Here is a 71,486-nt window from a genome sequence, read left to right on the forward strand (position 1 = left end):
GTGCCAAGCCGGGCCTGGCGGACTCCCTCTCATCTGTCTCTCTTTACCAGGAACAAATGGGAATGAGGGAATCAATTAACAAGGCTCCTTAGCCAAATGACTGCTGCTCCCTCCTTCCCCAGCCTGTTAACCCTTTGCTTCCAAGGCCGGGAAGGGCTGCCCTGGCTGGCCGACCTCGCTCAGCCCTGGAGCCCCCAGCTGGATGCTGTGCTCCTGCCTTGGCTGTGACATTCAAACTCCATTGAACTTGGGCCCAGCTGCCAAGCTGAGGGACCAGAGCCAGAAACCTCCACTCAGCCTCGGTGGAATTGGGGTCCGTCTCCAAGGATACTCAGGGGCTCTGGCCCACGGGGCAGGCCTGGCCCTTTCTTTTCTCTCCAGAGACCTGGGCCCCTCTCCTGGATGAAAAACCCCTGAGAAGAAAGTTCAGGCCGGGAGGGTGGGTCACAGCCAAGCCTCACCTGGGGACCCCACTGGGAAAGGTAGGGGCCCAGGAGACAGGGCAGGACACATCAGGCCGCACTCCGTAAGCCCTGACAACTCAAGCTTCAGAAGCAAATGGTCAGTCTAAGCATTCTCTCCGAGGAACTTAGACAGGCAACTGTGGTGGCCTGGTTGTCCGGAGTGCTGGGTTCAAGTTCCGGCCTGAGAACTGACATGGGGTCTGACAACGTTTGGAATGATTAATCAATAGGCCACTCTTTCTCCCACCTCCTCTCACTGAATGTCTTTATTTGTTCTCCAGGGGTCTTCCACCACCGCCACCGCTCCCTTCCCCCCACCCCACCTGCCAGCCTCGCGCCTCGCCACGCACTCAGGCTTTGGCTTGAGCCACGGCATTACACAATTCAGGGACTGCCACACATAGCCTGATCCACCATATGCTGTGGCATTGGGGTCACAGAGAAACGTAGACGTGTGCTCTTGGCCTTTTACATCCAAAAGACTGTCGGATTCTAAGTTCAGACCGAAAAGAATTGAATGCAGCTTGCATGGAGAGAGCTATCTGCGCCCACCCCCTAGATTGGATAAAAGACTCCAAAGGCTGGGAAGGGGGCGGTGAAAGGGACCAGAGAGGACAGGTCAGCGGGGAGGACCACCCACCGAGCCCTGACACTGGAGAGTGAGCTCTGGGCCCAGCCAAGGCCTGAGATACATGTCAGTTCACCCATTCGTTCATTCATTTCACAAACGGACAGTGAGTGCCTTCTGTACTCCAGACACTGTTCTGGGCACAGTGGACAAGTGACAAGGGCCCTGGCCTTGGGCAGAGCGAGGCTGAGGACGTGAGAGTCACTCAGTGATGGCACTCAGCCATTTACCCACCTATTGTCCAGGAGGAGTGAAGCCGTCTGTGCGCTGAGCCTTGTCTCAGCAACCCCCCACGTCATCCAATGGACACAGCCCCTTCCTGCCTGGCTTCTGTACCCCAGGACATTTGTGAGACCCCTGGGTGAAGGTGGGCCCAAGACAAGCCGGGAGCAATGGGGGAAGGGAGGAGAGGCCTGAGCTGGAGACTGCCCAGCAAGACAAGGTCATGCTAAAGCCACTGAGCTGCCCTTCCCTGTCCCTACAGTGTTTGCCAGTTTCCCTTCTTCCTGCAGAAGGGGATCTGGGCTGCTGAAAACTCCAGAAACTCACCTTGGGCCCAAGTTCAAAACTCTCAAGCCAGGGCTCCAACTGGCCCAGTGAGAATCATGAGTCCATCACTGAGCCAATCAGCACTGCCCAGGAGGGGGAATCTGTAAAGGATGGCAGCTCCCATTCCAAAAGCAGGGTGAGCACAGTGGGGAAATGGTTCCCTGAAGACAAAACCACCGATGTCCACCACACTGACCTTGGGCATGTGGAGATACATTGAGCCTCACTCTTCTGAGCTCTAAAATGGATCTAATGAGAGTGCCAGCCTCACTGGGCTGTCTTGAGGATTAAAGGAGATCATTCAGATGAGAGTGCTTCTCACACAGCAGGTACTGAAGAAATGGAAGTCAATTCTCTGGCCTGTCACACCGTCTCTAAAATGGGTGGGTGTCCAGGTTCATCTCCCCAGCCCCGATGCCCCAAGATCCCGTGGCCCCAAGCCTGCATGATTAGCGTGAGTGAGCTCAGACCCTCCTCTCAGAGGTCAAGAGCCCCCCTTTATTCCTCAGGACTGGGAAAGTCCTCCTGCTGCTCTGCCCATCCCCCACTTCAGACTCTCCACCTCCTGTGACTGCTCCCCAACCCTCTGAGTCCCTGCCTGGTGGGTGTCCTAGGGAAGAGCGCATGCAGGGCTGTGCAGAGCTGGACCACCAGAGTGCAGATCCCAGTTCTGCCTGTCGCTTAAAGGCTGGGCAATCTCGGTCAGGTTCCTTAACCCCTCTGTGCCTCCCCCATTTCCTCATCTGTAACAACGGGGCGTGCTAACAATAGGCACCGCCCCATGGGGTCGCTGTGTCTGTGGCTGGCCCGTGTAAGTGTCAGCTATTCGAGTTCTCTCTCTGCTGGCTCCCACTCCACCCAGCTGCGGAAGTAGCTTGGATGGTAAAGAGGGAGCTGAGCACTGGGGACAGAGCGGTGCCCAGACTGACTGCCGCACCCCCGGCCTCCTCAGTCTCCTCGAGTTCCCTGCCTGGTGGCGGCAGACACATCAACAGGCAATTTCAGTGTAGCATGACCAGGGCCACTCTCTAGGGAAGCCTGCCGGGGGCGTGGTTAGTGTGCACAAGGAGGGGCCCGACGCCGAGGAGGGAGGCCAGGACCTGCTGCGGGGCAGGCGACAACTGGAAGACAGTACAAGTGGGCTGGGTGAAGGGGGTTCAGGGTGGCGGTCCAAGCAGAGGGGCCAACAGTACAAGAAACTCAACCATGAGGGTGGGCCAGGAGACAGGTTGGTGGGGAGGACCCAGGGGGTGGCAGCTCCCACCAGACTGTGTGCCTGGGTGTGACTCTGTGTGATTGACTGGGGCCGTTATGTGTATGTGTGTGGCTGTGTGGCGGACGGTGCGTTTGTGGGTTTGTTTCTGTGAGGGACTGTGTGTGAGGGTGTGAAATAGTGTGTTTAGAAGTGGGGCGGAGCTTGGCATGCCTGTTTGAGACACTTTAGGGTGTGACCACTGGGGGGGAAGTTGTATGTGTGTGATTGTGTGTCCATGGGTGTCCCTAAGCTGTAGCTATGTAGCTGGCTGGCTGTGACCAGGAGTGTCTCTATGTGAGGTGTGTGTATGTATTGAATATATACATAGATGTCGCATGTGTGTGTCTGGGTGTGGGTAGTGTGTGTGTGTGTCTTTGTGTAGGGGTGTGTGTGTGTGTCTGTGTGAGACATATGTATACTGCTGTCTGTGGAGTCCAGGGCAATGAGAGCTGCTTCTCCCTCTTCCAGCCCTGCTGCAGAAGACACACACACACACACACACACACACACACACACACACACACACTCATGGGGCTGGGAGGGGTGGCTGCCCGTCGCTGCCACAGCCAGTCAGAACTTGCTAATTTGCATGTTAATGAAGCTCGGGGAGCTTTCCAGCTCGAGACTGACAGGAGCCCCCGGCACCCCCCTACATCCTCCCCTGACGGGCCTGGGAGGGGGGAGTGGAGAGGGCTGAGAACCGGCAGAGGGAAGAAGAGGCGGAGGAGGCTCTGGGCTGAAACTTCCCTTTCTCTCTCTCTCTCCTCCCCCACCCTGTGCAGGCCCCAGGCCCCTCCACGTGGCCGCCGGCCCCTCGGCCCCCCTGCACTCTCCCTCCTGGCCCAGCTTAGGGAGAGGGGGCTGGGACAGAGCCCTGGGGCGCTGGCAGAGGCGGCTGCTCAGGGGTCCCCACGAGGTGAGGTGAGGCTGCCCTCCCCGGCCCCTCCAGGGAGCACCCGGCAAGCCACCTGGGGCAGACGTCGTGGGATGCACATCTGAGAGCGAGGGCGGCTTGCTGCCAACACAGCCAGCAGGCCCTCCCTCCTGCCCCCCACCGCCATCAGGCTTCAGTGTGGCAAAGGGGGTCCCCGTGAGCTCTTCGGCCTGCACCTCTAGAGAAAGGGCTCAGTCCGCGTGGGATCAGAGCTCCTGCCCAGAAAGGGAGAGAGGCGGGCAGGGTGGGGGGCAGGGACCGGGACGATAAGATATGTAGGGAGACTGGGGTACAAGTGGAGGGTGCCTTCCGCCCGGCCTCAACCGGGGGTGTGCTCCCAGGGAGGGAAGGCTGGGTGGCAGGTGGGAGGTCAGAGCCCTCGCAGCTTTGATCAACAGGTCAGTCCTGGTGGCGAGGCTGTCTCCCGCTCAGTCCAACCCCTCTGCATTCTTGTCTGTCCCAGGGTCCTTCACCCCTCCCCTCCCCCCACACCCCTCCTGCCCGCTCCCCTCCTTCGTTTCTTAATCAGCCACATCCCACAGGAGGCTGGGCTCTCTGGGGAGCCCTCCGCAGCAGGCTCCCACAAACACTGTCTGGTTTTGTCTCAGAGGTGTGTCCCCTGCCTTGGCAGACAGACGGTCTCCGGCTGGGGGTCCTGGCTGCTGCCTCCTCAGCTTGGCTCCCAGCGGGCATTTCCTCCCCTTCTCCCCCATCACTCTCGGCCCTGGGTCTGGCCCGCTGCCCCCCCTGTCTCTCCCTGAGCCTGGGTCTCCATCTCTCCCTCCTTCTCTTCCCTGAATGCTCAAATATTCATATTCTATCCCCGCCCCCCTCCCTCTGCCTTGCCCTGTAGGTCCCTGGGCACCCACCCCTGCCCCTGCCCTGGCCCCCAGGTGTCCCTTCACCAGAGCTGGGAGGCGGAGAGGTGAGGCTGCCTGAGGCCCTGGGTCTCTGCAGGTGAGAGGGGAGCCGGGCAGTTGCTGGTGTTAATTGCAGGGAGGATGTCTGGCAGAAATAAGGTGGTTTTTCTGCTTCAGTGACGACTGTTACAATCAAATTGTCCACAGACAATTAGCGGAGTGGGAGAAATAAGAATTAGATTTCTAATTATTTTCCCAGTAAAAGCTGCCTGGACCCGGTGGGTGAGGGGGAAGGGCTCCTCAGTGGAGCCAACAGGCACTCTGGTGGGCCCCGCTCCCCTGGGCAGGGGGCGCCTCATAGAAGCTCCCAAGGCAGGAAGGAAGGGGCAAGACTCGCCCAGCCAGGGGCTGGAAAGGGCAGAGAATCTGGCCACGTGGGTCCCAGAGCCAGCCTCCATGGCCTTAGTTTGCTCGTTCCAAAATGGGGGAATCATCATTCCCAAGCAGCAGAATTGTGGTGAAGAGTCAAGGAGGTGAGGTGGCGACAGCGCCTGGCAGACATTGGCACGGCTCCAGCTCACACACACGTGTGTGGACGTGCAAGCTCACACGCTCACCCCCACACGGGAAGCCTCTCCTTCCACCTCCTCTGCTTCCCTGCATGGCAAGGCCTGTGTCTGTGACACAGGGAGGGGGCTCTTAGGGAAAAGGGGACTGAACCCAAAGAGAGCCTCACACAGCCAAATTCCTCTCCCTGATCTGTGAGCCTCCCTCCTCCACATCTCTCAGATGAGGCCACCTGGGGTGAAGTGAGGGTTCAGTGACGCTGGGGGTGAGCCTCAGGCCCGGCCCAGGGCGCATGCTCAGTAAACACGGCTGATGGTGAAAGTACTATCCAAGGCAGCCAGACCAGGCCCGTAAGGCTGCACACAGGGCTCTGTTCGGAGTGTTCTGGGATCATCAGACCCAGCCTTCATCGGGGGCCCAGACGCTCAGAGAGACGGACAGAAGACCAAGCTGAGAAGGACCCACCATCAGATAGGACAGTCCTGGGCTCCTGTCTGAGCTGTGCCCTTTCTAGCTAGTCAGACAGCGTCTACTTCCCCTCTCTGAACCTCAGTCTTCTCCTCTGTAAAGTGGGAAGAGAGCAGTGGCCTCCTCAAGGAGTTGCTTTGAGGCTGTGACAATAATTTGCTCCTGGAACGTGCTTTAGGGGAGGGAGGGGCTGGTGGCACAATCACCTAGACCCGAACACAGTCACCCCTTCCCCCCATGCCCCGCCACCGTGTCCGTGTCCTGCACGCAGACTCGGGGAGCGAGGGTGGGAGCCTCTGGGCCACCCCCGGCCTTCAGGCCCTGCCCCCCGTGCAGCTCAGCTCACTAACGTCCTCAGGGCCCAGGCCTGGTGGCAGCCAACACACCTGCACGCAGAAGAGCCCATGCACGCGCCATACCTGATGGCGCTCTCACCGTCACGTTTGTACATGCGTCGCACAGGCACACACACACACCCCCTTCCCGGGGCAGCCAGAACGTCCCGGAGTGAACTGAGGGGAAACTCACGGCCGCACCCACCAGGGCTGTGCTGAGGCCGGCAGCTGCAGCCCGGCGGCAGGATCTGGCATGGGTGAGGGGAGCTGCCGGGAGCCCCAGCTGGGCGTCAGGCAGGAGGGGCTCTCAGCTGCCTCTTGGGCTCCAGGCCACCTTCCCACCTCTGGGGCCAGCTGGCTGGGCTCGGCAGGGTGGAGGCCACCTGCCGGGAGGTGGCAGAGCCTCTGCCTGTATTGCTCTCCCCCTCCCCTATCGCCCTCATTCAGCAACAGTGACGTGACCCCGCCCGCCTTCCCCCACCTTCGGTGCCGTCTTCCCCCTCCTCTCCCATCTCTCCATCTCTGTCTCTGACTCCCTCTGTCCGTCGCTGGGCCCCTGGATCTCGGTCTCTCTGGGCCTGGGTCTCCCCACTACCCCGGTGCTGGGCTATGTAAATGTGGTATTTCCCGTCTCCTCAGCAGGGCTGCCTGCTTGGCTCACGTTTAATTTGATCCGTGGCGGCGCCTCTGCGGAGCCACTCATCAAAGCAGGAAGACAATTAGGTGAATGTCAGGGTGGCCTAGGCCCCACGGGGCGACCAGGGCCTGGGACTGGGGCCCTGAGGGGTGAGGGGCAGGGGCCTGGCTGCAACCTTCGTCTCCCTAGGGGCCTGTCCATACTTGGCCCAGAGTCTGTGGGGTGGCCAGCTGCCTGGACGGCCCCAGCGAAGACCAAGCTCCCCTCTGCCCAGGACCTGGTGCCCCTGGACTTGCAGAACCCCCTCCCCACCCCCAGGCCACAGACGGCAAGGGGCCTGGGCATCTGTGTGACTACAGTCAGGTGGACTCATGGGCTGGGCCCGAGTTGGGATCGGGAGACCGTCCGAGCTCTGAGCTAGTTCAGGGTCCACTGGGAAAAGCATACATTCTTTCCACAGGCCCTGCCCGGCCCGCCCATGCCGGCTCCGAGCCAGCAGTCCTCTCCTGAGCTTCAGCCTGGCCTTTTATCCTCCCTGTTCTGTCTCACTTCCACTCCTTCTGTCTTTAGTTCTCTGGTTATCTTTATTTCTCTGGTCTCTTCCCTCTCTCTGCCTCTTTTCTCAGTCTCATCCCGTTATTCCCAAACTCTCCCTGTTCTGTGTCTTATACCCACCCCCACCCCCCATCCCTCATCGTGTCCTCGGTCTCCTGGGACCTTCTAGCCTCAGCTACTTATCTATAATTCCCCATCCCTGTCCATGGCTGACCCTGCCCCAAGGGGTCACTTAAGACTGAACTTCTAGGTAAATCCCAACATGTCTCCAGGCTTGGATTCCTCCCCACTGCCCTCCACGCCCCTGTCCCCGGACACCCCTGAGTCTCTGCCATCTCCCACCCTACTGGCTTCTTCCTTTTAGGCGTCAACACATTCAAGTCTCTCCCTTCTTAAAAACAATAATAATAATAAAATACATGTTAAAGAAATACTCTCCTTGACAGCCCAACCTCTTCCACCATGGCCATCTCTCTCCTTGCCCTCCAGGGAAGCTTCTGGGAGAGTTATCTACAGTTGCCTCTTGACCCACTGCAAGCTGGCTGCGGTACCCCTCGCGCCCTAGAAACAGTCCTCACACAGGTCACCAGCAACTTTCTTGTCACTCATTCCCACGATCACACCTCACTTGCATGCCAGGATGGCATCAGAACAACTGAGCTCTCCTCTCTTCTTGACTCTCCCTAACTCCCAAGACACCCTCCTGGCTTTGCCTCCACCCCTTTGGCTTGTCCCTTCTTGGACTCCACCTCTGCCCTGGCCTCTCACGGCTACTCTCCATAGCTGTCCCAGATCCTCTTCTCCGTTAATCCTTCACATGACCCCCTAAGTAATTTAATCCATGCCTCACCACCCACCCAGGCTTCAGTCACCACTTGTGTCCACACCTCTGACCTTCTGCTCTCGCCTAGCTCTTTCCTGTGCTATCCTCTGCCTCCTGGTCCCTCCCTGCATGTTCCATGGCTCTTTCAAACCCAGGGCGGCCCAAACCAAGCTTTTCCTCTGACCCTGCACCCTGTTCCTCCTCTTGGTTTCCCCAGCTTGATGACTAGAACCTTCATCTCCCAGTTTCCCAAGTCAGAAACCTGGAGGGCAAGCCAGAGCCCCTTCCCCCACTACTTCCAAACAGTGGGTGATGATGGACAGCAGAGTCATCAAGTCTGCCTCCAAAACATTTCTCTTCTCTAAGGCCTTGAAAGTCCACCCTCACCTTCCCCATCCTCCCTAGGCAGACCTGCTCAAGCCAAGATGTTCTCATTATTCCCTTGGAGGCATCTTATGCTTCTCCACCTGTAGATGTTTACTACTCTTTATCCCCACATGGAATGCCCGCTTTCTCTTCTTTGCCTAACCCATGCCAAATCCATCTTGCCCCTCTTCTTGAAAGCCTAGCTCCAGCCCCCTGCAACGAAGTCTCTCCTCTCTGCCCCAGCTGGCAGGATCTTCTCTCACCCTAAGCTCCTGGACCCTTCTTGTCTGGTCCACGCCTGGACACACATCATCTCCACTCTTCCTCCTGTACACACGTACTTCTACATTTCCCAGACTCCTTTATGGTAAGTGAGCCGTGTGACTGATCCTGGCCAATGAGCTGTGGACAAAGATGAAATGGGCACTTCCTGGCCAAAGCATACAGGAGTTAGTGCACGACCTTCTAGCTGCTACAGCAACCAAGAAAGCCTCTTTTGAGATGATGGAGCCTCAAGATCAAAGCAGCATGGAAAGCTGACTCACCCCATGAAGGGCAAGAGCCCTCAGATGCCTGGACCTGCAGCAGACTTTGCATAAGGAAAAAATAAACTTTTATCACGTTTATCCACTGAGATTGAGGGGTTATTGGTTACCGCATCATACAGCCTCTCCTATCCAGACGAATACAGCCCTTTCTGAGTGTTATTTCCCCCATCTCTAGCCTGAGGATAACCTTCTGCTCCTCACAGGGTGGTTGTGAGGATTAAAGTATTGAAAGATCCACACTCAGCTCCTGAGTTCCTGCTACAAGCCAGACTCAGTGTAAGTGCCAGACTATGAGATATCCTAGCTGGGCATGTGTTATGAACTGAATGTTTGTATCCCCCCAAATTCGTATGTTGAAGCCCTAACCCCCAATGCAATGGTGTTTGGAGGTGGAGGGCCTTTGGGAGGTAATTAGGTTTATATGAGATCATAAGGGTGGAGCCCTCCGTGATGGTATTAGTGCCCTCATGAGAAGAGGAAACATCAACCATTTGCAAGCCAGGAAGTGTTCTCACCAAGAACCAAACCTGCCAGCACCTTGATCTTGGACTTCCCAGCCTCCAGATCTGTCAGGAATGTTTGTTGTTTGAGGCACCCAGTCTGTGGTATTTTGCTATAGCAGCCCAAGCAGACTACGACAGCAGAGTTCCATTTATCAGAGAGAAAAGAAGCTAGCTACATTCAGCTGCTCAGGTTGCGTACTGAAAAATTCCGGGGGTGGGGTGGGGGCACTGACAAAGATTATAATGTGGAAGCCACTCCCTGGAGCTGTGAACTGTAGTAACCCTGTCGTATTCCCAGTCCCAGTGCTGTTCTGAACCCACTGATAAACATGGAGACTAATTTTGTTATTACAAAAGGAAGAATTGGGGGTAGGGGGGCTTGAAAAGGGCGCAGGAGAAACAGGAACAATGGTTATAATTTCATAATATTAATATAATAATAATAATGTCAGGAAAATTTCACATCATGCTACTATGTGCCAGGTACTGCTCCAAGCCCTTTACTTAACATTTATTCATTTATTTCTCACAACAACTGCCCTGTGAGATAAATATCATCTTACAGATGAGGAAATCGAGGTAGAGATAAGACAGGTAAATTACCCAACATCATGTGGCTTATAAGTAGCAAAGCTAAGATTTGAATCTGGGCATTTTGTTTTCAGAATTGCTCTTAACCCTTTTACTATATGGGTTCCTGGGATGAAGGCAGTGTGGGGTTCCTCAGCCTCCTCCACTCTTTACGTCTTCCATCCCTGCAACCCCCATCCCCTGCTACCTTGGCCTTGATGCAGAGTCCAGGACCACTTTGGCATCCAAAGGGCAGGGGATGTGAAATATCCAGAGGCCACCCCTTTGGCCTGGCATTGATAATTCATGATGGGAGGGATGGAGGGGAGAATTCTCCAAACATGTTCAAGGGTGGCAGATGGGCATAAACAGGAGTTTGGGCAGGACCAACTCCGAGCCTGAATCCTTTGGGCATAATAATAAAATAATAAATGCAAATGTGACCTCCCATGTGCTCGTAGGTTCTTCAGCTCTGTGACACATCGTGCCACAGACAAGAACTCATTTAATTCTTACATCAACCCATTTCACAGATGAAGAAACCAAGGGTCAGAGAAGCCAATTGCGCAAAGTCATTCAGCCATTAGGTAGCAGCGTCTGGCAGACCCCAGGGCTCAGGGACTGTCCACATCTCCAGCTACGCTCAGAAGTGCCAATCCTCCTAAGAGAACCCCCCATGTCCCCAAGGATACCTCCTACTGGGAACCAGGTCTCCTGCAGCCTGGCAGAGGTCTATCTGCCAGGGTGAGTCTCTGCCTCACCCGCCCACCCGTGCGCTAGGGACAGAAGGGGGACTTTATGTGCAATCTGCCTGACTCTCCAGAAAGCACTTAGGTTTACGATGTGCATGAGATTGATCGCCAGTTGGCGCAGCTCCCGCTCGCTCAGTGCCAGCCCAGCGCTGGCAGGAGGCTGCCCTCCCACCCCCCCTCTCAAGGAGCATCAAAGCCGCCTGCCAAGGCCCCTCGTGAGGGTCCTTCTGCACTAACAAGTGCCGAGTGGAGGGGGGAGCTCTGCCCAAAGGCCTTTCCACGGCACATACACCCCCACCCCATGGTAGTTAAATAGCTCCGGGTTTTATGCCAATTCCTGCCTCTTCTGCTTCCCCTCTAACAAGCTGATGCTTTCAAAGGCCCCACTAATTGGTGTTTGCACCTCACACACCACGATACTTTGGTAGTCACTTAGGACGTGGGTCCATCCGTCATACCCATGGTACAGAAGGTTGCTCACCTCACTGCATCAGGGTGCCCAGCCTATGTGCTTTTGCTCCTGTGTGCACACGGGGGCGTGCCCGTGTGCCTTGTTTCACACGTGAAGGACGTGTCTGCACAGGCACACTTATGTGCACATGTGTGTATAAATGCTCCTTTGGAATATCTCTTGTGTACCTACATGTTTGTATGTCAGTGCACATGCACAGGCAAACACTATCATCTGTGCACATGGAAGTATGCGCTTGTGTGTGTGCGCAGTTCCCTGGGTGGGTGTGTTTGCGTGCATATGTGATAGAGCTTGTGTGTGTTTAGGCATCCACTTATGTGCTTTGCGTGTGTGTGTGTGTGTGGACATCTGCTTACAGACAGGCATGTTCATGCGAATTTTTGCAAGTCAACTAATAAGGTATATGTTCATGCCCAAGTGCATCTGTAGTTGTGTGGGCCTGTATGCCTAAGCACAGGGAAGGGTAGACATGTGCATTTGTGTCCATAGAGGTGGGATGCAGGGATGAGGGAATCTCTCGTTGGGGTATCTACGTGGCATGCATGTACTTGGGCATTTGTATATGACATGTGGAGAAAAAGTGTAACACAGGAGTCAAGGGCTCACAGGCTTTGGGTCTGAGGCCTGGCTCTGCCATTTTCTAGCTGTGTGACTTTGGGATGATCAAAGAACCTCTCTGATCACCAGTTTGCTCATCTGTACAATGGAGATAATAAAATCATCTATCTCATATTGTTGTTATGAGGATCAAATGAGATAATACACACAGAGGGCTAGTCCGATCTTCCCTGCCTGCTGGGAACACCCACAGTGTGTAGAGACTGCCCCCCACCAGCCTTGTCTGGCCTCAACACGGAGCTGGCTGCCCAGGAGAGACCCTGCAGGCACCTGGGTAGAGAAATGGCCAAGCAGGCCCAGACCACGCAGTAACAGCTACAACCTCTGAGATCTTTGTCATAACCAAAGTGAGTTCACACTTTTATTACCTACCTTTGACAGGCGGGAAACTGAGGTGCAGGAGTAGGTAGGAGTTGGTGGCAGAGCAGGGACTTGCTGTCAGAAGACACAGCCTACAGCAGGGCTGTGGAAAGCCAAGACGTCCCTCATTTCCAAGGGAGAGGGGGCGGCTTCAAGAGGGTGGAGTAATGCACACCTTCATGAACCCCATGCACCGATACACAAACCCGGAGCAAAGGGGTTTCCTTACCTGTCCCAGCCTGGGGAGCCTGCCTCAGGGGAGCATCCCTGTTGGGGACTCAGGCTGAGTATGGCGACCCCCAAAGTGCCCAGCCCTGTCCCTTCTGTAAACACAGCTCTAGTGGATCCACACCATTTACTCACCAAGACACTGAGGCCCAGAGAGGGGAAGGAGTTTGCTCAAGCCCGTAGGACAGAAAAGAACTAGAGCAGAAGCCCCCAGGAGGCAGGCCATGATTCTCACGCCTTGCTCTCCTCATTCACCATGCAGCCTCCACTGGCACTGACCAGGCTGGTGAATCATGGGTTGGGGCAGAGACCTCCCCACGGGCAGGTCACAGGGCCTTCCAACCCATCTGGCGGTCAGCCCAAGAGTCCACCGTGTCCCCATTTGGGGGAACATGGCCTCGAGACCTGGGCTCCTGCAACCACTATGTGTTATCTTTTTTTCCCTCATATTTTGCAGGGTGATTTTTTATGTTACTTTTTAAATTTAACAAACATGAAAACTTAAAAAACAATCACAACCAGTAGCAGTAGCAGCACTGCACCCTTGCCAGTTGACGTTGCCACTGTCATTAACGCTGCCATCCCCCAGAGTCATCACCACCTCCAGCATCAGTCTGACTGTGCCCCCCACCACCAATTCCCACCCCTTAGGCTGTCGCTACCCCCAGCCCTTCATTAATGACTCGGAATTGGTCTTCTGCCACCCTTTGCATTTCATTTCTCCTCCCACTCCCAGGCTCATTCCAGGATCATTTGACCTGAAGCCCTCCCCAGATCTGCATCCCTCCCTGCTCCCCTGAGCCCCTGGCCTCGCCTGTCCTGCAGAAACTGCGGGCTGGGCTTTGGCCCTGAAGTCCTCACTGGGGGCTGGCAGCCAACAAGGGAGCCAGGAGGGGCAGGAGTGCCGAGCGCCCCCTTCCCCAGGGCTGGTGCCCCACCCATCCAGCCGGCGGCCTGTCTGCCTTCCTGAGCTCATTAACTGCAGGTCACCATTCAGCAGGAAAGACAAGGCGTGGGTTCTGCGGGCGTTCATTAGCCGTGAGAGGAACAGTGTGTGTGAAATTAGCAGTCACCTGAGGACCTCGATAATTTCATAATTAGGAGGCCTAATGGCTCCAGCTCTGGAAGCCAAATGACTTAACCCCTTGCCTGCTGGGTGCCTAACCCCCAGCCCAAGCCTGCAGTCCCCTCCCTGTGACCCAGGCGTGTTCATTTCTGCCACCCCCATGCTCAGCATGAGGGTTGACACAGAGGGAGTGTGAAAGCAAAGTTTATGGGGAAAATGAATGAATGAACAAAAGGGTATCTGAATGGGGAAAGAACTTCAGCCCCCGCTGCAGTGATCAGGGGAGGAATGACTCTCCATCTGCGGGAGGAGGTGTGTGGCTGTGTGCGTGCCTGTGTGTGTGTGTGTGCGCGCGTGCGTGCCTGTGCACACATGCAGGCATAAGGGCACACAGACGTGTGGATCTGTGCTGTCTGCTTCTAAGAACCTTGTGTGTGTGTGCACGCTCACATCTATGACATTCATTCTGCTGCCTCCTGTGCTCTGTGGGCGCTCTGTGATGGGGCCCCACGTGCCTTCCTTGAAGCCAGACTCCCCTGGTGCCATCTAAATAATGGCGACCCCATAATTTCTACAGGGGGCATTTGGTGGGAAAAGCAGGCCTAGGGAGTTGCCCTGAACCTGCATTTGCATAGCAAGTACACTATTTTAATCTAGACTGAATGTTCCATTTGGGAGTCTGGTGTTAATAAGGATGGGGGGGCACTAAAGTCACACCCTGTAGTATGTGGAGCTGATCCTGACAGCCTCCGAACACCCCCAGCCTCTCTCAGCCTGCTCCCCTTCCTCCCAACCTTGCCCTGGTCCTGAAGAGGTGGAGGCTGAGGTGGAAGATGGGGTGCACTGGGTTCCGGGTTGGACCAGGCCCTCCCCAATCTGGGCACAACTGATTCTGAGGCTCTGGTGACCCTGCCTCCCTCCCCGAATTGTTGAGCAGTGGTTGGGGAAGAGGTGAATGTGGTGAGAGGGGAGGGGAATGAAGAAAGGGAGAAGAGGAGATGTGAGAAGAACAAGAAAGGGATGGAGAACAGGAGGGGAATGGGGTAGAAAGGCAAGCTGCAGAAAGGATGGTGAGAGAGAAGAAAAGAGGAGAGAGAAGATGGGAGGGGAGGGGCGAGGAGGAGAGGCAAGGAGTCTGAGAGCATTATCAGCACTTAAAAAGCGAGCAGCTCGGTTCTTCTTTGGCACAAATAATGGCTTTTTATGAATAAATCATGTGTCAGACGCCTCCCAGGGAGTGGGCATGGAGGGGGGCGCGTCTGCTGGGCTCCAAGTCTGGCAGGGAAGGGCCAGTTGCGGACCCCCAGCTGCAGGGGTATTGCCCCCTTTCTCCTGATGGGTCCCAGCAGGACAGAGCTGTCTCTGGAATTACCACTGGCCTGAGCCAGGCGGAGCTCAGCCATTACTCTGAGGTGGTCCTGCTGCTCCCTGCGCAAGAGTCTGGCCCATCCCAGGGTTGGGAGTGTTCCTCTGTTCTCCTCCCCTCCCCTCCCCTCTCGCAGCAGATCTGCCCAGAAGATGCTCCTGGCAGGGGGACACCAGCTCTAGTCCACCCGGAGAGAGGGATGCGCCAAGACAGGCAGACACACCCAGAGAGGGAGGCACGCAGCGACGCAGCGCGCACAGCTCACACGGGAACGGTCTCCACAGCCCCGGGCACACGTGTGGGCACACTGGGAGCTGCAAACACTGTCATTCCCACAACACACACACACACACACACACACACACACACACACACAAATGCTCAGGCATGCGCACACTCAGACAAGGAGACCCCAACCATCACTCAGCCTGCCCCCTCCCAGCATGTGCGCACGCGCGCACGCACACGCACGGGCCCACACGGACAGATGCGTATGGGGCTTCATGGACACACACAGACCTGCACACGCACAACAGCAGCCCACCCTCCATTAGCCTAGGGTGGGGGCAGCTTTGCAGCCCAGATGGAGCCCAGACCCAGCTGGGCTGTCCCTGAGTCTGGTTGTGGGGTGGGGCTGGGGCATCACTCCCAAGGGAGAGCTCATCTCTGTGCTCACCCCCCGGCGAGGACACCTACCACACCCCGCAGGGAGGTCTCGCCACCCTCCGCCAACGGAGCCCAGAACCAGTACAGGTCCTGCTGGCTCTGATCTCCTTTGTTCCTCTGCTCACAGCCACCTCCCCAGAGGTGGGCAGCCTGGCATTGGAGGTACACATTCGGGCAGGAACCCCAGCTCTGCCCCTCGCCAGGAGAGTGACCTCAGAGAATAATTCCAATTTTATTTGCTCCTCAAAACAAATCTGAGACTGGTGCTACTGCCCCATCTTTCAGACCAAGAAAGTGAGGCTCTAAGAAGAGTGTTGGGCACTCCTTTCTAGGACCAGGCCCTTTTCACAAATCCTAGGAGCCCACAGTGTCCTGATCTTCCTCCCCTCCCTACACTGCTTCTACTCAGCCAATGCATTTCTCTTCCTGTGCCAAGGTGCTCTAAGGTGTTCCTCTGAGCAGACCTGGCTCGCCTGCTTGTCCCACTCTGCACCACCCGCCAAGCCACTCCCAACACCTCCATGACAACCTCCGTACTCTTACTTCTCTGACCTCCCTCTCCAGCTCAGACACCTTCCTGGGCTTCTGAGCCCATTATCCAGCTGGACATCTCTGGGCCACCATGTTGCCCAATGCCAGGGAATGCCATTCACACAGTACATATGCTCCCAAACATTCCTCCCAAATCTCAAGGGGTCCCATGAGGCATAACTCAAAGTGAGCTTGTCTGAGGCTGAGTGCACCATCTTCCCCAGGGCTCCTCCTGCCTTGAAGTTCCCCGTCTCAGTGAATGGCCTTGTCTGCCCAAGTGCCCAACCAGAATCAGGCATCATTTGATCCTCATTCCCCGTATCCAATTCACAACCAAGTCTCGGTGACTCTACAGCCAAAATATACGTGAACTCATCCTTCCCCCTCCAGCCTCACTTCCCTCCCCCGTCCCTCCTGGTTTGAGTCACCATCAGCATCTCTGGCTTGGCCAATGACCCTCTCCCATTGTTGCCCCTTCTGGCCCACCTGCCTCCCCATCATTGTTCATCTTTCCACCTCTGAGCTTTGGCCATGCTAAATTGCTTTTTGTTCTGGAATCCAAATGATCTCTTGACTCTGGATCTCTGATCATGCCATTCCCTCTGTCTGAATCCCTTCCCTTCCCAACACCAACTCATCCTTCAAGGCTCAGCTGAGACAGCACCCCCTCCAGGCCCCTTCCCTGACTCCTCAAGCCCGGGATGGGTGCAGCTGTCTCATTCATTCCCACAACAGCCCCCTGCTTCCCCCATTCTTTACATCTCTGACCTAAAATCGCCCATTTACTCATCTCTGTCCCCCTCGAGCCTCAAAATTCCTTGAGAGCAGAGGTTGTGCCTCTGTTGCTCTCCATGGTAGCCCCAGTGCTTGGTATAAGACCTGGCACATAGCAGGTGCTCACTAAATTTTCCATGGATGAATGAATGATTGCAGGACCTGTGCTGCCACTTTACATATACAGCTGGAAAAAGCAGGGAATAAATTCAAACAGAAGTTTGTGTGCCTTCAAAGGCCTCCTTTCCACCATCGCTGCCTGCCTTCCTAAGCCATTTTCCCTCTCTGACCGTTTTCTCATCTGTACAACGGGAACAAAAATTATACCTAATACAGGACCTGGCATGAACACGTTCTCAGTTAATATCTGTGCCTTCTCTCCCAACTCTGAAGCTTATTCAGGACAATATCCCCAGGCCAGAAACTTCCTGCATGCACATGTTCGCAGAAACAGGTGCAGAGCTCCACACAGGCACATCTCCAGCATCCAAAACTCAGTAGGCGCTTAACCAGTGTGTTGAGCAGACAGACATCAGTGAATGCTGACACAAGACTCAGACACAAAGCCACAATGGGCTCGGGCACGGGGACCCCCGCCTCCATGATCCCTACCAATTATCCTCTTCCTCCGCAGCTCCCCCTACTAGCCCAAGGCGCGAGAAATATTTAAAACAATTTTATTCATGAAAATATGCTGTACAATGCACTCTACACGGCCTCGACACGGCACACACGCACACGCACACGCTGACGGCACGGCCACGGTACACTGCCTACGATATGCGCCGGGGACGCCGCGCCCACAGACCGCCCCGACCGGACACTTATAAATATGGGAGAGAGGAGCCAGGACTGGCACGAAGAAAGGGGTGTCGGGTTGGGGGGCTGGATCCGGAGCTGAGGCCCACTGGGGAGGCTGAGACCAGTACTGGGGTATGGGGACGGGCGGAAAGGGAGAGGGACTTCCACCTGGGAGGGGAGAAACTGAGGCGGGCAAGGATGGGTGGGCGGGGCTGAACTGTGGGGCTGGAGGTCGGAGAGTGGTTTAGGGCCGGAGGACAGCTCAAGGTGAACAGCCAATAGGTAGGTGTGAGTGTGTTTCCGGGAGGGGTTCCTGGCTTGGGGTGGGTGAGGCTAAAACCAGTGGGAACGTGTCAATTGGGAATCAGACTCGACTTTGGGGTGGGCGATTCGTCACGCGGGGGCCCCGCAAAGGAAACTGAAGATTCGGAGACGCCCCCCCACCCCGCCCCGCCTCCCGGTTGGCTTCCCAGACTAGCACGGCCCACCTCATTCCTCCCTACTCCCACCCAGCCCGGAATCCAACCTCCACTCCCAGGCTTCCCGCCCTTGGGAGTAGGGGGAGCGGGTCTCAGGAGTCTGGGCAAGAATGGCAGGGTGCCCCAGCCCCTCTCTACCACTTCCCTCGGCGGTCAGCTTCCGAGGGATGTCTCTAGCTGGGATGGGGCTGCCTCCTGGATCCCCTCCGTGGAGCGGGAATGGGAGTGGGGACCCGGGGATCAGGATGGGAAGACAGAGGCCCCTGGGGGGGGGGGGCGGGGCAGGGCACCGAGGGCGCGGGAGGCGGCCCTCAGCCCGGCACCCAGCTCTGGTTGGGGGGCGGGGCCCCAGCCAGGCCGGGCGGCGGCGGCGGCAGGGCCGAGTCGAAGTTGAAGTCCATTTCGTCGCTGTCCATGAAGTCGTTGAGGATGATGGACTCGACGTCGCACTCGAGGCTCCCGCTGAACATGTCGAGGTCCAGGTCGGCCGGGAAGCGGTCGGGCGCGGCACCCAGCGGCCCTGCGGCGGCGGCCGCGTACGGCCCCGGCAGCGCGTCCAGCAGGAGGCCGCCGGGGGGGCCCCCGAAGACGGCCGCGTGGCCCGGCGGCGCCACTCCCGCCGCGCCCGCCTCGCCGGGCAGCGTCATAAGGCTGATGGGGTGGGCTAAGGCACTGCGCGAGGGCGCCGGCGGCGCGTACGGGGCCACCCCCTTGCCCGGGTAGGCGGTGGCCGCGCCCGCCAGTGCCAGCTCCCCGGGCGCGCCCAGCACCGGGCCGGCCCTGGGCGCAGGTGGCGGTGGCGGCAGCAGCGCGGGCAGCGCCCCCGGGCGGTAGGGCGCGGCGGCCGGCGCAAAGCTGGCCTGCTTGTTCTCCTGGATGGTCTGCATGGGCAGGCGGCGCAGCGCGCCCAGCGCCGGCGGCCCGAAGCCCCCGCCCCCGCCGTAGGCACCGCCCTTGCAGCCGCCGAAGTAGGCGGGCGTCCCGGCGCGGGCCCGCGGCCCGTAGGCATCCTGCGAGCCGTCCAGCAGCGCCTCGGGCAGCCCCGCCCCGCCGCCGCCGTGCAGGCCCAGCGGGCCCCCGAGCTCGGCCAGGCGGGTCAGCTCCCCCGGGCAGCGCGCACCCAGCGCGGGCGACAACGCGCTCGCCGGGCTCGGGTACATGAGCGGCGACGACGGCGCCAGGGCCTCCAGGGCCTCGTCGTCCTCCAGTTCGGCCGCTTCCCCGAGCAGGGGTCTCCCGCCGCCGCGGAAGTCGGCCCACGCCTCGTAGTCGTCGCTGGCGTGCGAGGCCGGGCTCGTGGCCCACTTGGCCGCGGCAGGCACGGGTCCAGGGGCTGGCGCGCCCTGGGGACTGTCGTCGGGGCTTCGCTCCGGTGCCTGCAGCTGCTTTTTCTTGCTGGCCTTGCCCTTAATGCGCAGGAACTTGGCCCCGTTGTCCATGGACACGGCCCTGCGCCGCGGGGTCTTGCCCGTCTTTCCGCCCTCAGGGTTCAGCATCCACCAGGAGCTCTTGCCTGTGCCCTCGTTCTGCACGCGGATGAACCGGGTGTGCAGAGACAGGTTGTGCCGGATGGAGTTCTGTGGCCAGAGACAAGGATAGGAGTGGGGGAGTGGGAAGTGAGGGGGTAATTGATGGGAAGAGGAGTGGGAGAAAATAGAGAAGTGAGAGTATAAGAGAACGGGAGAGGAGCCAAAAGGCGGAGGGAGAGGAAATAGGGAAGATGAAAGGGTAAAGGGAAGAAGGGGGGAACAGGTGTAAGTACCAGGTCGGACAAACTCAGACTATCCATCCTCTACCCCAGACCCGCCCCATCCTTCCCGCTCCCCTGCCCCACACAGGCACTGTCTGTAGGGTGAGGCCAGAGCTTTGGGTCTAGCCTTTCCAGGGAGGCAACTGCTAAGGGACCTGCAGCGGGGGAGCAAAGACACCCCCCCCCCAACTCAGCCAAGCCCCGCCCGGGGCTAGCCAGGCTGCCAGGGCCCCCTAGCAGATTATGTAAGGGCTCATGCCGCTGCGGCTCATTTGTCCGCTCCCCACCACCCTGCCAGCCTGGCATGGCGCCAGGAGCCCGAAAACCCAGGGCTCCAGAAATCAATCTCGCGGTGACTGATTAAGCCCTGTTTAGAACTAATTGCTCTTTCGTGTGTGGGGAGAATAAATTACCTGCTTTAATTTCGTGTCTTTAAAATGCAACTGCAGGTAGAGAAGACTGTTAACCCTTTGCTGGGAGGGCCTGACCAGGGAAAGCAGAATAGGCTGGGTGTCCCCAAGGTGGGTAGAGGCCCAGACTTTCCCCCAACTTCTCTGAGCTTCTGTGAACTCCACAGAGGCCTTGGATCCCAGCAAGCCCCTCAAAGCACATCCACTGGCCATGAAGACCCCAGACCCCACCTCTGCTCACTGCCCACCTTCAGGTCAGCCCAGGTCCCCTCTGGGCTGCAGCCCTCCCTCCCCTCCCCTCCCCACCCACCTGATGCAGAGTAGCTCTGCCCTCAAAGCCCCTTCCTGGTGGAACCTTCACAAAATCTCCACAAATCACGTGGCATCAGGCCCATTTACAGACAAGAAGACCGAGGCTCAGAGAGGTGAAGTGGTTTGCCCAAGGCCACAGAGCCCTTCGGCTGCCCCTGGTCCTTCCCTGGGCTTCACCTTAGGCACACCTACACATAATCCTCTTCTAAATTTCCGTTGGGCCCCATATCACTGCCTGCGTTTGCCAGGCCTGTCCTGGGGACAGAGGAAGGCTGGGGAGTCCACAGCTCCACTGACCTGGCTCCCCACAAGAACCTGGAGGAGTAGAACTTCTGCAGGGCCTACCATGCCCCACCTCTGAGGCCTCCCTGCTGGTGGCCTGGACCTCCTGGCTCAGGCACTGCTGTGGAAACAGCAGGGGTTTGGGTATCTGCAGGGCTGGGCAGGATGCCTGGCTCTTTTCAGCCACCTAGCTATGTGACCATGGCTATTGACTCAACCTCTAGGAGCCCATGCCTCAGTGAGCTCCTCTGAAAAAAATGGGCGACATCCAGTAACCACCTCAGAAGGCTGTTAGATCATCACCTGAGATAACGTGTGTGGGTGTTTGGTGAACACACCAGGTGCCCATAAACGCTGGTTAAATCCCTCACTCTGGCCAGAAGACCTCACTTCTTAGCTCACTCCACAGACCCGCTCTGTCTCTACAGTCCTTAGTATCAGGCCCTGAGTGTAACTGCGCTGGGCACGAACAACTCTGGGGAGCTGGCATTACCCCATCTCATGTACCAGGGCATGGAGGCCAAAGGCGTGATGTAACTTGCCCTCGGTCCCACAGGCGGCAATGCCAGGTACCACTCCAGATCTGCCCGGCATACGGACCTGCTCTCATCCGCCCAGCTCCAGAACCTCTGATCCGCGAGGGCTCTCCCTCCTGCCTCCTTCCCGCCTGTCTCCAGAAGGAGGGGTCCTCCCTGCTGCCCAGGGCACCCTCCCACCCCTCACCTCCAGTTCCAGGTACTCACCTGACTCTTCAGGGCCCCAGGCTCCCTATCTCTAGCACTTTCTGGTCTTGGGAGATAACAGCTAGGGCTTCAAGGCCCGTCCCAGCATAGTCCTGCCTGGCTTCTCCTGGGGCCCTGAGAGGAGGGGAGCTGGACCCCCAGGGAGTGGTGCTCCCTGGAGTAGAAAGCCCCGCTCCTGCTCCCGCCCCTGCACCTGGCTCCCCAGCCCCTTCCCAACAGTTGTGTTGGTTGGGGGGGGCCTCAGAGGCCTCAGTTCTCCTCCCCTGGGGGATTATCTGCCTTACCAGAGGCTCCAGCTCCCAGCTTCTCCAGCTGGAGGTCAGTCAGGCTACACCTCTTTATCAGTGTCACCACGTGCCAGCCCGGTTCTGAGTGCTTGGGGGTGGGGGGAGGAGAAAGGACACCGCCAAGTACGGGCACCTCCCGAGTACCTGCCAGGTCAGCCCTGAGTACTGGAAGTACTGATAGAATACATTCTATCAGTCTCCACACAACGCAGGGATTGTGAGCCCTAGTCAAGATGAGGCGAGTGAGGCTCAGAGAGGTTAAGTAAGTTGAAAAGATCACACAGTTTAAGTGGCAGAGCCAGGCACTGATTTCAGGTTAGTCTCGTTCTGAGTCTAAAGGACCTCACGTTCCACCATGGCAGAGAGAACAAGTCAGAGAACTTCCAGAGAATCTTAGGAAACCAGTCCTCCATTTCTTCTGAAAATTTCCATGACGTAACCAACCCTAGAAGCTGGCAGTATGGGAAGCTGGGAGCGTGTTACAAGGTCAAAATTCCTTCAAGTCTTGTGCTTCCTTTGTAGAATTCAAAGGAATCTTGCACTGTACTCCGTAATACTTCCAAATTTTCTGAATATCAATAAAAATGTTTTAGATACCACCAAGAACACATGTTCCAGGCCTATGAAGGTCTGCATCCTTCCCCGCTCTGTTCCCTGCCCAGCCAGGTATCCCTGAGCCCCAGCCCAAAACCACAGCTGGTCGGACCCAGAGAGAAAAAAGGACTTGCCCCAGTTCACCCAGGGATTCGAGCCCAGGCCTCCTGACCCCCAGCTTGGTGGCCCTCCTTCCCCAGCAAGCCTGACCTGGGGCCAGTCCCTCCTCCTCTATGGGCCTGTTTCCCTCGCCATAAATTGATGAGATGGGCCACTGGATTCCAGGCACCTTTTCAGTCTGACAATAAAAAGTTCTTGGAATCATTCAGTCCAGAGGTTTTCAAACTTTTGTTTTTTTTTAAAGTAGTGGAACCTTTTTAGTGAATGGAATCTAATGCAAAACTTGAGTGTGCAACACTCAAGCCATCGGAGGTGGGGCAGGGGTACCTGGAGCCCTGCCTGCTCGGCACCCTCCCTTGGCGCTCTCACTGAAAACGAGGCCCTTGCGGAGGGATTCTGCAGGCCAGATGGATGGGGCAGTTGAGGCCTAGAAAGGTGCCGTGCCTTGCCCAGGGTCACCCAAGGAGGTGGCCCAGAGCCGGGCAAGGACCTAGGCCTTGGTCTGCTGAGCCAGGCTCTTCACCAGGTGTGCACCAGGGCTGTGCCCCAGGAGGCAAGGCCAGGCCCTGCAGCCCATTCTGGGTACTCAGGTCCCAGCCACCTGGTACCCATCAGAGCTCCCGGCCAAGATCCAGTGGCAAGCGCCGATCACATCTCGCCCACAAGGCCTCCTGGGAGACCAGAGGCCACGGAGGAGGTGAGGGAGACGCCTCTACCAGGCAGCAGTAACCAGGGCTCCCTCTCAGAGTCACCTAGCAACCCGCCACCACAGCTACGGCCCCGGCATGCCCCGGTTCCCCTGGTGCGCAAGCTGGGCCCGGCGTCTGGGGCCTCACACCTCCCATACCTCCATGCAGGCCTGGGGCAGGTTCCCAGGGGAGGTGGGACCTCCCTGACTCAGTGCCTCAGAGACCATCAAGGGGCAGAGGGAAGGGACAGTAGGTGACATCCCATGCCCATCCTACTCTCCCTCAGAACCTGGGCGAGAGGCCAGCCCCCTGGGGCCTCAGGCACCAGGGAGAAGAGGCTGGTACGGGACAAAGAGCACGGGATTCCAGTCTTGGCTTCAACACCCACAAACAATGGAGCAAAAGATGCTTTGAACCTCCATTTCCTCAAACAGCTACCTGCTTGCACCCTGTTTCCCTCCAGGCAGCAGCTGGAGGGATCCTGTAAATAACGTGGACCACAACCAGTCCTGCCCAGAACGCTCTGATGCCCCCATCTCACTCCGAGTAAAGAACAAAGGCCTTGCCGTAGCCCACAAGCCCTTCCGTGACCTCCCAGGCTCCTGCCCTGACCCTGTCCTGCTGCCAGGAACCTGCCGGGCACCATCCCACCTTGGGGCCTCGGTTGCAGGGGCAACACTGTTCACCCAGATACTCACATCCATCTCTCATCTCCTTCAAGTCTCTGTTCAGATGTCACCTATGTGAGAAGCCCCATCCCACCCACTTTTTTAACAAGTGCTTCTCTGCCTTGCCATTTCTCGGCCCCCTTAGCCTGCTCTGAATTTTTCTAAAGCAATTAGCGCTTTCTAAAGTACCATATAATTTCTTTATATTGTGTTTATTATTTATTGTCTGGTTTCCCTTATATTAGAAAATAAGTTCCATGAGGGATTTTTGTCCCCCCTTTTTTTCTTGTAACCGGACCCCATGTGTTTGGTATACGCTAGGCATTTCATAAATTTTTGCTGAATGAAGGAGAGACAGAAAAGGGGGGGAACATTGTATGGCAGGGAGAATTAATGAGACTGTCATTAATTAGTGGCTGGCACACGATAGGGGCTTCTCCAAACTGGGCTGAGAGAGGGGAATACAGGCCGGAATGGGAAGCAAGCATGGGGCGGAGAAAGGCAGGAGCGGTCGGAGCCACAGAAGGAAGCGCAGAGAGGAGGGGCTTCTGTGCAAGGGGAAGAAGGGCTCCCAGGGTGAACAAGGCGGCTGCCCACCCCAAGCCCCACCTGCTCGCTCCTGCTCCCCAGATAGACTTGGGGAACCCAAGGCTTGCTGTGGCCAAGCTCTCTCACAGCCTGGACCACGTGGGCCAGAAGACGCTGCAGCAGCCCCTGTGGGAACAGAATAACCTCGCCCTTGCTGACGGTGCCTCCCTCGTGGACAGGGTCTGAGCCATTTGGTAGCGGCAGCTCATCTATCCAAGAGGACACCCTCATCTATTCCCAGGACACCCTTCGCCCACGAGCGGTAATGCATTCATCTGACAGCACAACCCCATTTATCCAGCACACCAGTCCCATTTATCCAGCAAGTACAACCTCATTCGCTAACAGCACTCCATTCACCTGACGGGCCCCCTCATTTATCCAGCAGGACACCCTCATTTATCCTCCAAGTCAGAGGCTCTCCTTCCTCCTGTGGTGTGGCTGTGTTCTCTGATGGTGCAACCCGACTGATCCAGAGGGACATCATCTCTTCTACAAGTACACTTCATCCCGATAGTACAACCTCATTTATCTCATAATGCAGCCTCACCTTGCCTCCAAGTACCACCTCATTCCCTGACAGTACACCCCGTTTATCTTCCAGCACAACCTCATTTCTCCTCCCAGCATAGTTTCATTCCCTGATAGCTCAAGCTCATCCAATCTTACTTCTCCAGCCAGAGCCCACCAGATCTCAGGGCTGAAGAGTAGGGGCAAAGAGGGGGAGTTTGGAGAGAGAAGAAGGGTCCCACCATTTGCTGTCCCCTGCCTAAAGAGGGCTGCATGGCACGATGACTATATCCAATCTCCCCAGGCCCTAAAGGGCCCACGGACTTTGAGTTCTAGGTTGCTCGGCCCAGCCAGCCCTCGACCATTGCCCCACCTCCCATTTGGTCCCCTCGAGAGCTAAAGAGGGCCCACGGGATGGATCTCCTTCAGCTCTCCAACAGGGGAAAAAAACCCACCTGATTCGATTTGTAGCATTTGCTGATTTCTGTGGCATGGATACTCCCATCGTAGCCAATTTTAAGCTGGCAGCATGATGTCACTGAGTGCAGAACTGGGAAGAAGTGTGCACGATCAGCTCTCACGAGCCAGTGCAAGCCAGCTCTCGCACACCACTGGCCCGCGCTCAAATACCGAGGCAGGAGAAGGGCACCACCTACGATGTGCCAGACCTAAGCTCGATTCTCTAGATACGTTTCTTCTTTGAATCCTAACAGCCATGCAAACCGTGAGTAGGTGATGCTATTTTACAAAGTGTGGGGGGGGGGGGACTGAGGCTCAGGTGGGTTAAATGACTCCTGAGGCCATGAAGCTGCGAAGTGATGGAGCCAGGTCTGGGTCTCGGGGCTGTTGGATTCCAAAGCTAAGGCTCTTCCTACCCACACCACCAATGGGGCGGGGAACACTGCCCTGCTGCCCACCTCAGAGGCCATCCCTGCCCTGGTTCTCAAGCCCAATCTTCCTGGCTTTCATCAGAGACAGGAGACTCAAGTCTTGTGCTCCCCACCCACAAGCCCCGTGCTACCTCCTGGCCTCTGGCACCGAGGGGATTCCAGGACCCTCCCAGTTCAGTCCTGGGTCTTGCGTCCAAAACCAGGTATGGATTCCTCTCCAGGCTCTATCGCTGTCCAAGGTTCAGCCCGGCCCCTGCCTCAGGAAGCCGACCCCAGCTATCCAGTGGGGGTGGTGATCCAGCTCCACCCTCTAGTGCCTTCCTGAGCAGAGATCACCTCTGGGGGGCATGAGTGCTCTGATCCCCTCCATGACTCCCATTTCCTTTCTCCCCGCTTCCTTCCCTCCTTTCCTGCATAAAGAAGGGTTAAGGGCTAGAGTTGGAATCCCAACTTCATCCATGTGACCTTGGGCCTCCCCCGTAAAAGAGGGTAACTATTGCAACGTCCGTGGGGGAGGGAGTGTGGCTGGGAACTGGATGAGATCCCACATGTCAAGAGTCTTCCTGACTCCCTGTCTCAGCCCCAGGCACAGCTCTCGTACAACACCCCACCCCCTCTGGCCCAGGAACACACCTGACTCAGAGAGAGCCACAGACTCTGGGGGAGGGTGGCCAGGGGAGGGTGTCCAGCGCCGGGGGGGGGGGGTCACTGGCTCTGCTGCCTGGAGTACTCAGTCCAGACAGGATTCCTGGCAGAAGGGGTGGCCTGGATGACCTCAGGGCCCTGAGGCCACATGCAAACCCTTGGTACTAGGGTGTGTAGTGAAGGAAGGGTAGAAGGGCAGGTGGGGGCATCAGAGCCACAGGTGTTGACAGGTGAACGGGCTTGGGGTCAGCAGTGGAACAAAAGTGAGCAGCCAGGGGCCAGGAGGAACCAAATGTCCAAAGCAAGGCGTGAGGCCAAGGGACGGGCCCTGGCGTCCCCCACCCCTGCCCCCGCAGAGACAACAGAACCCACACACCCAGCCTGGACAGTACACAGATCAGCAGCAGAAGTCCCAGCTCACCCCTACTCAAAAGCCCATGGCTCCTCGTGCCGCCAGCGCTTGCGTCCAACTCCAGACTGACATTCAAGGGCCCTCTGGTGCTCTCCAGCTTCATTACCTCCATTCCCTTAAACCCATCTGGGACTCCAGCCGCCCTGGATGTCTCACACCTCCATGCCTTCACACACTCTGTTCCCTGTGCCCTTCCCTCGCTCTCTGCTCAAGTGGTTCCTGCCGCTCCATCAGGGCTAGCTGTGCAGCATTTCCTAGCCCACTCTGCAAGCCCCAAAGATAGCTGCTCCTCCCTTCAGTGCCACTGCAAAAATCCACCTGCACGCTGGAGTAGAACTCTAGGTGAGGCTGCCTCCCCACCTGAACTCTGTGGGGCAGTCCTTGGCTCACAGCAAGTCCACACATAGGTCGGAACTCTCAGCAGCCATGAAACACTCAGGCCGGGCAACTCTGTGTCGTTTCTGTTCAACAAGACCTCAGGCCGGAGCTCCAGGCCTTGCCTCCTCCCTCCCGGTTTCCCCTCTGGTTCCTGCTGCCTCTGCCACCTCCCTACTTCTCCCCTGGCTTCTCAGGAGACTTCAGCAAAGTGAGAAAGGAAAGAAACTACCATTTGCTGAGCACTCGGTGCGCTGTGCTGGCACTCAACAATTAAAATCTTACTGAGTATCTGTAACAAACCTCTGAGCTGGTTTATTTATTATTACAGATGAGAAACTGAGGCTTCAAGAGACAACTGACCTGCCCAGGTGGGTAAGTATTGAGGCAGGAATTCACACCCAGGGCCCTTGCTCTTCCTCCTACCCTGAGAGGCCTGTAGGGAGGAGCCTAGGCCAGACAGAAGCTCCCCTGGGGAGGGGGTGCCAGGTGCTGTCCACACTGGCTCAGCAACCTCTCCACAGACTCTTCCCTCCCTCTTCCAGGACTAAAGGGGATCCCTAAATGCCAGGCCATTCAGGCCTCTCCCAGCCTCTCCTCATCGGAGCCTCCTCCCTCCCTCTGCCGGCAGCACATCCAACACCCCTGCCCCCGGCCCTGGGAGCAGCTGCGGTGACCTCACCCAGTCCTGCCCCGGGCCTGGCTCTGGGGAGGGCTCAGCAGCTGTGCCCCAGCCCTACAGGCTGGCTCCTGGGGGGGGGAAGGGGGGGGAAGAGTGGGCATGGTGCCAAGAGGACCATCTGCTCTCCCAGGGGCATGGCCACCCGCATAGACACTGCCCTCGTCCCCAGGGGCCGCCCTTGGCCCTCTGTCCCCATGCCGAGAGGCTCCAGGAGCTCGGGGCAGCCCACCCAGACCGGGGCACCAGCCCTCATCTGCCATCTGTCTTCTACTGGAGCCCGAGAGGCCCTTGCAGGGCATGTTGGAGCACGAATGTCCACTGAAAAATGAACAAGTGCTCAGGGTAAGCTCCGGGGGCAGAGGCCAGAGGCCAGGCCTGGGTGAGCTGAGCACTGCCTGCCCCAGCACCAGCCCTGCCGAGCCAGGAGCAGGTGACCCCCTAGGGGCTTGGGGGGAGGTGGGCCTCCATCCACTCACATCTGCTCGGCTGGCAGGTGCCTCTGGCTGAGGGCAAGCCCCTTCCCCCATGGCCCCAGCTCAGGTTACAAAAGAAGGCAAGGCCAGCTGAGGACAGGGGGAGGGGACTGGAGGGGTGGAGGAGGCATCACAACTTCCCAGAGTGTTGGGGGAGGTGAACTCGGATCCCGAGATGAGACTGAGGGCCAGAGAGGGAAGGACCATGCCCAAGGTCGCAAAGCCCGCCAGTGGGCAAAGAGGAGCCAGCGCCCAGAGGCAGGCAGCCCCGGATTCGAGGGTGACCTTGAGTAAATCACTGGCCTCGCCTGTAAAAATACAGTGCCTAAAACCTGCCTGCTTGCTTCCCAAGGCCATGGGGAAGGCTCTGTAGGCTAGAGAGCAGTGGTTGGACCTAAGGGCAGGATGAAGCTTGGACGTCCTGATCTTCTGACACCCCAGGGACAGAACGGGAGGGACTAGAAGAAGAAATCCTACCCCCGACCCCAAACACATACACAAGTCAGTGTCTCTCATGGATCAGGGCCCAGGACCCCTACCCTACACAGCACATGTGGAGGTATCTCCTTTCCTTTCCCAGAGCAATGAATACCAATAATGGTATTTGCTAAGATTTCACTGGGGACTTTACATGTAACTCTCCTTACATGCAATTCTCACGACAAATCTTGGACATAAGTCTTATTATTATCCCACTTTGCAGAGGAGGAAACTGAAGCTAGGTTGCCCAAGGCCACACAGAGGGTAAGTGGCAGAACTGGGACTGCTCCTCCCTGTTTGCCTCCAGACTCCTACCCACACCACTCTGTCTTACCTCTGAGATCCTCAAGGCACCAATGGGTGCTGCTTGGCACCTCAGGCATCTTGGAATCTTGGGGCCTCCACCCTCTCTCAGGCTCACCTTCTCCCCTGGACCCCAGTATCGGGCCCACATTGGGCACCTGAGCCGGTCTCTCCCCCCACCCCAACCCTCATACCATCCTTTCTGCCCATGGCATTCCTCATCCCCCACAGCTTGGAGTGCCAGCTCCTTGGTGTGGCATTCAAGGCCATTCGCCATCCAGCCCCTGCTTGCTTCCCCAGCCTCAAGTCCTGCTGGGCTCCGGTTAACACAGCCAGACCCTGTGGGGCTCCTAGAGTCCTGAGGGTTTGACTCCTTTGCCTGGTTCTCCCCCCTCACCTCCAAATTCCCATAGCTCATTATCTGGCCCTCCATCATGGCCCTGGGTAGTTTTTATCCACGTCTTATCTCCCCAGCTGGACCTGCAGGCATTTCGAGGGCAGGGAGCCTGTCCAGTTCCTCTGAGCAGTGCTGCACACTGGGTGCCCAGTGGGTGTAGGCCTGGATTAAAGTGAGTAGAGGAAGCGGCCATCAGCCCTGGGGCCTGCAGATGGAGGGGGGCGGACAATGTCAGCTCTCTCCCTCTGGGAGCTCTGGATTTGAGAAGGGGTACCAGGGATCCCAGAGCCACCCCCGAGGCTGGAAGTCCCAGGGCCAAACTCTAAGGGAAATCAGAGAGACAGTGCTAGGGCTGGGGGGCAGGGGGGTAGCCTGGACTGGCCTGGCCAGAGCACTCGGTTAGGGAGGAGTAGCCCAGGGGAGTTTCATTTCTGTCCCTTCCAGTGGGATACTGTGAGAGCCACTTTGTTTCTCTCAGCCTCACTTTCCTCATCTGCAAACCGGGGATGGTAGCAGTACCAGCTTCATGGTTTGCGGTGAAAATTAAATGGAAGCACACCTGTCATGGCATGTGGTTGTTCCACCCTGAGCTGGAAGAGTTCTGTGTGGCTGAGGCCAGGGTCAGAAGACCGCTGGGGTGAGTGATGTGGCCGTACAGGTTGACTGGGGCCAGGTAGCCAAGGCCTAGAGTGGCACGCTACAGCCCCAGGACTGGATCCTGTAAGACCAGCACCGCGCTGTACACAAGGTCTCGCCTCCCCCATCAGACAGGGTTCTAGCAGAGAGCAGGGGCTGCGACTTTCCACTTCCTCGTGGGCCAGCGCCAGAGAGGCCTGCTGAATACACGATGTTTCCCCTCCCTCCGGCAGCCAAAGGCTCTCAGTGGCACAGCACATCAGACGCGGAGGGCGGGCGAATGCATTGTGGTGTTTCAGTCCCTTGGAGCTGACTGCATGGGGCTCAATTCCCTGGAGAACCCAGAAAAAGAGTGAGGAGGAGAGATGTGGGCTCAATCTGGGCAGCCTGTTTAGAGAAGAAGGTGGTCCACCCTGGGAGCGGAAGATGGGAGGGGGACTTCCCTGGAGGTCCAGTGGTTAAGAGTCCATGCTTCCACTGCAGGGGTTGCGGGTTCAGTCCCTGGTCAGGGAACTAAGATTCCGCAAGCAGAAGCAGAGGAAGCTACCATCTAAGGCATCGGTTCAGAATCCGACCCGTCATCAGACAGACCTGTTAAAATATAGATTCCAAAGCCCACCCACTGAGAGTCTGATACAGAGGGACCGAGACAGGGGCTGCAGATTGCACTACCTAAAAGCTTCTAGGTGACTCTGCCAACAACTAAGGATTTAAGGCAGATTCTCAGAAAGACACACTGGCTTCCAGAATCACCTGGGAGGTAGGATTTTGTTCAAACTACCCAAGCACCCACCTAGTTTCTGAGGGGTGTCCCCAGGGTTCAATCCATGAGAGTCGATAGCAGCCTTGGTGAGCATGTAACAATGGCAGTGGTTTGGGTTGAGAACTCCAGTGTCAGGTATAAAGATGGCAGTGTGAGGGCTGCCTGGGATCAGAGGCAGCAGGGAAAGTGGGAGGGAGGGCAGGGCCTGGACAAGGCCAGCAGAGGGCCCAGAGGTCCAAACAGAGCAGTTTGGGTTTGGTTGGCTCCCAGGGGAACTGAGGAGCCCTGGAGGGCTCTGGAGTGAGCATGAGTGAGCCCTGGGGCAGGAGGGCTGGCTGGGGCGTGGGCTGATACTACACTGGCATTGGAAGATGGCGAAACATGGAGGAAACAGGTCTGCATCTAAATCTAGGCTCAGCCTCTTCTCAGCTATGCTACCTTGGCCAAGTGACTTCATCTTTCTGAGCCTCCATTTCCTCAACTGCAAAATGGGGCTATTAACACATACCTGGCAGGACGCAGGGAGGACGAAATGAGAGGATTTATGTGAAGTGCCCAACTGACTGCCTAGCATCCAGGCATTAATCCTCTGAATTCTCGGTCCCCTTCCCAAAAGAGGCATCCCCCTTAGAGACCAGAAAGGCTTCTCTGCAAAGAGGGAGGCCCGGGGGGTGGGGGGGGGAGGGCGGGGGGGGGAGGGTGTGGGAGGCCCCTCCCCCACACGCCACCTGGCCCCCCTCCCACCTCCACATATGGGTCGGGGGGTGGGGAGAGGCAGCAGACAGCCAAACCCTCCCAAACAGGAGTTGGTTTCCATGGTAACCAGGATGCCAGGAGGAAGGGGGGCGCTCCAGATCCAGCTGTCCCCCTGAGCGCCCTACCAGGGCCCCAGAGCCTCTGCTAATGCCCACCTAACACCCTGCACCCCCCATCTGCCTGCTCTGGTAGCCAGCTGGGACTGCCAGGAGCACTCCCTTCACTGTGCCCTGAGTTTGTCTGCCACCTGGGTACTGCCAGGGGCAGGGTAGGCAGCCCCAAGCAGGAGTTCCCAGTTTGAGTCCATCCACACCTGTACTCACGTGCTTCCACCCATGATAAGTCCCATTAGGTACTCTGTGCTCTCGGTCCCAACTAACCCCTCATGGCTCCTAGAACCAGAGGGTTCGTCAGTCACAGCCTCGAAAGGGCCACAGACTGAGTGAGTTAAGGCCCTTTGGACACAGATGAGAGCACTGCGGACCAGAAGGGGAGAGAGCTTTGCTCCAGCTCACACACGCTAGATCAGGGTCCCCTACAGGTGCTCTGCCCACCACTCACCAACTCCCAACTCCACAGCTCCAACAGACCCCAAAGGGCTGAACTAGGACACCCTGAGCGATGCTCCAGAGAGATGGGTCATGGCCAGGGAGAAGGAAGGAAGGCCTAACAACTTGAAGGTCCTGTCTAGCAACAGAATGGGCAGTCCCAGAGCTTGCGGGCTCCAGGTCCCTGGGAGTGTGTGAGAAAGGGATTGACCTGGGAAGGCGGCTTGGAAGCGGGTGATGGGCTCCACCTCTCTTGGAGATCCAAAGTCAGACTCAGGTGTGGAAGGAGTGGGCACCAATGTGTACCTGTTTCTCAGGTACCCACTCCCAAGCTGGGAGGCAGGCAACAGGCTGCAAATAGGAAAGGGGTGCTGAGGAGTCAGCCACAAGTTAAGGGGGACAGTGAGGTGAGGAGGGTGCTCCCCCTGCTAGAGCTGGTGCACTCATATCCCAGAGGCTCACATCCACACACGCGGCCCGCGACCACACCCTCACCCTTCACAAGACATAGAGAGACGGGCTTCCATAGCCCCCAGGACCCAACGGAGTGGCCACCACCAGCTGCCACTCAAAGATGGGAGAAGGTGGGCTGCAAGAAACAAGCCGGCACCCTTTCCAAATCCCTCCTCTCCAGTCCCAATGGCACAGGAGGAAATGCTTGAGTTTGGGGGACAGGACGGGGTTCAGTTCCCAGGTCTGCCACTTCTTAGGGATGTGACCCTAAGACAAGTCACTTCACCACCTGGGAAACCGGGATGCTAACACCCACCTGGAAGGATGGAGGACAGGATTTGAGGGGATGTGGGCTTGGCTGGTGGGCGCCTGCTGTCCGGCGCTCTGAGCCCTTCCCCCTCTCTGGCAGAGCCCCTCCACTCCACTCAGTCCTGAGCTGGGTCCTCAGGGCGTGCAGAGAGGGGAGCCTCAAACCGCAGAAAGTGGCGGCTGGGGGGCGCTGAACTTTCGAACCCGCACACACCTCCCCCCCCCAAGCGCCGTTCATTACCTTAACAGGAGTTAAAAATAACCGTCTCATCTCTTTAAATTAGTCTGTCTGCAATTACCGCCTGGCACGGCGCTGCCCGCCATCGTCCCGCTGGAGCGGCGCCAGGTGGCAGGCGGGGGCCCTCACCCTGTCTGTCGGTCTGTCTGTCTGCCTCCAGGTCCCCCCCTTCTCCCCGCAGAGGCGCAGCCACCCCAGGGGCCTCCCGGCGGCCCTGCCTCCCAAGCTCCCCAAGTTTCTGGGGAGGGGGCCGCCGGGCGGGCCACGCGGCGGGCAGAGTGTGGGGCCTTCGGGGAGCAGAGGACTGGGGGGGAGGGGCGCGGTGGCGAGGGAGGGGCGCCGGGAGGCCCGGGAAGCCGGAAGGGCCCGCCGCGCGCCAGCGCTCGTGGGTGGGTGTGAGCAGGTGGCCGTGGGAGTCTGCCGGGCGTGCCAGCAACTGTGCCAGGAGCGGCTGGCACGGGCTCGTGCCCAGGAGGCGGGCAGCTGCCAGCCCCCCGCTCGTGCAGCGCGGGGGGTGAGGACACCCCCCAACCCGGGCTCACACCGCCTCTTCCCGCACCTCCACCAGCCCTCGGGGCTGGGGATCCCCGGAGGACAAAGAAGAAGGAGGGAGCCCTGCTGGAACGGGCTGGGGGGAGGAGAGAAAGGGGAGCCCCTGCACGCACAACCACCGCTCAGTCGGGCTGTAGCAGGACCCTCCTCCCGGCCTCTCAGATCAGTCCCTCCCCTCTAGCCCCCACCCCACCTAGGACCTACTGGCCCGCCTGGGCCGGATGGGGGGGGACACCCCCCCTCCTGATCCCACCCCACAACAGCCAAGCTGCTCCAGGCACTGAGGGAGAAGGGAAATCCCCATCCACTGGGCTCCTCCCCCACCAGTCCCGTGGACAGGAATGGGAGGCACCCCGGCCTGGCCTGGGAGCTCCCAGGGGAGCTGGCAGCCTGGAAACACAAAAGCAGGCGGAATAACTCCAAGGGCGCTAAGTGGAAGGCGCACCAGGACCCAGAGCAGCCTGGAAGGCTTCCCGGAGGAGGCAGGTGGGGCTAGAGTGTCTGAGAGGAAGTAGGAGGCTCTACCTGGATGTGGGATATCCACACTTTTGGGACACTGGAGAGGGAGGGAGACTCCTGTCCAAGCCCTCGTCCCAGGCCTGGAGACCCTCTGCCCTGACGGCAACACTACCAGCCTCTCTGGTGGTGTTCCCAGCACCAAGCCCAGACTCCCTTCGGGCTTCAGCCTGTTGGGTGCCTTAGGCCTGCTGTTGGTCTTGCCTCCTCCAATTCCTCTCTGCAACACCTCTGAACTATCTCCCCACATCACAGGTGGGACCACAGGGCAAAGGCCAAGCACAGGGCCCTCACTCGGCCTTTCCCACGCCACAGCCCTGCCATCCCACGCTCCTAGCCCTGCCCAGGAGCCCTTGGTTCCAGCCTGGCACACCCAACAGTCTCCCAAACCCAACATATGCAACTCCACCTCCTTGCCTTTGCGTATGCAGTCAGTATCCCTTGGAAGACTTTCTCCCCAATTCTACCCCCCCCCCCACCCAGAGAAGACAGACCAGATCAAGTGCTCTCTGTGAGGGACCTACCCCACTCTCCCCACACCCCTACTCCCACCCCCATTCCCCGGCCCCCAGTCCTGCCTGCAAGACAGAGGGCTTGCGTGTGGAACTGGCCGAGCCCTGATGCATCCTGAAAGCAGGTGCAACGCCTTCCCCTTCGGTCCCCCCACTCCATCTAGCACAGGGTTCGGTACACTCCAGGGACTCAAGTGCAACACTTACGTGGGGGAGGGGAGGGAGGAAGGAACAATGGGGTCCCTGGCCCCAGCCCTGGCACCTGCGGTGTACCACAGGCTCTGCTAACCGGAGGGTGGCTGGGAGTTGGGAACGGTCCGCCACCAGGGCCCTGGAGGGACTGACTGGGAATGGGGGAACAGGCATTAGGAGGGACAGGAATGAGAGGGGAAGGAGGCTCCCTGGGGAGCTGGATGGGGGGTGGGGTAGAAGGAGGACAGCCACTGAGGGGATGAGATGGGAAAGGCCAGGGGCCTCTCTGAACAGCCCTCCTCCAGTGCCTTGGGGGTCTCTGCCAGGGCCTAGGTCAGGAGCCCAAGGCTGAGGCTCCCTCACCAATGCCCTAGCCCAGGACAAGCATTCCTGAGCCCAGGCGCAGGGAGAACCAGTGTGTCCCCAGCAGCGTGGTGCAGTAGAAACTGCATCCAATGGGCAGGCGGGAGGCCTGGGCCATCATCCAGGGCCTGCCGCTCACTGATGACCTGAGAGGAGTCCCATTCTCTTCCAGGGCCTCAGTCTCACAGTCTGAGAAATGAACTCATGGGAGTAAATTATCTCCAAGTACCTTCCCAATCACAGTCTAGGATTTAGATCTGCCCCTGTTTGAAAGCTGTCAGTGTCCCCCTCCCACATCCAGTGCCAGCAGGACACTATTCCAGAGGCTCTGGGTCCCTGGAGGGAGACACATCTGGACTGGAATCCAGTTTTCCCATCTACTGACTGTGTGACCTTGGGCAGTTCACTCCTCCACTCCCTGCCTCAGTGCCCAGCCCTATAAGTAGTGACAGTAAAACCCACCTCAGGGAGTGCAGAGAGCATTAAAGGAGACACCTGGCACAGATGCCTGAAGGTGCCTGGCACGGGGCTTGGCCCTGAGACCCTCAGTGAACTGCAGTTCTCTCCCAGCTTCAAGCCTCATGTTCCCTCTTGCCATCTTCCCCATCATCCCTCACCCATCAAGCCCAGCTGGAGCTCTGCCTCCTGCAGGAAGCCCTCCTGGCTTATTCTGGCCCATAGTACCCTCCCTGGCCTCAGCACCCTCTTCACTATCCACGTATTTCTTCACTCTTTTACCAGACATGCACTCGTAGTTCCCAGTGCCAGGCTCTATGCTCGGTGCCGTGGGCACAGAGATTGTTCTGACACTGCCACTGTCTTCCAAAGCGGGTGGGGAAGGGAAATGAGACAGGACACAAAAGACTAAGACCTATGACAGGTAGGGAGAGGGCCAGAAAAGAGGGAGTCCTGAGCTAGCTAAAAAGGGTTAGGGAAGGCTTCCTGGAAGAGGCATCTGAACTCTGTGCCCTTGAGGACAGGGACTATCTACAGGGAGAAGTGAAGGGTGGGACAGTACATGGGAGGGAGGTGGGAGCAAAGCACAAGGGCAGGACCCATTTAGGAGGAACAAGTGTTCCGGAGGGGGTTGAGCCCAAGGGGACCGGAGAGAGGATGGAGAAGGAGACTCATGTGGGCCCCTCCAGCCTGTGTCCCCACCCAGTAGTGGCCACAGACAGACAGAGAAGTTGCCAGTGTAAAGCCTGAGAGCCATGGGCTCCCAGGGCAGAGCACCGTGGCCCCTACAGTGCAGCCCCTGGGCATCTTGAGCTGTCCATGTCCGCAAGCCTCCCCTCCTCCCCCAGCACACCTCCTTCCTCTGACCCTGCCTATAGGCACCACCAGCCAGGGCCCCTTCCCTCCATTCAGGCATGCCTCCCTCATAGAGACCCCCCTCTCCCACAGGGAGTCTCACAGCTCACAGGCCCTAAGCATGGCCCGACCCCCACCCCACCCCAGTCTGCTTTCCCCCAAAGGCATCGACTATCCCCATGCCCCAACAAGTTGGCCAGGGGAGGGTCTGGAGGCCACAATCCCGTCAAGACCCTGTCGTCGCCCAAGATGGCTCCCCCCTTTCCATTGGTTGGTACTGAGGCCTCCCTGGGGTGCCCCTCCCCTCTCCCCCTCCCCCAAGTGCATCTGGGCTCAGAAAGCCAGGGAAGTGGAAGACAGCCTGGGGTGGTCATGGGCAGATCCCCAGGTCTCGGTACCTTGCCCTCACACCAGCAGGAATCATCACCAGCCCACCACGCTGATCCAAGCAAGGGGGGCAGCAGCTGCCCCATGGAGAACTCAGATCTCAGGTCACCTGACCAGTTCCCCACCCTAGGCTGGCTGGTGCCCTAGAGTGAACTCCTGGCACCACAGAAAGAACTGTGGGCCTAGGGTCGCATTCCTCACCCTGCGGCCAGCTCCAGGGAGGGCAGTGGGAAAGATTTGGGAGGAAAGCAGCCACTGGCCTCAAGTCATTATTTCAGCTCTTTAAGGAGGGTGCCCTGGTGGAGAGGGTAAAACAAGAGTAACACAAAGCAAACTCGTGGGGTTAAGAGGGGGGTCCCCAATGTATGAGGCCCGAGAATAGGTTCTTCTGCTATGCCCCCAAGGATGGGGTGAGGGTGTCCCTCGAGAGTGCCTCAAAGTGGCAGTCCCTTGTCACCCCACCAGAGCTCCCACCTCGCATCCAGAGCGTGCACACAGCTGCTCCCAGCACGCCCCCGCCTGTCTGCCGGCCGGCCCCACGCCCTGGGCACACACTCTGTGACTCCTGGGGGTGCCCCAGGGCCTCCCTCTAGACCGCCCGCCGGGAGCCCAGACGCATCTAGCAGCCCCTGGAAGCCCCAGCCGACGACTCCAGACCCCCTCCCCTGCCGGACGCCCCCACCTTCCAGCCGGCCGAGCTGTTGCTGTCGCCTTTATCCTTGAAGTAGGGCACGTAACGGACCATCCAGTCGTAGATCTGCGAGAGCGTGAGCCGCTTGTCCGGGGCGCTCTCGATGGCTTTGGTGATGAGGTCGGCGTAGGACAGGTTCCCCCACGCGTTCCGCCGGGAGCTCTTCGCTTTCCGCAGCGGTCCGACCTCCGCGCCCAGCGGCGGCGCTGGGTCCATCGGCGGGGCCGTGGCTCGGCGCTCCGGCCCGCAGTCCTCAGCGCCCTCGGCCACCCCTGAACCCAGCGCTCCGTCCTCGTCGCCGACCAAGTCTGGCTGCGGCAGGGGCCAGGTACACGAGCGCGGCCGGCTCTGCGGCGCGAAGTCCGGGTCCACGTCCACCTGATGCGCTCGCAGCTTCGCAGCCATGGTCCCGCCCGGCTCGGGCGAGGAGGGGAGGGGGGGCTCCGCGGATGGTGGGCGGGCGGCTCTGGGATTTGCGCGCCCCGGGGAGGCCCGCGGGAGGGGTCCCTGGCGGCGCCGGCTCAACCGCGGGGCGCCATGGGCCGGGTCGCGGAGACAGGGGGCTGGACGCGCTGGGAAGCCCGAAGGGAGGGAGAGATGGGGGCAGTGAGGGAGCGGCGGCCCCGGAGCCCAGCGGGCACACACCTCGCCCAGCCCCGCTTCTAGCACCTGCCGCCTGCCTGCGCCTGCAGCCACCACCGCCACCGTCTTTGCCGCCGCTCCCCCGGCGCCGGCCCCGCACGCGGGCCCCGCTCTCCCGGGACGGGGCCGGATTGCACCATGCCGGAGCCCGAGCCCGTGCCGGAGCCCGCGCCGCCGCCGCCCCGTGAATGCCGCCGCCGCCGCCGCCGCTCCGGCTCCAGCGCCAGCTCCCGCGCCTGCCGCGCTCAGCGCCGGCTGCACCTCGGATGGGCGGGGGACGGGGAGGGGGCGGGCCCGGCGCGGGAGAGGGCGGGGCGTGCCCGCCCGCGGCCGTGGAATCCTCGGCCGGCCGGGTGCCCCGCCCGCGGGCTGGAGGTGGGGGGGCGGGGCTCCCGGCCGGGGGCGACCCTGCCGCAGCCCCAGCACGCAACAGCGCCGCCTAAGGAGCAGGGGAGGAGCGGCGGGTGCGACCCCGCCCCCTACTTTGAGCTGGGGGAGGGGGCGCGGGGGCGAGGCCCGAGCGCTCTCATTGGTCCGCAGCAGGGCTGTCCCGCCCACGGACTCGGCAGGATCCCTCCCCGAAGCGCGTCAGCCGGTTATTGTTACAACCCGGGGTTTCCCGGGGCAACGGGGATGGGGCGGGGCTCAGAGCACTTGGCTCCGCCTTCTATTCCTGGGAGGAATGCCCCGCCCCTGTTTCTAGACACCCCCCATCACCCCCACCCCCACCCCGTCCCGGTGTTTCCAAGTCTTCAGTCCAGAAACCTGGTGGGGTGGATGATGGAGCTCTCCTGTTCTTTGTGCCCTGGGCTGGAGAAAGGGAGAGGGTCAAGAATACCTGTGTTCTGGGTCAGGCTTGGCCACAATTTTGGCTTCTCCATCTGCAAGTTGTTTTTCGTGGGCTTTCAGGGTGCGTGAAGTTTAACGTGTAGTAGAATCAACCTGGCGAGCTTGTTAAAACATATTGCTGTGCCCCAGTGTGGTAAGTCTGGGTTGGGGCTTGAGACTCTGCATTTCTGAGAAGTTCCCAGGTGATGCACCCTGGACCACACTTTGCAAACCACTGCTTTAGAGTCTGTGGGAGGCTCTTGCAGGGGCTGTTGGAGCAAACACTTGCCCCAAATTTCATCCTGTTTGGGGAGAAGTTGCTCGTTCATTTAACAGTTATTTATTGAGCACCTTTGATGCACCAGGCACTGTTGGGGCTACTAAGGCAAGAGCAGCAGCAGAGACAGATGAGGTCCCTCCCTCATAGGCTAGTGGAGAAGTCAGATGTAAGTCAGATCATCATACAGCCTCAGAAGGAAGAGGTCGGATGAGCAGTTGGGCAGCCCATTACCTCATCCCACAGGGCCCTAGGCTAGGTTTCCAGCCAACACTCCACCTGCCAGCCTTTGCTTGGTGCATCCCCTCTGCCTAAAACACCCTTTACCCTCCTCAAGGTCCTCCGAAGGTTTTCCCATTCCTCAAAACTCAGCTCAACGTATCCCTGACACCTTCTTTAACCCAGCTCCCAGCACTTGTCCTTGTCCCTTGCTTGCCCAGACCACTGCTGCTCTGCCAGTAATATCTATGTCCCGTTAGCCCAATATTTCTCTTTTGCCAGTCAGGAAACTGAGGCCCAGAGTGGGCAGGTGTCTTGCCCAGATGGAATGGCCAGGACTAGAATCTAAGCTCACCAGCCAGTACCACATTCCTGGAGAGGCTGGAGACTGCAACTTGCAGAAAGTTCTCTGGGCAGTGGGAAGGCTGGTCCCAGACCACAGGAGACACCCCTCTCTCAAAAATTTCTTCCTTTCAGCTTAGGTCCCAAGGAGTAGGGCCAAGGGTGAGGGTGCGGGCAGGGCTGGAGGGGCCCCTCCTCGCCGCCCCCCCCCCCCAGGGTGGGAGCAGGTCCAGCTTGCAAATGCCTGGCGTGGCATCTGCCTGAGTCACATCCCGAAGGCAAGGGGGCATGGGAACCATTGGCTGTCCCCTTTCTGCTTACATATACACACACGCCCTCCAGGTGGTTCTGTTTAGAGTCAGAAGGGCCCTGAAATCACTGCTGGACCCCCTCCCACAGTTCTCATATGCCCTCCCTGCCTGGGGAGCCCATGCTGAGGACTGCCCCCTCAGGTACCCTGGAAGCCAGGCCGGCCTCCTGCTGGTCTTCAGCCCTGGCTTAGCCTGCTCTGTGAGACGGGGCCTGCTGGGGGCCATACCAGAGCTGGGAGGATCCTTAGCTGGGGGCCTGGCACAGGCTGCCACTGCGGGGCTGGGAAGCCAGGTTGGCAGAGACGCCCTAGAGGCTGACTCAGGCTCTGCTCCGGCCCCTGCCCCTCCCAGTGTCCACAGCTGCTGCCTGGAATCTCCTCTGGGACCCACACTGGCACACTCAGCCCCCGCTCCCCCCCGCCACACACACACACTCACACCTACCATGCACACCAACGCTCATTTTTCTCTACTCACAACTTGGTTCCTGCTCACATGTTCATTGTAAGGCTGTATAACATAGTGATTAAGAGTATGGACAAGTTCCTTAACTGCCCAAAGCCACTATTTCCTAATCTATAAAGGAGCATCGTCGTAGCACGAACTTCAGAGGCTAGTTGAAGGATTCCGTAAAATCGTGAACGTCTGCACCAGGCTCAGAGTAAGTGCTCAATAATCCTAGCTGTTATTATTACTGTTGGTGTAATATCTTCCCTCCCTATTTGTCCCAGGTCACACTGTCCCACCTACTCTCACCACGCACACACTGGTGTCCACTCACACACTCAGGCTCACTCGCATGCACACTTGCCTATGTCCCTTACACGTGTGTCCCAATTCTGCAGACCCTCAAGTTCCTGTGGTTCCAACCCCAGGGCCCTCCCACTCCCCTTCCCTCCTCCACACTGGCTCTCAAGCTCCCAGTTACCCTCCCTACCACTCCCACATTCATTCCTGTTCACAGACAAGCCCCCACTTGCTCACCCTCGCTTTCCTCCCCCTTCCACACACAGGCACGTTTGCTTCTGCTCACACCTTCCCTTGTACTTAAACTCACTCACATTCCAATGCACACACACTCGCTCACTCACACACAGACACGTGCTTTACCCGGTCAACTTACACTTGGATCACAAAACCTGTGCACATACACCCGAACGATCCCAGGGCACGCCTCGGTACCTCAGTTGTCCATCCCTCCCAGTGACAAGCAGGCACTACCCACCTCTCCCGAGGCACACTGCCCTCGGCAGACCCCTTCCTGAGCCACGCACTGACCCCCCCAGCCCCGCAGGACTGTATCCTCCCAGCTGCTTCCCCTCCTCCAGTCTCAGCTCCCCAGCCCCTCCCAGCTCTCAGAATAGCCCCTGCCGCTGTCGCCACCGCCACCTCCACTGCTGCCACTGCTGAGCTGTCAGGGCCCGCCAGAGCCCGCTTCCCCAGCACGGTGCCAGCTGTCTCGGCTCACTCGGGGCAAGTGAGGACAGAGGACAGGCTTCTCTGAGGTCTGATGGGCGTAGCTGCTCTGCACCCCCAAGAACCCCCTTCCAGAACCCACCTGGAAGACAGTCAGCTTTCAGGGGAGCCCACTGCCACTTGCCCAGCATTTTCCCAGTCCCCAAAGGACTTTGCCTGTGTCCCTTTTGGTCCTCAAAAGCCCAGAGAGGGCTGCCTCTCCTTCATGGCTGAGATAAGCCGAGGTCTGGGGGGAGGGGTTTGGTCAAGGCAGAGCAGTGAGTTGGGAGCAGAGCCAGACCAGGGCCAGCCATTCCTAGCCCCTCCTGGGGGACTTGAGGGGACCCTCCCCTAAACTGCACAGAGAGCAAGAACCACCCCCCTGCCCCCACCTGCCGGTACTGAGAGCAGAGCCTGGTTGACATTTGATGCCACAGTTGTCAGGAAAAGAGAACAGCACAGGGGTGATGTCTGGGGACGCCTCTGGAGGGGGAGGGGCTGGTGCCCAGCGGAGGCCTCCAGGGGTAGAAGGGGGAGCGTCTGCAGAAGCCAGAGGGGACATCAGGACAGCTGGGAGAGCCTCCAAGGCAGGCTCAGGCCTGGCCCAGGGACAGTGTCAGGGAGTGGGCGGGGCTGAGCTGAGCCTGCTGGCTGAGGGGGACAGTGCAGCCGGGGAGGGCACTGAGGCAAGGCCCGAGGCGCCTTCGGCTGCCTTCACAGTCCAGGCCTGGGCCAGGGAGTCCTGCGGGCTCGGGGAGGCGGCTTAGACCCGTGGCTGCTCCGTGCCCAAAAGCATGGGGCCCAGGTCAAGAGGGCCTTGTGTCCCCCTGGGCCAGGAGTCGGTACCGCCACCGACAGTGGCAGAGAAGTAGTGCTGAAGTGAGCTACTCTTATAGGCCAAGCCTGTCCCATCCACCATCCCACTTAACGCGATATCCTTATCCCCCTAAGTTTTCTTGAGCACTTGCTAAGTGCCAGCCCCTGCGGAGTACCTGCCAGGCATGATACTCCTTGGGAGCAAGAACTCTGCGCATCTCGTTCACGGCTGTGTCCCCAGGAGCCAAAGCGGGGGCTGGCACAGAGAATTTCAATAAACATTTGTGGAATGGCAGGATAAGCGCATTGTATTCTCACAACCACCCAAGAGGCAGACGCTATTATTCCCATTCTCTAGATGAAGAAAGGGAGGCTCAGAGTAGGGAAGTGAGTAGCCTGCTTCCCTGAGACTCAAACTGGAGTCTGGGTTTGCTCCTTGCACAGCACTAGAGGTAGGGGAAAATGAGCTTCGGGGCAAATCACTTCCCTTCTCTGAGCCTCGCTTTCCTCATCTGTGAAATGGGAATGGCTATACTTACCTGTAGGGGATGATTAAGACCACCTGTGTAAAGTGCACAGCACGGAGCCGGCAAAGAGCAAATGCCAGACAGATGTATGCCCCCCTCATCCTACTCCGTGTTGGGCTTGCCTGATATTCTAAATTTCCACACAACCACACCTGGTATCCATGATGCCTGTAAGTCACCCCTTTATCTGTACAACAGGAAGGAGGCGTATGAGTTTGCTGGGGCTGCTGTAACAAAGTACCGAAGCGGCTTAAAGGAACAGGAATTTATTGTCTCACAGTTCTGGAGACTAGCAGCCTGAAATCAAGGTGCTGGCAGTGCCACGCTCTCTCTGAAGCCTCTAGGGGTGAATCCGTCCTCCCCTCTTCTAGCTTCTGGTGGTTGCTGGCAATCCTGGCGTTCCTCATCTGATAGACACATCACTCCTCTGCCTCCGTCTTCACGCGGCGTTCCTTTCCGTCTCTTCTCCACGTCTTCATATGGCATTGTCCTCTCTGTGTCTGTCTCCTGCTTGTGATGACACCAGCCACACTGGATTTAGGGCCCACCCTACTCCACTGTGACCTAACCTTAACTAATTACATCAGCAAAGACTTTATTTCCAAAAAAAAGATCCAATGCTGAGGTTCCAGGAAGGGCGTGGATTGGGGGTGCGGGGAGACACTATTCAAACCCAGTACAAGAGGTGTAAATGGAAAAGGTGTAGGATTTGGAGACCAACAGGACCGGGTTCGAATTTCACCTCCTTCACTAGGAGGCTGTTTGACTGTAGACTTCTCTGAGTCTTGTTTCTTACCCATGTAGAGCGAGGACAGCAACTCTGACCTCCCAGGGACGTTGAAAGGAAATGATGAAATGAGCGCTTGACAGCCATGCCCAGCAGAAGAAGACCCGCATCTCACTGTGGCCTCACTGCCCTGGCCCACCCCGTCCTGCCCACGTGACCTCTCCTCGGGATTGTCCTGACCTAGCCTGTCATTTTCCTGATCCAGTGATCCTGTCAGAACACTGAGCTGCAGTGTTCTGCTCCTGGCCCTGCTAAGTCACTTCTCTGTTCCTCAGAGCCTCTGTTTTCTGATCAAACAGGTGAGAGGCCTGGAGCAGATGATCTCAAAGGTTCCATCTGAAGCTGAGGCTCGCAGAGCCCTGATACCTCCTCACAAAATATTAAAGTAGTCTGGAATTCTATAGAGCCGTGCCTGTTCAGAGAAGGAGTCCTAGGGAAGGGAGTGAGGTTTCTAGGAGAAGGTTGCCTCTTCCAGCTGCCCCCATCTTACCAGGTCCCCTGCAGCCCACCAGGCCATGGAGGCAGCAGACTTGCCCAAGCCAGTGAGACTCTGCCTGTGAGGAGCCCCCAGAGGGCCGCCCACGGCCCGCTGGGTTTGCTGCTTCTCCCCTCGGCCGCAGCCGCAGCCCCATCGCTGCATGACAGGTAGCTATGGAGAGAGGCAAGTGCCAGCCCCATCAAGGACTTCCTGTGTGACCCTGGACTGGCCCCTTACCTCAGTTTCCCTGTCTGCAAAATGAGGATCACAACACCTACCTCCGGAGTGGGCAGGAGAATGAAAGGAGATGATGTGGAGAAAGAGCTACGTAACCTCTGGGGCATTGTGAGGATGTCTCTCTCTGGCCTTCAGCGTGGCCTTGCCCTCTGTCTCCTGGGCCCATGCAAACATCACCACCTCCCCAGCCTGACTCTCGGCCTGAGGACCCACAGCATGAGGCGTGCTGGGAAGAGAGGCTGTGGAATCCCAGTGAATTAGGATAATCAGAGCAACCAGTCCCCCTGAGACACCGGCTGATAGGAGGAGGGTGGAGGCCAACAGTGACAGAAGGCTTCCTGTATGCCAGGCACCGGGCCATGTGCTCTCACTCATTTCATCCTGACAGCCACACTCTGGAGCCATCGGCACTATTCCCATTTTGCAGATGGGGAAACTGAGAGCATCTGCTAAGGAAACTGAGGCAACAGCTGCTGGGGAAACCTCACAGGGTGGTTGTGAAAATGATATAATAATAATATTTAATAAATGTCATCATCGGGGACTTCCCTGGTGGCGCAGTGGTTAAGAATCCTCCTGCCAATACAGGGGACACGGGTTCGAGCCCTGGTCTGGGAAGATCCCACATGCCGCGGAGCAACTAAGCCCGTGCGCCACAACTACTGAGCCTGCACTCTAGAGCCCTCGAGCCACAACTACTGAGCCTGTGTGCCATAACGACTGAAGCCCGTGTGCCTAGAGCCCACAACAAAGAGAAGCCACCGCAATGAGACGCCCACGCACCGCAACGAAGAGTAGCCCCTGCTCACCGCAACTAGAGAGAAAGCCCGCGCACAGCAACGAAGACCCAACACAGCCAAAAATAAACAAATAAATAAAGTAAATGTATAAAAATAAATAAGTAAATAAATATCATCATCATCATTATCAAGTGCTTACTTATTTATCAAGTGTAGCCTCTATGCTAACTGATTCCATGGTTCTGCCTTGAGCCTTAATTAACCCTGAGAGGTTGGCGGGGCAGCAGGGGCTCAGAGAAGTAAAAGAACTTCTCCCAGGTCACAGAGCCAAGAGCTAAGACAGAGTTTTCCAACCCCAAACCTGATGTTTTCACCACTGCAACTGCTTTCTCTCACCTTGTTGCTGCCTACACAGGTGAGTAATGCCACGTAGTGTTGGCACAGACTGCCCGAGCCAAGTGCAGCTGACAGGGCAGCAGGGATGGGATATGCCATCGTTTCTATCCATGTTTGATGAAACATGCTCAGCCCACACCCTTAATTTCTACTTTTTAATCATTGCAATTTGATACTTGGACGAAGTGAGGAGAAGCCAAAAATGTAGTCCATGCAAATGACATCACTTTCTTAAGCTCTCATCACCCAGGAGCCCAGATATGGCCCCCTCAGGTAGCCTGGTCCTGCCCTGCCCAGCACCCTGGGACCTGGGTCCAGCCCCAGCCTTCCTCGCAGCTGCTTCTCTGCTGCTCCTCTGGGTGCTCTGCGTGGCCCAAGCATGGCCTACACTATAATGACTGCAACTCTAGCTGCAGGTCCAGGCCAGCTGAATGTATCCACGTTCTGCAGCTGCCTTTCGGAGACCTCCTCACCCAGTAGAGGGACCTAATGCCATATACTCTCACCCCAGTCCTGGCTGTCTTCTGTGCGCTTGTCCTTAGCCTTCATTTTATCTCCTGGACTCCCCTTCATGGCTCAGCATCAAAAGATCACAGGAATGGAGCCCAACAGGCCCAGGTTAGCTTCCTGGCTCCAACTCGGTGACCTCGGGCACTTCTTCTCCCTGAGCCTCAGTTCCTTATCCTTAGGCAACTTTGGCAATACCTACTTCACAGGACTATTGTGAGGATGATGACAATAATGACCAAGATAATAACAATAATACTTATCAGGGGCCTAACAAGTGCTAGCTCTATGCTAAGTGATTCCATGGCTCTCACTGATCCTTTATCAGCTGGAGAGAGTGGTATTATTTTATTGTCATCCCCATTTCACAGATGAAGACGTAGTTAACAGAAGTTTCCGGCATATATTAGGCACTTGACAAGTATTAGTTCTGTCTTACAGCTTTTGTTTTTTTCAACAGTCAAAATTCATAAACTAAATCAGCTACGTTCAAGCCGTGCTGGGATACACAGCCATTGTTCCCACCTAGGACATCTATACGTGTCCAGCTTGCTCTGTGACTCCAGCCTGGCAAACTGCATGCCTGGACTGTTCCTTGTTCTGAGATATCTCATCCTCAGACCCTCCCAGCTGAACCTGTGAAGAGGCTGCGTGGGGATCAGGAGACGTGGCCCCAGGGCCAGCCCTGCTAATGTTTCTCTGCACCTTTTTGTGCCTCAGTTGCTTTGTTTATGTCTCAGGGGAGGGTGGTTGGAAAGGAGTGGTAGACAGCAGGTGCTCCGAAACTGTTGGTCCACAGCCTCTCCATCCAACTTAGTCATGTGAATCAGTCAGAGTTAAAGATCAATCCAAAATACTGACCAGCCCAATACACAAGCGAGCCATAAACACAGGGAACCAACCAAGGGTCAAGTGTGGAGAGAAGCGGGCATGGACTCTACTTGTGGGGCTGGACGGGCCCTTTGTGCCCACGGTGCAGCAGGTGCAACCCACTTTGCCTGCTGGGAAGCATAGTTACCCCTTGTATTCTATTGGAGTAACTATCCTCAGTTTAGGTTTATGGTTCATCTCTCCTCCCATTTTAAAACAAAACCCTTACTCCTTTCCCTCAGTTGATTGTGCTATTGTTATCGTATGTGCCATTTTATATAAACTGGAATCTCCCCCAAGTCCCTTTTTTGGAAGTGGACGTGGAATGAAGGATGGATGAGGGCGAGAAGCACAGGTGCAGGAAGTAAGTCACATGTAGGGTAAAGACAGAACCAAGGCATCATCCACTCCCACCCGACAAACTCCCAGCATCCTTCTTCCTCTGAGAAGATTCCCAGACCCCTGTGGACATACCAGTCCTTCCTCCTCTGTTTCTGGTGCCTGTTTCTTGTTCTGCTCACGCTGGGCTGTACTTATCTGTTCCCACATCTGTTTACTGGTCTGTGAGGTCCTCTAGCACTGGGTCTTATCCTACTCATGTCTCAGATCCTGCACAGGACCTGCATGGGGGGAGGGAGGGGGTGGGGAAAGGGAATAAGAGAGGCTTCACAAAGGTGAAACATTTGAGATGGGTCTCCTGATAATTCCCTGAGCACTTATGAGATGCCAAGTGAGCTTTCCAAGAATAAGAATGACATATCCAGAAAAACATGTACCTAAAGGGCCTCCTACAGAGACAGGCACGTGATAGGCACTCAAGAAGTGACAGCCATGGTTACAGTAGGGAAACACTGGAGGCCACCTGGAGGAGATGACGTTATGCCACAGCCACGCAGAGGAAAACTATGTAGCTCTTAAATAGAATAAATAGCACCTCCAGGTGCTAACACAGAAAGGTGGCCATAATGTGACATGAAGTGGAAAAAGTAGTAGTGCCTACAACATGCCAGGCACTGTGTATATTATGATTCTGTTTCTATCAGTTCTACACATGTACATTCTATTTGCATGTACGGATGCACATATATAAAAAGTGCTCTATATATAAAAAGGATTCTCCCAAATTGTTAAGATTAGTTAGTTCCAATCAAGAGCCAATATTGGGGGTTGGGGAGAGCCTTCCGTTTTACTTTATATAGTCTTGCATTATTGAATAGTTTTATAACAAATTGAGAACAATGAAGGAAAAAAGAAGTAAATGCTATAATGAGTGTCCCAGGAAGAGTCCAGCTGACAACCCCAGTGACTTGGCAAAGGGGTCCAGCAGCCTGGTCTCTATGCCTCCATCACCTCCATCACCTCTGCTGAGTGCAGAGGGTGGGTAGACACTGAGTCTGATGGGGAGGCCCATAGGAAAGGCTCCAGGGAACCAGGGAAACCAGAGTTAGGTAAATTGCCCTCCACTGAGGAGGGATGTGACTGGTGACCCCTCTGGAGACACAGGGGTCAGGTCAGATCCATGAGTATCAGCCCCAAGCTTAGGAGACTGGTCCTGTGCTGGAGCTGAGCCCTGCTCTCTCTGTGGGCCTTGAGACAGAGTCATGAGGACGAGACCCCATGCTCTCAGATCAGGCGGGAGCCTTAGAAATCATTAAGCCCATTGCCCCCTCGTCCCATTATCTGGATGGGAACTTAGTCCCTGAGACGGTGTAAGGCTTCTGGGTAGGGGCAGAGCTGGCCAGAATGGAGGCATCACGATTCTAAATGGGAGATCTTCCGGGCTCCCTCAGAGCCTCCCAGGTGGGAGGGGCACGTTGAGTAGAAAGAGTATGGATCTTGGAGACAGACAGACCTGGTTCTGGACCTTGATGCCTACCCTTGAGACCCTAGAGCCTCAGCCGCCTCCTCAGGAAGATGGAGACGACACTGCCTATCTGAGGGTAATTGTGAGAATTGAAGCCAAGTTTAGTAGGACTTAATATGTGGTGTTAGGGGTGAGTGGTGTCTTTAAGAAGAGATGGGAATTTATGGATAAGGACAAGGGTAGCTGGAGAGTTGGACTCTGGTCTTTAGGGTTCACGGCCTGATATACCTTAGAGAATAAAATCTACACCCAGTCCAGGCAAGAAAAGGTGGAAGAGGGTAGCAGTTAAGAACTCGGGTCTGGAGTAAGTCCCTGATGCAAATTCTAGTTCATTTCTAATCATGGGCCATCTCTAGGCCTCACATTCTTCATCATAAAAATGGGGATAATAGCAGTTCCTACCTTTCAGGCTTATCATGAAGATTAAATGAAGTAATGCACGTATTAGTAAATTACCTAGTACAGTGCCTGGCACTATTTAGGGTTATAAGGTAGAGGCTCTCAAGCCCTTTCTACCTGTGAGAAAAGGATCCAGAGTTCCTAATAGACATCAGGTTATGGCTGGAAGAAGAGACCATCAGAAACAGGAGGTGTGTGCCTTTGGCAACCACAAGGTGGAGTGGTACAGAGGGCAAAGGCCTAAGAGTCAGAAAGATTCGAGATGAATACTAGCATCGCCATCTTAGCTGTGTGACTTCTAACAAGTTACTGCACTTCTCCAAGCTTCAGTTTCCTTACCCCCCAAAATGGATTGCTGTGCCTGTTACTGCTTGACCTGAACATATGAGAGTAAAACTCCAGATTACTTTGCCCAAGCCTCCCTCCCTCCATCTCCTTCTTCCCCAGCTCCTCCCTCCCGACCACCATCTCACAGTCTCCAGAACAGAGCACTGGGCTTGGAGTCTCAAAGACTTGCTTTCCAGACCCAGAACATCAGCTGTTACCTGTGGGACTTTGAGTAAATCACTGTGCTTGGCAGAACCTCAGTTTCCATGTCTGGGATGGGGAGATTCCTCCGTCCTCGCAAGGTTACTGTGAGTAACAACTGAGGCAATAAATGTGAACATATGCGAACGTGCCTCACCCAGTACTTTGAATAAATGTTCACTGTTCACTATGGCTGAATCTTTACAGTATTTTTCCTTTGGGCCACTTTTACATTTTACAAGTCATTTTAAGAACAACTTAATCTTATTCTCCATGGCCAAAGGATCACCTTGAAACTGAACATGGAAAGAACGTGTAGATTGAGTCCAGGGCCTGGCTTAGGTCTTGGGTCTAGCTCGTAGCCTTGGCCAAGGCCCTTCATCTCCCTGAATCCTAGTTCTCTTGGCTATAAAGAGGCACTGAATTTATCTGAAGGAAACCAAAACACTATTTCGAAAAGATATCTGTAGCCCCATGTCCATTGCAGTATTATTTACAATAGCCAAGACATGGAAGCAAGCTTAGTGTCCACAGACTGAAGAATGGATAAAGAAAATGAGATGTGCATGTGCGCACACACACACACGCGCACACACACACACACACAGGAATACTATTCAGCCATAAAAGGAGGAAATCCTGCCATTTGTGACAACATGGATGGAACTTGTGGGTATTATGCTAAGCGAAATAAGTCAGACAGAGAGAAACAAATACTGTATGAACTCGCTTGTATGTAGACTCTAAGAAAAAACTAACTCATAGATATGGAGAAGAGATTGGTGGTTGCCAGAGGTGGGGAGTGAGGGGTGGGCAAAATGGATAAAGGTGGTCACAAGCTACAGACTTCCAGTTATAAGACATGTAAGGTACAGCATGATGACTATAGCTAACAATACTCTTGTCTATTTGAAAGTTGCAAACAGAGTAGATCTTAAAAGTTTTCATCACAAGAAAAAAATAGTTATAACTAGTGTGGTGTGGATGGTAACTCAACTTACTGCAGGAATCACTTTGTGATGTGTCCATATATCAAATCATTATGTTGTACACCTACAACTAATACAACATTGTATGTCAATTATATACTATTTCTTTTAAAAAAGAGGCAATAATAATACCTACTTCACAGGGTTGTTGTGAGGCTGATAATGACAATAATAATAATAACAACAACAGATGTAGGAGAGGGCTGGGACCTGGCCTCACAATCAGCCACCAGGGTAGGCCAGCTCTGGAGCGGTAGACCAGATACCCAGGCAGATGGAGGTGTTTCCATCGAGCAGACCATCACTTGCAAACACACCTAAAAACATTGCCATCACCTGTGCTTCAGCTGTTACTCCAGGTGAGAGGGGGAGCTGGCTTGGGGGCTGCAAGTATGAAACTGGGTTCCCAGGTAACTCTCGGCACAGCCTCTCGGCAGACAATAGCTGTCTCTTGAAGCAAGGTCTGGAGTTTGGCTGGGAGGGTCTGAGGATGAGATATCTCAGAACAAGGAAGCAGCCCGGGCATGCAGTTTGCCAAGCCGGAGTCACAGAGCAAGCTGGACACAAGCAGATGTCCCAGATGGGAACAACGGCTGTGTACCCTGGCTTGGCTTGAGCATAGCTGATTTAGTTTACGAATTTAGACTGTTGGGAAAAAAAACGAAAGCCATAAGACAGAACTAGTACTTGTCAAGTGCCTACTGTGTGCCAGAAACGTCAGTTACTACATCTTCACCTGCAAAATGAGATGACAGCAAAATAATAGCAACTTTGCTGGGTTGATTAAGGATCAGTGAGAGCCATGGAATTACTTAGCATGGAGTCTGTATTCCATGAGCTCTTGGTAGATAGAAGCCCATATTATCATAAGGCATAGGGCAGCCGGGAGGTGGTTCACTGAGCCAGCGATCACAAGAAGGGGTGGGAACTTCAGAGGAAGTGATGGATTTGGTTTGGGGGCACTGAGTTGGAGGTGTCTGTGGGACAGCCAAGGAAGACATCTGGCAGGCATTGATGTAAAGCCTAAAGCTCTGGGATGAGCTGGGGACAGGAGATACGAATTTGGGGGCCCTTGGCACCAAGATGGAGAAACCATGGGAGGGGGTTAAGACCCTGGGGTGATGTGAAGCAAGATGTGAAGACAGCAAAGAGCTGAAGGATGCCAGTGTATTAGGGGGAGCAGAGAAAGGGCAGACTGTGAAGGGCTCCAGGAACTGCTAAAGGAGCCTGGGAAGGAGCAGGCAGGGAGCTAAGAAATGGTGGACTCGTGAAAGCCAAGAGAAGAGAGTAGTTAAAGAAGAAGGAACTGGTAAATAGTGCACATGTTGCAGACAGGTCAAGAAAGCAAAGCTTAAAAGAATGTGCCACAGTATAGGTTTTCTCAGACCAGTGCAGGCCAAAAAGTGAGGCAGCTGCTGCTCCCAGGGAGGGCGAGGCCAACCTCTAAAGCTCACGTAGGAAATCCTAGCACACTTCCCTGGTGGTCAGTGGTTAAGATCCTGTGCTTCCAATGCAGGGGTGTGGGTTCGATCCCTGGTCAGGGAGCTAGATCCCATAGGCCTTGGGGCCAAAAAACCAAAACATGAAACAGAAGCAATATTGTAACAAATTCAATAAAGACTTTTAAAATGGTCCACATCAAAAAAAAAAAAAACTTTAAAAATAATTTTAAAAAAAGAAAAAAGAAATCCTGGACAGTCAAGGGACCTCGAAGTGGAGCCCAAAGGCCCTCGAGAGGCAATGTAGAGGAGGGAGGTGCTGAATCCCTCTGCATGAGGCCTTGCCATGTCTCTAAACAGCTCTGAGCCTCTGTTTCCTCAAATATGAAGAGGGGGTAATATGCAAACTTTATAACAGGGTTGTAAGAATTGGATGACATCCTTTTATAAGATGCCTGGTACATAGTGAGGACTCAACAAAAACTAGTGCTTTCACTCCAAACCAAGAACAGTTAAATTCAGGTCAAGTATCCTCTTTTGGGGAACACAGGGAATACTTTAGAAAGATTCACACTGTCACACCTGTCTTACTTCCAAAGACTTGGTGATGGGGTACCCCAGGCATGACCGCCAAGCTCCCCTCCAGCCCCGTCCTCCCGTGCTCTCCCCAGAGAGAGGTGGTCATCTGTGGATGATCCGTCCATTCAGAGGACAGTGGGGAGCCTGCCTGGCCAGGCTAAAAAGCCCAGGGCCTGGGGAAAAGGCAAGAAAGCTGTGCAGAGTGTAACAGAGGCGCCCAGGCGAGGTCCAGTTTAGGAAAGTAAGTTAAGTTGTTCTTAAAATGACTTGTAAAGATTCGGTCACAATCAACATTTACACCAAGTACTGAGAGAGTCACGTTCACATATATTGTCTCAGTCGTTACTCCCACCAGCTTGTGTGGAAGGGGGAATTCTCCCTACCCCTGACATGGAAACTGAGATTCTGTCAAATAAAGTGATTTGCTCCAAGTCCCACAGGTGACAGATGATGGCTCTGGGATTGGAAGGCCAGGAAGGAGAAGCCAGCTGGATTTGAGAAGCTAGGAAGGAAGCAGATGAAGGGAGGGAGACTTGGGCGATGCGATGTCTGGGTTTTACTGTAATAAATCCTGGTGGAGTGGGAATAAGTACAGGGAGGTGCGGGGACCTGACCACACAACCACCCACCTTCATGGGACAGCTTTGCAGAGACAGACCAGACACCTGAGCAGATGGAGGTGTTTCCACCTAGCAGACCGCCACCTGCAAATACACCTCAAAACACTGCCATCACCTGTCCTTGGTCTGCTACTTAGGGAGGGAGTCGTGACAAGGAAGGAGGCAGGTTTGGGGGCTGCCTGCCTGATATGAGCCCCACTGGTATCCGTGGTGGCCAAGAAGCCAGGAGCAACCAGCCCACCACAGGCCCTCCGGAGGGGGGAAGGGGTCAGAACTTTCTGAGCTTAAGTGTCTTCACGAGGGAAACTGAGATAAGATAGCCTACATCACAGGGCTATCCCAAGAAATATGTAAGAGAACACATAAAGGGCACCTGGAGAGTTCCTGACATAGAGCATGTGATTCTCTTTCACTTCATACTTGTCAGATGAGGAAACTGAGGCTCAGAGAGGGGCAGTGACTTGTCCACGGTCAGATATCTAGTGAGCTGGTGATGGAACCAAGCCTAGGAGCCAGATCTCCTAATATCCAGGGGCCCTAACCCTCAAGCAGTAGATTATTCTTTCCCCTTGGATGGGGGTGATGTGTTAACCACAACACCCTACCCGTTCAGACCACATTAACAGAGGTAGAGTCTAGACCTGCCTCACACCTGTGTCCAACACCATAGCCACTAGTCACAGGTGGTTACTAAGTACTTGAAACGTGGCTGTTCCCAAAGAGGATGTGCTCTAAGTGTGAAAACACACCAGAGTTTGAAGATTTTGTATGGAAAAAAAAAGTTTGATATCTCATTAATGATTTTTATGTTGAAGGATTTATGTTGAAATAATATTTCGGACATATTGGGTTAAATAAAATATAGTTTTAAGTTCATGTTACCTATTTCTCCTTCCTTTTTTTTTTTCTTTTTTTTGCCACACAGCTTGCGGGATCTTAGTTCCCCAACCAGGGACTGAACCCGGGCCTCCAGCAGTGGAAGTGTGGAGTCTTAACAACTGGACCACCAGGGAATTCCCACCCCTTACTTTTTTTAAGGTGGCTACTAGAAAATTTAAGATTGCCCACGTGACTCACCTTATATTGCTGTCAGACTGCGCAGGTCTCAAATGTAGGAGGAGATGGGGCTCCCCCTCTCTATGCAGAGGAGGCCTGAGTTGAATTCTAGACCGCTCATCTCAAGAGGCACAGCGGCAGGGAGGAGCGTATCCAGAGAGAGCGGGGGAAGCAGAATGAGGCCGCAGCTTTGCACAATGCCAGGGGCACCGCTGACATCGTGGTCCAGTGGGGCTGTATTCAGTGACCCCACAACGATGTCATGGAAGGGACAGTTGAAGGACCTGGACTGGTTCCATATGGAGAGAAGACTTGGAGAGGGGACGTGATCCCTGTCTCCAAATAGCAAAGGACAGTCACGGGGCCAAGGGAGCAGATGTGTTCCGTGTGGCCTGAAAGAGGAGAGCTGAGGTCTCAGGGGGAGCTTCAGGGAAGCAAACTTCTGCTCCGGGACAGGCCAGGACCATCCTCAGAGGAGGGTGAAGGGAGCCTGGTGAGTTTTTCTTAGGAGGGGTTAGCATGGAAGGAAGAAATGTTCGATGACCTACAATGAAATGTCCTCACACCTGGAGGCTCTGGAGCACCTCTGGGTGGGTGGCTGCCCCAGGCAGGTCAGGACAGAGAAGTTCCTGGGGTTCCAGCCTAATAATAATAACACTACAATAATGGCTTATTGAGCGTCTACTAGGTACCAGGGGACTGTACACATATTACTACTATTCCTCTCACCCACCCTGATGAGGCAGTTACTACTTCCCCTACTAGGTAGATAGGGAAACTGAGGCTGAGATAGGAGGAGTGGACAGGAGCCTTGTCCAAGTTTATACATCTCCTGGGCGAGCTGGGATTTGAACCCAGTCTGGCCGATAGCAGTACCCTCAGGCATGGGGCAGCCTCCTTGGGGAGCCAGAGGGGCAAAGGCCAGCTGAGCCGGGGGACTGGCTCCTGGTTCACGGGAAGCCAGGGCCCCACTGGGCTCTCCAATTAGTGAGAGCAGAGAAATCAGAGGCAGCAACAAGCTCTGCTAATGAGCTGCCACATTAAACAATGAGTCACACTCCCATACGGTGCCGCTCCAGCCCTAACCCGGAGCAAACAAGCTGTGAGAAACAGTTTACGAAACAGCGAGGTGTGACTGTCTCCCTGCTGCCACCCGCTGCTGCCACCACCACCAGCACTGCAGCCACCACCCAGCCCGCCGCCCACAGGCAGACACAGGCGCAGAAGAGAGCCTGGGAGGGGCTCCCAGCCAGCCCTGGCTTCCGAGCTCAGGGGAGTCCCCGTCTCCGAATGGCCCCAGGACACTCCCTAAGTTGCAGCTTCCACTGCCATTCTTGCCATCTCCTGAAATGCTGGGGGCTCTGTCATTGGACCACTCTGTGACCTAGGGCAGGTGACTTAAGCTCGGTCTCAGTTCCTTTATCTGTATTATGGGGATAATAATAACATCTAGCTCATATTCCAATTGTGGTGTTTCAATGTGATCATCACATGAACTGCCTGGCACCCAGTAGGTATGCGGTAAACACTGGATCCTTCCTCCCCCCTTCCCCATGTAGGGAATCCAGCTCAGAGCCAGACTCATAGAAGGCTCCCAATAATAGTGACTGCTTTCCTTGTCCTGTCCCATATTATACTTCTTTCTGTCCCTGGCCTACCCCCTCCTAAACTGTGGGATCCTGTGAGCAGGAACCGTCCTACTCATTTCCACAGCCCCAGGCCCAGCACAGGTGAAGTTGAAGAGCAACAGGCTTTGGGGACAGATCCCATTTCACAGATGAGGAACTTTATGCTCAGAGCAGTTAAGTAGCAAGGGGTGGTGGCTTTGCAGTGCATCCACTCGGCTCAGCTGGACTACATTTCCCAGAATTCCCTTTCCTCTAAGGTCCTGGTTAGAATCTCCTAGTGGTTCTGCTTCTCTAATTGAACCCTGACTGATACACATGGCAAAGGTTCCACAGTTTGTTACTGATGGAGCTGGAGTTCAAAATGTTTGCCTGTCACTCAGCTCTAGATTTTCAACTATTCTACTGGATAATAATAGCTAACACTTACATAGTAACTATGTCAGTTTTATCTCATTTAATTCTCATAACAACCCTATAAGGTAGTTTTTATTATTATCATTCCATTCTTACAGGTGAGGAAACTGAGGCACGGCGAGGTTAAATAATTTGTCCAAGGTCACACATTAATAAATGGGGAATCTGAGAGTCAAACCCGGAAGTCTGGCTACACGATCCATCTTTTTATCTGTTACATTATTCTACCTCTCAACTCTAATATAACTCTTTCTCTAAGCCCCAATTCTCCTCAATCTATAAACTGGGGATAATCATACCTAACATATAAGATTATAGTGATAATTAAATGTGAAGATGTAGTTATAGGGCTTCTGGGAAGATGAAACAACAGGGGGTAGATTTGCCCTCTGTCCCGAGCAACTGAAAAGCTAGATAAAGTAAAGGAAACAGCAGTTTTCAGACACAACATCAGGCAGCACAAAATAGCAATCCCTGAGAGAGGAGAAACTAATGAGGTGAGCCCTACGATTGCCAGCTTCTTCCTGGAGAGAGTTTCCAGGCTGAAGCACAGGGAGCGAGGTCCCAGCTGTCTCCTTGCTTTGAGGAGGTAGAGCAAGGAGTCTGGGGAGGCCAAAGCAACTGGAGTTCACAGGGCAGAGAACTGCAGAGGAGAGAGCTTCTCAGAGAGAGAGAGCCTCAATGATCTGTAAAGAGTTCCCCTCAAGCCTTCAACTGAATATTTAATAGCACTTGTATGTGAGGAAACTACCCAAGTTTGAGGAAAGAACATCTCAGAGAAGCAGAGGAAACAATTTCCAAAGTACACACAAAACCTGGAATGCTTTGTATCCCTACCAAGCAGAGTGAAAGACCTCATAAATCATGGGGCGTCAAGTTGATTATTTAGAAGGGTGTTGTTTCAGTAGTGGAAAAACAGTAATCATCCTGCCTGATAACATTGAAAAGCAAGTCTCAGCAGAATCAAACTCTTTTCAAGTAACTTGACTGCATCCTAGAACAAAGCTCAAAAATATTTAATACACAATACTAAAATGGCCAGCACACAACAAGGTAAAATTCACATCTGGCAACCAGCCAAAAACCACCATGCGTGCAAAAACGCAGGAAAACACAACATATAATGAGGAAAAAGTTAATCAACAGAAACAGACCCCACAATAACAGAAGGTAGAATTAGTATACAAGGAAATTATATACAACCTAACAATATAACTATATTCCATATGCTCAAGAAGCTAAAGTAAAGATTGATTGTGTTAAGTAGAGACTGGGGGAAATGGCCCAAATCAAACTTCTAGAGATGAAAAAATACAATATCTGAGATGAAAAATACACTGGATGGGATTAACAACAGATATGATAACACAGAAAAAAGGAGTAATAAATTTGAAGACATGGCAATAGAAAGTATCCAAAATGAAATAGAGAGAAAAAAAATTAATGGACAGATTATTAATGAGCTGTGGGACAACTCCAAGAGGAATTACACTATGTGTAATTGGAGTCCCCAAAGGAGGAGGGGAGCCAGAGAATATTTGAAGAAATAATTTTAAAATTTTCAAATTTGATAAAAACTATAAACCATGAATTAAAAAATCTCGGTGAAAATCAAGCACAAGAAACATGAATGAAACTTCACCAAGGAAAGTTTATGGTTGTAACTTTACAGTAATAAAGTTGCTTAAAACCAGTGATAAGAGAAAATCTGAAAAGCAGCCAAAGAAAAAGAAACATGTTACATACAAAGGAATAAAGATAAGAATGACAGCAGACTTCTCATTGGAAAGAATTCAAGTCAGAAGACAGTGGTACAACTGTCTTTAAAGTACAGAATGTAAAAAACAAAATCAAACCAAACCCATAATCTATAATTCTATACACAGTGAAAATATATTTAAAAACAAAGGTAAAATAAAGACTTTTTCCAAAATGAAAAAAACTGAAATAATTAATCACTAGCAGACCTGCACTATAAGAAATATTATAGGAAGCCCTGAGACAAAAGGAAATATGATACCAGAGTGAAATCTGGATCTTTTTTTTTCTTTCTTCTATATTTTATTGCATTTTATTTAATTTGATGTTTTTAATAGATATTACATTTACATAAAGAAGCAAAACAATATAAAAGTTATATACTGAGAGTATGGTTCCCACCCTCTTCTCTCCTCCCTTTTAAAACACTTTATTAGATTTTAAAATTTACCCTTCTAAGATTTCTTTATGCAAATATGAATATTTTTGTTCCTCTTCATTTCTGCCACAGAGGTAACATCCCAGATACATTGTTCCATTTAAGGTCATGGGTTTAAATACACATTGTTCAGTCTTTACTTTGAAGAATTTCAAAACAATGGGAAACACAAAAGAATAAGGACCTCTGGAAATTGTAACATTGTGGGAAAATACTTTTTTCTTATTTAAAATAATCTTTAAAAGATAATTTATTGGTTAAAACAAAAAAAAGTATTTTGGGTTTATAACATATAATGTAAAATATGTGACAAAAAGAGCATAAAGGCTGGGAGGGGGGAAATGGAGGCATAGTGTTGTAAAGTTCTTATTCCAAACATGAAGTGATATAATACTACTTGAAGGTAGACTGGGATAAGTTAAAGATGTATACTATAAACCCTAAAGTAACTACTTTAAAAATACAGCTAATTCAGCCAATAAGGGAGATAAAATGAAATTTAAAAAAAAATACTCAATCAGAAAAAGAGGGGAAAGGGATCAAAGAACACATGGGACAAATAGAAAACAAATAGCAAGAAGATAGATTTAAACTCAATCATATCAAGAATGACGCTAAATGTAAATGGTCTAAAAAACACAATTAAGAGGTCAAGATTGTCAGATTGTTTATTCAAAGCAAGATTCAACTACATATTGCCCGCAGAAACCCATTTGTAAATTTAAATAAAATATAAATTCTATCAAAAACTTATAGATTTGCAAGGATAAATAGGAAAATACACAATTATATTTGGAAATATTTTAATATCCTTTTCTCGATAATCAATAGAACAAGCAGGCAGAAAATCAGCAGGATATAGTAGACTAGAATAACCAATTTAGCTTAACTGACATTTGTAACACACTTCACCCAACAACAGTAGAGTACAAGTTTTTAAAGTGCACAAAAAACATTTACCAAGATAGGCCACATTCTGACTATACAATAAGTTTCAATAAATTTACTGTTAGTCAAAGTATGTCTTCTGACCACAATGGAATTAAATTAAAGATCAGTAAACAAAAAGACACCTGGAAAACCCCCTCAAATATTTAGAAACTCAGTAAGATATTTCTAAATAACCCATGTTTCAAAGAAGACATTAGAAGGGACATTAATATATTGAACTAAATGAAAAGGAAAATACAACATATCAGAATTTGTGGAATGATACTAAAACAGTAGTTAGAGGGAAATTTATAGGACTAAGTACCTATAATTAGAAAAAGAGAAAGATTTCAAATCAGTGTCATCAGTTTCTACCTTAAGAACCAGAAAAAGAAGAGTAAATTAACCCCAAATCAGCAGAAGAAAAAAAATAACAAGAACAGAGCATAAGTCAATGAAATAGAAAACAGAAAACTAATAGGGAAAATCTATACAATCAAAAGCTGGTGCTGTTGTTGTTGTTAGAAGATCATTTTTCCAAATGACTGTTGGAAAAATACCAAATGAATAGGATGCAACAGAGCACAAACTTTGGAGTCTGACAGTCCAGACTTCAGTTACAGCTTGGATATTATTAATTATGTGATTTTATACATGTTTCCTCATGTATAAAATAGAGTTAATAGTACCTGTCTTGCACTTTCATATCCAAGTACACCTTGTTTCATTGTGCTCTGATTTATTTCATTTTTTTTACAAGTTGAGATTTGTGGCAATGCTGCATCGAGCGAGTCTACAGGCACCATTTTTCCAACAGCATTTGCTCGTTTCATGTTTCTGTGTCATATTTTGGTAATTCTCACAATACTTCAAAGCCTCCACCAACAAAAACTGTTATGACTTAATGAAGGCTCAGATAATGGTTAGCATTTTTAGCAATAAAGTATTTTTTAATTAAGGCATGTATATTGTTATTTTAGACATAATGTTATTGCACACTTCATAGACTACATTACAGTGTAAACATAACTTTTATATGCACTGGGAAACCAAAAAAATTCGTGTGACTTGCTTTATTTCAATATTCACTTTACTGTGGTTATCTGTAACCAAACCTGCAATATCTCCAAGGTATGCTTGTATTGCTAGTGGTGGTGAAAATGTAATACAGTTGGCCCTTTGTATCCATGGGTTCCAATCCACAGATTAAACTAACTGCAGAGCATGTCTCATGTTTACAGTCTGTGGTTGGTTGAACGCACGGATGCAGAACTTATGGATAAGGAGGGTCGACTATAGGACTTGAGAATCATCGGATATTGGTATCTGAGGGGGGTCCTGGGGTCAATCCCCCACCTATACCAAGGGACGACTACAACCCCTTAGAGCCAAATTTGTCAATATTTATCAAAAATTTAAATGCATTTACCCTTTTGTCCAACAGTCCCAGTTCTGGGACTCTATTTTTTCAATAGCTCTTTTGAGATATAATTCCCCTAGTACACAATTCACCCATTTAACGTGTAAAATTCAATGACTTTTAGTTTATTCACAGAGTTGTACAACCATTACCACAATCCATTTTGAGAGATTTCTATCCCCCCCAAAAGGAAACTCCATGCCTATTAGCAGTCACTCCCATTTCCTACCAATTCCCTCAGCCCTAGACAACCACTAATTTAATTTCTCTCTATATAGATTTGCCTTTTCTGAACATTTCATATAAATGGAATCATACAATAGATAAGCATCTGTGACTGGCTTCTTTCACTTACCATAATGCTTTCAGTTTTCATCTATGCTATAACATGTATCGGTACTCTCTTACTGTTTATTGCTGAATAATATTCCATTGTATGGATATATTACATATTTATCCATTATCAGTTGATGGACATTTGGATTGTTTCTAATTTAGGGCTATTAAAACAACACTGCTATGAACATTAATGTAACAAGTTTTGTGTAGACATATGTTTTCATTTCTATTTAGTATATGTGTAGCAGTAGAATTTCTGGGTCAAATGATAATTCCATTTCTAGCATTTTGAAGAGCTTCCAAACTGTTTTCCAAAGTGGCTGTAGCATTTTACATTCCCACCAGCAATATATGAGAACTCCAATTTCTCCACATTCTCATCAACTGTTAGGGAGCGAATGTTTGTGTCCCACCCCCCTAAATTCATATGTTGAAGCCCTAACCCCCAGTATGGCTATATTTGGAGATAGGGCCTGTGAGGAGGCAAAAGGTTAAATGAGGTCATAAGGGTGGGGCACTAATTCTATAGGACTGGTACTCTTAGAAGAAGAAGAAGAGACACCAGAGCATCCTCTGTGTGTGTGTGTCTGCACAAAGAGTCCATGTGAGCACACATCAAGATGGCAGCGATCTACAAGCCAGGAAGAGAGGTCTCACCAGAAACCAAATGACCTGACACCTTGATCTTGGACTTCACAGCCTCTAGAACCCTGAGAAATAATTTCTATTGTTAAACCAACCAGTCTGCAGTATTCTGTTACAATAGCCTGAGCAGACTAAAACACCGACACTTGTTATTGTCTGTCTTTTTCATTATACTATCCTAGTGAATGTGAAGTGGTATCTCATTGTGGTTTTGATAGCTAGTGATGGTAAACATCTTTTCAGGTGCTTATCAGCCATTTGTATATCTTCTTTAGAGAAATGTCTGTTCAAATACTTTGCCCATTTTTTCAATTTGGTTATCATTTTATTGTTAAACCTACAAATACTCTTATACTCATATAAAATGATACATATGAAGTCTGTTTGTTGTAACAAATTGGAAATAACCTGGGTGTCCATCATTGGGAACTGTGTAGTTCATCCACACTATGGAATATTATGCAGCTGTAGAAAAGAAAGAGAAGGTCACAGAGTAATTTATGAAAAGTACCCTAGGATATATTGTTAAATGAAAATAAACAAGATGTAGAAAATAAACAAAATGTAAAAATAAAAAATATATATTAAAATATATATAGTATTCTTCCTTTTTTAAAGAAAGAGGGAGAAATAAGAATATATATATGTATATTATTAGCTTATATTGCAATAAAGAACCATTGCAAGGATCCACAAGGAATTTTTTTAAGTGATTACTAATGTGGTAGAAGGTAGGTAATGAGGTTGACAACAACAGGGATAAAACTGAGACTTATTGTATAGTTTTATGTAGTATTTTGATTTTTGAAGCATTTAAATGTGTTACTTATCCCAAACACTCAAGATTGAGATACGAGAGTTTAAAATTTCAGTAAAGTATAGCAGGTGTTTCCCCGAGATGTAGGCCTCATTCTGTTCCCTACAGATGGACGTCCGTCATAAATGGGAGGAGGGTAGGGCATGGCCACACGAGGTTCCTGGCTTACATCATTCTGGATCCCAGAAGAAAGAGAAGCATTTTCTCACCCAGCATTTTTAGATAAAAATCTCAAGGAAGGACCCGGTTTGGTTCTGCTTGAGTCACATGCTCATCCCCGAGGTAAGAAGCAGGAACTGCAGTTTGATGCCCCATCAATACCACAAGGAGTGGAAGTACAGTGAGAATGTCATTTCTTCAAAGTAAGAAAGATTCTATTAACAGAGGGGGCAAGGGACACTGTACAGATCAAAGCAGCAGGCATCTACCTGAGCAGGGGAGACAGGCCATATAAAAAGACAATTCTTAGAATGTGGTGCATGCCATGACATAGGTGGGCACAGTGTGCTGTGAGAGCCCAGAGGAGGCAGCAGTCTAGCCAGGAAGACTTCTCGGAGGCGGTGATGCTCTGGCTGAGTTTTAGATGAGGAGCAGGACGTCTTCAGGGAAGGGGAAGAAAGAATATGGACAGTGTTCCAGGCAGAGGGAAGGGCAACATGAGCAAAGACCAAAGACGGAAGATGGTATTATGAGCTGAACTGTGTGCCCCCCAAATTTATATGTTGAAGCCCTAAACCTCAGTACCTCGGAATGTGGCTATATTTGGAGATAGGGCTTTAAAAGAGGTAATTAAGTTAAAATGAGGCCATTAGGATGGGCCCTAATCCAATCTGACTGGTTTCTTTAAAAGAAGAGGAAATTTGGACATACAAAGAGACACCAGGGATGGGTGCACAAACAGAGGAAAGACCATGTGAGGACACAACAAGAAGGCAGCTGTCTGCAAGCTAAGGAAAGAGGTCTCAGGAGAAACCAAATCTGCTAACACCTATTGCTTATCTTGGACTTCTAGCCTCTGGACTGTGAGAAAATTAATTTTCAATGTTAAGCCCCCAAGCCTGCAATCTTTGTTATGGCAGCATGAACTGATCAATGCAGGCAGCATGATGCATTTAGGAATTTCTGGCTGCTCTGCCTTCCTGGGCCACAAGGTGTGAGGCAGGAGTGACAGGTTCTTAAGCAGGACAGTTACAAGCACAACTCTGATCTGGGAAGCATGTAGATTAGTGGATATAAAAAGAGCTTATGTTTCCTGAGTGTCTATTTTGCCAGACGTTGTGCTCAGTTCTTTACATGCATTCACTGGTTGAATTCTCACTACAGTCCTCTAAGTGCTGCTATCACCCCTTGGTACAGTAAAGAAACTCAGGCACAGAGAGGTTAAGTGATTTGCCCAAGATCACACAGCCAACAAGTGATGAAGCTGGGATTAGAACCCAGGTTGATCTGACTCCAGCCCTAAGGAGGAAGGATACTTAGAATTTGGTGCCTGCCTGAAGTGGCGGGTAGTGGAGGAGGATGCAGACAATGATGGGTTTTGAGCCCAAGTGCCCAGTGGATGGTAGTGCCACGGGCTTCTGAGACCCGGGGGAGGGTGGGCTTGAGACTTGGGAGGTAGTGTAACATGAATAGGTCAGTACATGAGACTTGAAGCCAAAAACCTGGGTTCAAATCCCAGTGCTGCTTCTACGTGTGGCCTTGGCCTTTCTGAACCTCGATTTCCTCATGTGGGAATAATAGTGATATCTATCTCAAAATACTCTATAAATGATATCTAACATTCGTGTTTTCTGAAAATTCTCAATAATCATAGCTACTGTTGCCATTATAACCACAGGGAGCATGTGGGAAGTGCTGTGTGCTCTTGGGCGGTGCATTTGACCTCCAGACATACTTGCTTCTTCCTGGAGCTCTCCCCACCCCACCCCACTGTGGCAACCCTTCTGTGCTTCAGGGCCCAGGCCTGCTTCCTCCTGGAAGCCCTCCCCACTGCTACTGCTCAGGGCCCTCTGACACTTCAATAACTTGTCTCCAAGTAACTGTTCTGCCCTGGTTCGTTGCTGAGGAAGGACTCCATCAATGTCCATGGTCTCCCTCCCTCCGTCCCTTCCTTCTCTCCTTCTTTGTCACTCTTCCTCTAGAAACCCGAGGCATCCTTGCCATCAGGCCCTGCAATGTGATCACCTGGGTGACAAGAAACCCCAGTCTCACTTCTAAACACCTTTGCTTTCCTAAAACCCAGTCACAAATTGGAGTGATGTAAAGCAAAGAGTGTCAGAGGTGGCCCTCTGAGACTTGGGTGGAGCACAGGAGCCCCACTCCCTCGCAGGTAATGGCCCGGTTAGCTGTCTCAGCCTTAGCTCGGCCCCCTTCAGACACTGCATCCTTCATTCCTGGGGCCTGGCTTCTGACCCATAGGGGCTCTCATTTCCTCCATGTGAGCTTTACAGAGTAAGAATCAGCTGATCCAAAGCAGATCTCCTAGGGTCTGCCTTGCTCTCTGCTAAGGAATAGGGACTGATCAAGCACCTACGGAATGCTGGGCCCTGTACCAAGCACAGCCAAGAAAAAAGAAAAGAATCAGAGAAAGAGCTCATCCCTGGGGGCTGAGGGCAGGGCAGGGAAGTGGGCTGGGAACCAGGGGAATAGCCCCCAACTCCCACACCCCCTACTTCCAACAGTCTCCACAGGGTGAGAGGCCCAGGGGGCCTTCTGTCGGGGTAGGTGAGGGTGAGGGAACACTCTTCCAGGCAACAGCCTCCCAAACACCCACCCTTCTGCGCCCCTCATCCCTCACCCTCTCCCATGCTGTCACACTTTTTTTTAATATAAATTTATTTATTATTTATTTACTTATTTTGGCTGCATTGGGTCTTTGCTGCTGCACGCAGGCTTTCTCTAGTTGCGGCGAACAGGGGCTATTCTTCGTTGCGGTGCACAGGCTTCTCATTGCATTGGCTTCTCTTGCTGCAGAGCACGGGCTCTAGGTGCACGGGCTTCAGTAGTTGTGGCACACAGGCTCAGTAGTTGTGGCGCTCAGGCTTAGTTGCTCTGCGGCATGTGGGATCTTCCCGGACCAGGGATGGAGCACATGTCCCCTGCATTGGCAGGCAGATTCTTAAGCACTGCGCCACCAGGGAAGTCCCTGTCACACTTATTAAATGAGATAATCCGAGCAAAGCACTTAGCATCCTGCCTGGCTAACAGGAAGCTCTTGATAAATGCCTGTAGTCACACCCCGTCCCCCACATACTGTCACACTTTCAGGCGCTTGGACTCCCGCGTGCCGTCCACTTTCCAATACACCTCTCATCCTCCAGCTACACACACACACACACACACACACACACACACACACTCTCACACACAGGTGCACTCATGTCACACACATACACACCCTCCCACCCCACCCCATTTTCTCTCTGTCCTGAACTCCCCCTAGAGGCGCGTGGGCCAAGAGTCCAAGTGGCCAGCACAGGGCGGTGGGAACAAGCTCGCTCCCGTGGCCAGCCCCATCACAGAGACCTGAGTGTGGAGAAGCCTGGAGAAGGGGACCGGAGGCTGGCAGGAAGGGTGGGAAAGGAGGCGGGCAATGAGGAGGGCTGGGCCAGGCTCACCTCAGTCTTTTCAAGTGAGAAGTCTGAGCCTGAGACCAGCCTTTGAAAGCAACACTGGGGGTGGGGGACAGAGGAAGTGGCACGAGACATATTGAGCCTCCACAGGACCAACCTGAGCTGGGAGCTCGGGTTTGGAAGGGCCATCGCTGAACACAAGGCCTCTCCTACCTCAGGTCAGCACCAGGACCCTGCACCTGATGGGTCTCAAGGCTGACAAGGGCCTGGGAGGGTGAGAGGGGAGGAGATCAATGACTTTGCCCTCCTCCCAGCTCCACCCCCAAGTGTCACGTGCAAGAACCGTGATCCTTGGACAGAGTCAGAGACAGACAGGCCTGGGACAGACAGACAACCTATGGAAATAAACAGGAATGGCGACCTGGGTACCGGAAGAGCAGGCAGGGGAAGGGAGGGGCTGAGCTCCAGGCCCCAACACATACTCAATACCCTCTGTGGACACTCAACATGGACACCCGACACAGATATATAGACACACAGCACAGAGACATAACCCAGCTCAACAAACGCAACGGATACACCACACTTAGCCACACTGTGCAGACACCTCTCACCCAACTCACACACCCACATACACACAGTACACTCAGACACAGCACCTCTCACCCGGCTCACACACCCACATACACACAGTACACTCAGACACAGCAGTGCGCTGAGCATCCCGAGATTCACTGGACACACACCCCAGCCAAAGCCCCACACAGCCAGCAGAGATGTTCCCTCCGCCCACACTGACAACCAGGCGCACACTATTTAGGACACAAAGGCATAGGCACACAGACATATATCATCTCAGGGACACACACACACACACACGTCCAGACATGTCGACACTGCTCCCCTCGCTCCGCTAGTTCTGGGGTTCTCCTTCCTTTCTCCTCACTGCTTTTGCTGGTCTCTGTTTCCATCCTGTGTGTCTCTTCAAGACTTATTAGGCCAGAACCCTTCAGTCCTTAACACTTCCCCATTCCTGGCCTCCTTTCTGTGCCAAGGATTCATGGATGCATGCACACCGTGAGGTCATGGGGTGCCCTGGGGAGCAGTCTCGGGCCAGAGGGCGTTCCCCTGTCACTTTCATCATCTGCAAGGCTGAGGGTAGGGATTTCAGCAGGTGGCTGCCCCTCACCCCAGATCTTGGCCTCCTGGTTCCTTGATCAGCCCACTGGAAACCTCCCCCACCCCCCCATCTGCTCCTCTGGCCGCCTGCTTGCAGTTCCAGAACACACTGTGCTTTCCCTGCACCTTTGTCTTGGTACAAGCAGCTCGCTCCTCCTGGAGCGCCCTCCCGACTCCAGCTGCCAGTACGCCTCATATTTTTGAATTTCATGGACCAGTTAAAAACTTCAAAAGGAAGTTTGGGAAATGACAGAAGGTTGCCAAGTTTTCATTTCATTAGGAAGGATATTTAATATATAACTACCATCCTCGATCCACCATCGTTTCATAAAAAGAACGCTTTAATACCAGCAAAGTAGGAAGGCCCTAATCTCAGAATAAAGGGTCATCCTTTACCTTGAACACATTAGCTTTACGTAAAACCCACAGCATTGTCCTTCTTCTTCTCATTTCGCCCATGAAGCACTGGAAACCTCATCACAGATCATGTTTGGAACCACCAAGTCCTCAGGTCACGGGGCACCTCCCCCAGGAGGCCTGCCCCACCCGACCCCTCTCCCACCCCTCCCCCAGAGTTGGTCTCACTGCCCAGCAGGCTCTCTTGTGTTCTGTCACTATAGCCACATTGTCATGGTTTCCCAAGGGCCGACACAGTTAAGCACTACCAGGTGCTTAACATGGATTATCTCATTTTATCCTCATAACCCTGCAAGGTGAATATTTCGTAAGCATCTTCCCCCAATCCTGCACCCCGTGCTGGAGAAGCTGATAGAAGGTAGCAGCTCTTTCTTTGGAAAGAACCGCAAACACAGGTCTGGGCTGCAAATCCAGGCTCTCCGCTTCCTGGTTTTATGATTGGGGCAAGTCACTTCACCACTCTGAGTCTCAGTCCTTATCATCGATGAAAGAGAAGCAACAATTCCTACTTCACAATGTTGTCCTGAGGGAGTGCACGTGGAGCTCCTAAGATAGCACCTGGCACGTGGAAGACACCGGGCAACGTGAGTTACTCCCCTCCCACGTCCCCAGGCTCCCCCCACACCCCAATCCCGTGACTTTCCCTATACCTCATTCTCCCGACTGCCTTCCCACATTTCTTTCCAGGCTCCTGTGTTAGACCCTACTGCTTTTCTTCCCTCTAAAAGTAGGTCAGCTCCACGGAACAATCTTTGGCCCTCCTCCCTCTTCTGTCTCCTCTCCCTCGCTGGGTGATCTCATGCAGTCCCATGGCTTTATGTATCGTCTAGACACTGACTCCAAATTTTATATCCACAGTCCTCATCTCTCCCCAGACCTCCAAACCTGTATGTTCAACAGACACCTCCCCGTATAGACCTCATGGGTCTCTTGGAGTTTATACATATAAAACAGAGACTTGATTCTTCTCATCCTAAACCATTCCTCCACCAATTTTCTCATCTCAGTAAGTCACACCATTATTACCCAGGTGCTCAAGCCAAAAGCACATTTGATTTTCTCTCTCACCCCTCACCTACAATCATCAGCAAATCTCACTGCCTCTTATCTCCAAAGTATAGCCCAAACTTTTCATTTCTCTCCAGCTCCATTACTCTCACTGGAGTCTGATTTCTCATCATCTCTCATCTGGTTCACACCAGTAACATCCTAACTGGTGTGTCTGCACTTACTTTCACTCCTTTAAAAGACTGCTTTTAAAGTACATCTTTAGATCAGTTAGGGTGAGCCCTTCAGCTTGGTTCTTTTTAAAAATTTCCTTGGCTATTCTAATTCCTTTGTATGTTCCCATAACTTTTGGAATGAGCTTGTCATTTTAAAAACAAACAAACAAAAACCTGCTGGAGCTCTGACTGAGATTACTTTGAATATATAGATCAATTTAGGCATAACAGACATCTTAACAATATTAAGTGTTCCAGTCCATGAATATATCCTATCAGCCCTTTGATTTAGGTCTTCTTTACTTAAATACTGGATAATAGTGTTCAGTACAGAGGTTTTGCATGTCTTTTTCTAAATCTATTTCTAAGTATTTTATGCTTTTTTACTATTATAAATAAGCTTTTAAAATTTCTGTCTTCCAGGTGCTTACTGGTAAGATACAGAAATACAACTGGTTTTTGTATATTGACTTTGTAACCTGCAGATATGTTAAATTCTCTTATTAGCTTTGGTAGTTGTTTTGAGAATCCCTTAGGATCTACAAATAAAAATAGTTTTACTTCTTCCTTTCCAGTCTTTATACCTTTTATTTCCTTTTCTTACCTTATTGCACTCACTAGGGTCTCCAGTACAATGCTGGATAGAAGTAATGAGAGCAAGCATCTTTGCCTTACTCCTGCAGAGGAGAAAAACATTAATTCTTTCACTGTTAGGTATAGTATTAACTGTAGGTTTATCATAGATGTCCTTTATCAGGCTGAGAAAGTTACCTTCTATTCCCAGTTTGCAGAGAGGTGTTTTTGCTTTTTAAATCATGAATGGGTGTTGAATTTTGTCAAATGCTCTTTTTCCTGTATCTTTCAAGATAATGTTATGGTTTTTCTACTTTATTCCGTTAATGTGGTGAATTAAACTGATTGGTTTTTTAAATATTAAACTTTGCATTCCTAGAATAAACCTCACTTAGTAATGATGTATTCTCTTTTTTATACGTTGCTAGGCTTGATTTGATAATATTTTGTTAAGGTTTTTTCATCTTTGTTTATGAGTGATATTGAACAATAATTTCCTGCTCTTGTAATGTCTTTGTCAGGTTTTTGCATCAGAGTTGTATCAGATAAGACTGCTACAAATTCTTTGCAACTTTCCTTTGAGAGGTAGAGTCTGATTCTCTTCTTTTTGAATATGGACTACCTTAATGACTTACTTGACCAAGAGACGTGCCCTTCCAAAGCTAAGTCATAGAAGCTTTGCAGCTTCTTCCCAAGTCTCCCGAAATACTCACACTTAGAGCTTCAAGCTGCCATGTAGGAAATCCAACCACCCTGAGGCCACCATGCTGTGGCGAGACATAAGCTAACCAGGGGGCCACGTGGAGAGGGAGAGAAAGATGTCCAGCAATTTCCAGTTGTTACAGCCACCAGACATTTGAGTCACCTCAGCTGAGACCCCAGATATTGTGGAACATAGAATAAGCCAACCCACTGTGGCCTGTCCAAATTCCTCACCCTAGAATCATGAGATATAATAATAATAAATTAGTGTTTGAAGCCACTACCTTCTGGGATAGTTGTGCAGAAATAAATAACTAGCAGAATCATTTATGCTGGGCTCATAAATGAATGGGGATATGTTCCCTTGTCTTCTAGTTTCTGAAAGAGTTTGTGTACAGTTGGTATTATTAATTCCTTAAATATTTGATAGAATTTATCAGTGAAACCATCTAGGTGGGAACTTTTTATATTATGAATTCAATTTCTTTAATAGATACAGAGCTATCCAGATT

The 71,486-nt window shown here is 53.3% G+C and overlaps 1 protein-coding gene across 1 annotated transcript; it reads right to left on the reverse strand.

Moving 5' to 3' along the window:
* Positions 1–18,431: 18,431 nt before the first annotated feature.
* On the reverse strand, positions 18,432–38,417 carry FOXO6 (forkhead box O6; the record flags this gene model as incomplete). Its single annotated transcript, XM_082832899.1, has 2 exons — positions 18,432–19,752; positions 38,004–38,417. 2 exons carry the CDS (start codon positions 38,415–38,417, stop codon positions 18,487–18,489), a joined length of 1,680 nt encoding a protein of 559 aa, XP_082689025.1. The 3' UTR covers positions 18,432–18,486.
* Between the last annotated feature and the right edge of the window lie 33,069 nt (positions 38,418–71,486).

This window comes from Leucopleurus acutus (genome assembly GCF_964270905.1).
Source record: "Leucopleurus acutus genome assembly, chromosome: 2".
Lineage (NCBI taxonomy): Eukaryota > Metazoa > Chordata > Mammalia > Artiodactyla > Delphinidae > Leucopleurus > Leucopleurus acutus.